The following is a 72,089-nucleotide window of genomic DNA, read 5'->3' as shown; positions in this document are numbered from 1 at the left end:
CAAGAAACTGTAAAATATTCTTCGCTTTACAACGCCTGTACAAACCCTGATAATGTTAGCCATGACGTATTGCAAACAGTCTGCACGATAACACAGGCATCAGCCTGAAGCCCTTGTCTTCTATTCCTTATTTCCTTCTCCCCTTTGCTTCCCTTCCTTTCAATTATCCTCACTCAATTTTTGGTTTCACGGTCATATGCGTTTCTGAATTAAACGGTCGAATAACAGAGGTATTTGAGGTTGCTGGCAATGGTCTGCATCAAATTGTATTCTTGTGTAATGTTTGTTTTTATTCTATTATTTTCAGGTAGTTTAGGTGGCTAGAAAAATTTTGGATACACTTCTAAATTTCAAATAAACTGCTTTATATATTAATGAATATGATCATACGACTTATCGATGGCTCTGCGCCCATGGTAGTATTGCATGGTCAGATCGGGAATGGTTCCTGTTACTACCAATATTTTACTTTCATTTGTATATTCTTTGAGGTGTTATTAAATTGGTAGCATTGCATGGTCAGATCGAAAGAGGTTAATGTTATTACCAATATTTTACTTTCATTTGTATATTCTTTTAGGTGTTATTAAATTGTTGTTTTTGAATAGTAAGTTTTTAATCTTGCAGGCAACATTAGTCCTGGTTGGTACTTGAATAAGTTATCAAAAGGGAATGCCCCACAACATCGGGACATAAGGTCCTTTAACAGAGGGGATATCTATTTGATACTCAAACACCCTTTAAAATCTAAAAGTAAGAACTCTACCAAGGTAGAAAGACATGTATATAAAACAGAGACACTAATACGGACTATATATATATATATATATATATATATATATATATATATATATATATATATATATATATATATATATATATATATATATATATATATATTATATGTGTGTGTGTGTGTGTGTGTGTGTGTTTGTATGTGTGTATTAAATATATATAGATATATATCTCTATCTATTTATATATATATATATATATATATATATATATATATATATATATATATATATATATATATATATATATATATATATATATTATATATATATATATATGTATTACTTCTCTATACCCTCTCTCTCCTTTCTTGCCTCCTCTCTCTCTCTCTCTCTCTCTCTCTCTCTCTCTCTCGCCAACATCCAATTATGCAGTCCTTTTCCCGGCATGAAAGGAAGGCTTTGACGTTGACCCCCACCCTCTCAATTTTCATCGGTTCCGAATCAGTCATGGTACTTCTTGTAAAATTGCTATTATGTCCCTCTATAGTCTTGAAACATTAGTTATTATAATGATAATTATTATTAGTTACCATGATATACCGTCGTAAGCAGCACCATTAATCATTATGTATAGGTATAATTGCAGCAAAGCAGTAGTTGCAGAGATATTAGTAAGAATTGTGACCTTGATATTGCCATTGTTACAGTGGCATTAACATGATGATGCTTTGACATTAAATAGTAAGTTTTGAAATTTGCGTTGTAATGAATAATTTATAATTACGCGAAGAACATAGATTCATCATGTCCTCTGTTTGCAATTTGAGCTGATAAGAAAGAAAACAAAATCTCTGGATTATTAGAATGAGACGGGAAAAATCAAAGATTGCGAAAATAATGTTAAAATATCAAAAGATGGGGGGATTGAAAGATGAAAGTGAAATGATAAAATAAGATAAAAAAAACTAAGGCGGTCTGTCTAAGTAACACATAGCATAAAATACATTACGTGGGCTGAGTATCCTTTACAGAGGACATTTTTATTTAGTCGACTCTCTCCTCCCCTCTGATGATTTCTTTCTAGCTTTTGAAGTGTGATTTGCACTTGAAAGCTTCCGTGATCTTAAGATTACCTTGTGATCTGCCAAAGGAAAAGCCACCTTGGATCTGTTAGCTAAATTTACTATGCACACGCATGTATATATTTGTGTACACAACTATGCACACATACGCACACACTAACAGACAGACAGACACACACACACATACACATATGTATATATATATATATATATATATATATATATATATATATATATATATATATATATATATATATATATATATTATATATATATATATATATATATATATATATATAATATATATATATATATATATATATATATATATATATATATATATATATATATATATATATATATATGTATGTATATATGTATATTTATATTATATATGTGTGTGTATGTAAATTAATGTGTGTTGCATTAATCATTAATCAGAACCCACCTGGAGCCTCTAGTGTGTTCTCGAATACCAAATCTAGTCATCAATCTGTGGTAAAATTAAAATCTAGCCAAAATATGCCTCAAATATTTAGGGAGAGAAAAGTGAAGGAGGTACAACAAATGAGACAGAGAAGTAATTAATATTCATAAAAAGATTAATAAAAAAAAATATTACATTTATAAATTAAGCACTTGAAGACTTACTGGAGAAATGGCGTATATGGAAGTTATGAAAATAGTGAAGAAATCGCGGTGAAAACAAATGGTAACTTCATAAACGTATTGTCTAAAAAAAGATAAGAACAAACTATGCGCTTTTGTGTCTACATAACTATTGCAAAGTGAGAAAAATTCTTTTTTTCTCGTATGAGTCGATGTTATCCTCAAATTCATCCACTTTCTCATACACAGGCGATGCAGACATTTGATGAAATAATTGAAGACATCTAGCGTGGAACAACGTCAGGCTCATTTATAAAAGCTCCCAGGTACAACATTGTTGTATTTATTAGCGGATGTGTGATGGAAAAGTTGCAAATGATATTTTATTCATGAGAGTATCTGAAGATTAAAATGAAACTAGACAACAACACGAACATCAATAATTGCCCAAGGTAGGCATGGGAGAGTGCGAAAAATACGTCGTTATAAGAAATTAAATGATATTTCACATTATTAAAACCTATATTTGACCTTACATGCACACAGTATTGTTTATTTCGTTTTTAGTTTTCTATAAAAGAAAACTATTGTGCCAGCTTTGTCTGTCCGTCCTCACTTTTTCTGTCCGCCCTCAGATCTTAAAAACTACTGAGGCTAGAGGGCTGCAAATTGGCATGTTAATCATCCACCCTCCAATCATCCAACATATCCAATGAAAACCTCTAGCCTCAATAGTTTTTATTCCATTTAATGTTAAAGTTAGCCATAATCGTGCTTCTGGCAACGATATTGGATAGGCCACCACCGGGCCGTGGTTAAAGTTTCATGGGCCGCGGCTCATACAGCATTATACAGAGACCACCGAAAGGTAGATCTACTTTCGGTGGCCTTGATTATGCGCTGTAGCGGCTGTACAGAAAACTCGATTGCGCCGAAGAAACCTCGGCACATTTTTTACTTGTTTAATATCCTGTCTAATCTTTAATAGAGCTGACACAGTGACCGAACAAATTTGTTCTTTACTAAAATCTTTCTATCTCAAGTTCAAGTGAAGGAGATATTACAGACATTTTATATATTTGTAGAGTTATGACACAGATAAGAAGTGTTTCAAGGCAACTCCTTTTGGTTAACCGACAAATTAATTTACCGGAAAAGTCACCTTCAAGCAAGGAAGCAAGGAGGGACGGGGATAGGTTAGAGTAAGGGTCCCCCGGAAGGAAGATAAGGTTTGGAAGGGGGTAAAAGGGGGTGAAAAGAAGGTATAAGGGTAAGGAAAAAAGAATGGGACAGTCCCATTTGTCATTTAGTTTACAATTTAGTGTATGTCGTGTATTTGTTATGTGTTTGTAAGCTATCAAAGTGCAGGAAAGGTACGGCAAAAGGCGAAAGTTATCTGAATGGGCTCCAATATTGGAATCGTCCTCCCTCCTCCCCTACAGAGGGGAGGGCAAGGGAAGGAGTATGGTCACCTTCAGTAATCCTGCATTTGATGCTGGTTTTGAAAATCATCTCATAGGAACGCATAATGATCACTTACCTTGGACTGTTAATTTCCGACCAATTATTATTCCTGCTTAGAAATAGCTAAGAATAATGAAATACCGTTAAGTTTACAAGGATAATATTGGTAATAAGAACAACACTGCCAATTACCGTTAGCATTTATAATTTACTTTCTGGAACAAATCAAGATTTTTCTCGAACATCTTTGTTAAGTTAAGAATAAAATCCTAGCCATCAATTGACTTTTTACTTTAAAACTAACAATATTTAGAAATTTTAATAATTTTGACTTCCTTGAAGCTGGATGTTCCAATGATTTCATGCAAAAAATGATCACGGAAGATTATTTCACTCTGTTTAAAGCCTTAGTTTTCTGCACTATTAAAGTGACGAGGTTTCTTCTTTTCAGCCTCGCAGGTTTAATTCTTTTTGGTTTGGTAATTAGAACATTCATATTCACTCTATTCATCAGAGGTTTCAGTGAATGTTTAATGCAAAAATGGAAATGTGTTTCCTTCAAAGGCAAATGGGATGGGCAATGAATGTCATTATCTAGCCCAGGGCTGAGTAAAAGAAGAAAAAGGAAAGGCAACTTTGAGGTAACTGTCCAAAATCCTCATTGCATAAGAAAAGATAATCTCTATTACATTGCAATTTTAATTACATTCAGCGTTCAATTGAGCATATGAGAATGTTTGTGTATGTGTTTTTCATAAAGGCATTATATTTCTGTGGAATAAAGAATTTAGGCCAAAGGTCAAGCACTGGGACCTATGAGGTCATTCAGGGCTGAAAGGGAAATTGAGAGTAAAAAGATGTTAATGATGTCAAAGGAGGAAAACCTCGCAGTTGTACTGGGAAACAATAATTGTTAGGAGAAGGTGGAAAGTAAGATGGGAGAAAGAGACTATGAACAGAGGTACAGTAAAAGGAATGAAAGGAGTTGACGGCACTACCTCCTACGGGATTCTATTTTTGTGAGCACTTGCATATTAAGTTAATTGCCTTTCAGGCTAGTTTCTTCTTAAGGTTGCTGATTTTAAATAATATTAGTTGGTAAGCCGCTAATGCTTGGGTTCAAAGGAGAACAGAAGATTTAACATACACGATATTAAAAATGTTACGATGAGAGAGAGAGAGAGAGAGAGAGAGAGAGAGAGAGAGAGAGAGAGAGAGAGAGAGAGAGAGAGCTGGATGTTATGACTGCTAGAAAAAGATAATAGGACAATGTGTGCAGGAATGGGTAGGACGATGAGTGGTTGGGCATATATACTGCATATATAAGACACTACCCTACTTACGAACTTTCAACTAACGAACTTTTAGAGTGACGAACAGGTGGGGTCGCAAGTTGAAATTGTGTTAGGAGCACTCTCGTTTGTCACCCATAAGTTGAAATTTTGGTCTGGGTGCCTATTCTGCTAGTAAGAATTTTTGCAGAGGAAAGAACATGAATAACAATAAGAACCTGTAAGTTTAACCCCTTCCCTGATTATCTCAAGTATTCATGTGATTAACTACCACGTATTCTTCTTACATTCACGAGATTATTTGTTCATACTCTTAAAGTGTTCCTATTTATCTCTATCTTCCCTGATTTAACTCCGTCTGTGATGAATACCCATTTTCTATATTTCCCATTTTCTATATTTGTTATATATGTATAATATATATATATATATATATATATATATATATATATATATATATATATATATATATATATATATATATATTTAAATCATGCAGTATTATAAGGAATTACTTTAGATGTTAGAAAGGTAAAAAGAAAATAAAATTTAGATTCAAATAACAAAAAATTTACCTTGTTAGCAACCAAAGTAACTCCTTATAATACCAGAGGATTTAAAAGAATGCATACTGAATATAGAAAATGAAAAATATAGAAAATGGGTATACATCACAGACTAAGTTAAATCGGGAAGATGGAAATAAGTAGGAGTATTTTAAGAGTATAAACAAATATTCTCGTGATTGTGATAAGAATACATGGTAGTTAATCACAAGAATATTCGGGATAATCAAGGAAGGGGCTGAAGGAACAGGTGTTTCTTCTTCCTCATGTTCTAATGTTCTTTGCAAAGATTCTTATTGGTAGAATTGCCACCCAGATCAAAATTTGAATGCAAACATTAACATAAATTATGCAAAACCTATTCAAAACTAACTTACAAACAAATCAAGATACGAACGGCCGTTCGGAACGTAACTTGTTCGTAAGTAGGGTAGTGTCGGTATATATATATATATATATATATATATATAGATAGATAGATAGATAGATAGATAGATAGATAGATAGATATATATATACATACACATATACAGTATATATATAAACAGTATATACATATATATGTACATACATATGTATATATATATATAAATTTTTCTCCAAATAGTTGGTGGCTGCAAACGAAAAACAATAAACAACTACTGATTCATGTGTATGTGTCTTTCTAAGTACGACGAGTGTTTAGATACCATTAAAATTTCCTACCAGCGTCTTGGTTTTGTTTGTCTTTTCCGTATTTTGTTATAATATTTTTCACTTGCTGAAATAGAATGGCTGTTATTGATTTATAGACCTCTCTCTCTCTCTCTCTCTCTCTCTCTCTCTCTCTCTCTCTCTCTCTCTCTCTCTGTTCTGCTTTTTGTCAAATAACGCACTTTCCCGCAAAGTAGAACTTCATAGTATGGTAACAGAATTTTGAAACTGGTAATTTTGATATCTTGAACTTATTTCTGATGGTGTTTCCAAGAGGGCCATTCACGTTCAAATGTGATTCTAACTTGGTAGAGTAATATTCTAATAATGAAAACCAGAGAATATCCCGTTAAGAATATCCACATTGTATGCTTTGATTCCTACCATCCTCCAGATGGTCCTGTTTGTGCTATTCTCATATACTAATTTATTATAGTGCTTCGGCTGAGGACGCGAAATGGACAGTTTGCTTATTCTAGAGATGATTGAGGTCACTGACACAGGTGCTGGCGTTCGCTTTAAGATCGTAATTCTCATGGGTCCTTGCACACAAAATATTGTGCATTGTTCGCAGCATATCAAACAGCAGCTCGTAGCTCTAAAATGACCAAACACTACTCCAGTATAACTCTGGAGGAAATTAACTGCAGCACTTTTGGTTACGGTGACTTGTAAATAGAAAAGAGTTACGGAAGTTACATGTATAGCCAATGGAATATGTTATGAAAAAATTAGAAGAGCCCTTATAACTGTTGTAAACGTATTGTCAACCAGTGACAATGAATATTTTACAATTCCTAAAGGTATGTTGTCGAAAATACTCTACAATACAAATGGAGTTAATACAAAATTCCGCGTTCCCAGTAACGAGGTTTAGAATTTCCCTTTACATACGCCAAGAAAAACCAGGATTACCTTCAGTTTATAATTGTATGACAGTTATCATGTGTAATTATTTTTTATGTCTCTCTGGCTTACTTTTAGAGTTCTTTTGATGTTATTAGCTACGATGGACAAATAATTCGATTAACCTAAACTGAGTTTTCGAAATAGAATCTAGATTCATACCAATATTCTTAAAGAAATTTCATAGAAACATAATGCTACCAAAGATTTAGTACCAGATCAGTGCTTCTAAAAGATGTTCTATATTCGATGTTTTCTGTTTACTGCTGTATTTACATGGGATACACACAGGCACAGACACACGCACATATATATATATATATATATATATATATATATATATATATATATATATATATATATATATATATATATATATATATATATATATATATATATATATATATATATATATATATATATATATATATATATAATATATATATATATATAATGAACACATGAGTACGTGCTTTACAGAAAAAGATTTCTGATTAACTACTGGGTTCGGTCCCGATGTAAGTCAGAAATTTATTTCTGTGAAACAAGTGCTCATAAGTTCAATTATCGCCATCATATTCACAATGAATGGTTAACTCGAATGAAACACTGCCAGTTGACTCACTGTTAGGCCGGGAGTTGGATAAAATTTGCTGGTATGTTAAGCTACATCCTGCCCGGGAAAAAACTCAGATACAGGTGTATGTAGGTTCCAACTTCTTTTATGATTTATTCGGATCAGTTGGTAACGCCCTGGTCTCTCATTTGAAAGGCCGGGCGGTCCTGATGTGACTCGGAAGTTTTTATATATATATATATATATATATATATATATATATATATATATATATATATATATATATATATATATATATATATGTATGTATGTATGTATGTATGTATATATTCTCCTGATAAATGTGTAACTTTATATTTAATGGGCAATCCTGTTCCAAAATCATTCAGAAATGCCACGCATGTTTCAGATTGTTAATGGATGCCCTAAGATGTTACTAAACGGCAACTGCCGTTATGTTTTATCCCATTGCGGTTCTGCAAGGACGACCTAGGATTAAATAATCCCTTGTTTATGAACTTTTTCTAAACCGTCGTAGCCCAAGGCGGATCAAGCAGGATGGCCAAGGATTGTCTGGGTTTCACAAGGGTTCCCCACGTCATCTGGAATGGATATCCAAGGTGTCTTACGGTTTCTTCAGCAGTTATCAGTCAATACTTAGAGATGGCGGTGTCTAGGCTTCCTATTATGTCGTGAGCATGGTAATCTCTTGCGCACCTCAAGTCATCCTTGTTAAACAGCCTTTACCTTACTTACTCCTCATGTGCCCTCCTTAGTGTCTGTGCTTATGTACGATTTTAATCCCTGACTCGACAAGGTTATGGAGGGTGGCTGGGAAAAAAACACTTTAAGTTCCTAGGCACATCTTTATTCCTCAAGTCGCTCACTTTTGTTTCTACAGCTACAACAACAATAACAAAATAGCCGCAATTTGCAGAATGTTCCTAAGAGGTACGGACACAGCCTATTACAGAAAACTGCTTCTTTAAAAACATTAGGAAACACATACACTACAGCATATCCCACAGTGGCCACCGTGTGTGTCCTTAATCCACCGAGAAGTTACATGAGTCTTGAATACGAACATTAGTCAGTCATCCAGAATCAGCCGGCTTCAAATCAAATGTCTGAGATAATTGTGTTGAGAAGCTTGAGTCAAGTTGCTCTTTTGAGTTTTTTTGGTCAACGATAAGGTGAAATTTATTAGTGACAAAAATGAATGTATAAAGTTTATGAGTAAAGTGGACAGTATTGTCTTTTTTTAAATGAACTTCAACACCTGCGAATATATAGTCTCTTTAAGAAAACTCAATAGAAAGTTTCCCTTTAACTGGTTTTTGCTCGTTTGGTGCTTATCCTCGAATGATGATAATGTTCTTATGAAATCCTCTTTCTCTCATTCGTCTGGTCCTTGTGACGCAATGATATCAATCCTGAACGAAGCAAGGAACTGCGTAAGCTTGTTTCATTACACATGCTTTGTGCATCTGTTGAATAGTGCAATTATCCAGAACCAGAGGTTGAGGTTAAAACAGGGTAGAAGAGAGAGAGAGAGAGCGGAGACGCGTCAGAGGTTAGTAACACGCCAAAAGCACAACCATCATTTCAAAAAAAAAAAAAAAAAAAAAGTCTCGACAAGGTAAACCTTTCCCGCCTGACTGATACCAAATATAAGATATTCATGGTTCTCTCTTTCTCTCTCTTTTCGTCATAAAATTGGTTTGTCCTGTGTGAGCAATACTAGACGGTCGACGTTGGACTTTAAAAATTCATCGTTTTCGTTTTATCCCTTTCTTACTTTCTCTACCTCCCTCTGAGACTTCCGTTTAAAGAAGAGCAAATATCCTATCTTACTGATATTAGAAATATCAGGCCAAGAAACTCGTCCGTTGTTCTCCGAGAGAAGTACGTTAACAGACAGCTCTTATTGATTAACTCCGTATTTTTTGTTTTTGACGTTGCATTGTATTTTTCACACCTATGGGAGACACGATCCACAAATATTAAGACTTTTAAGAATGAAAATAGATCTTAAAAGATGTAGATCAAATCGATTAAAGAAATAACTAACGTGACGAATAATGTTTCTTTATGTTTCAGCTATTTCATTTGCCTCAAAAAACATTAGGTATTCCAGGTAGGAACACATTTACTACATTCGCTCTTCCGCGGCTTCTGCATCACCCCAGAATACTGATAACGATTTATCAACAGGAATTCCTGGGGCACCGTTTATCATAATAGCACCCCAACCTGCCATCTACAGTAGAGTAAAGAATTATGGAACGTACTGTTGTTTAGGAGAGAGATCGCTCTGCTCTCTCGTTCTCTATGTCTGTCTGTCTGTCTCCTGGATTTCTTTAGGGCAACGAAGCATAGCGTTGTCTGTCTCTCATGATCTAAATGCGACTGAAGATGAGAGAGAGAGAGAGATTTAAAAATTGGGTTCATTTGTGGTGACTAAGAAATTTGCTTAAAAGTTAAGCTTGAACAGTATTTCATAGAACTTTGCAGTTCATTTTTGTTTAATCACCTTTCGATGATTATAATAGGAAAAAATCCTTGCTTATAGTAAAGAAAAATAAAACATTTATACTTATTAATGTAGTTATGAAATGCATTATTGATTGGCAATATTCCTATCCATTTAAGCTTTTCCTATTGAAAATCAAAAGAGAGTGATGTTTAATACTTCGTTTTAGCATTAGGAAAATAAAAAAAATTAGGAAAAGAATGGAATGAGCTCTAAGTTTTAAAATAAATTTCAGTTCGAGGAAGAGAACAGACGCCTACAGTCATAAATCAAATTCACGTGAATAATCCTACTTGGAACTTCTTTGATAAATCAAGTACAGTTAATTACGTCACTTGGAGGGAAAGGATGGTAGGCGGGGGGCGGGGGTGGGGGGCGGTTAAGTTTTTGAGACACTCTGGCTTTAGTATATGCTGGTCAAAATATATATCAGCCCAGAAGACAACTGGGAAATGGGTCAGACATTTTATTAAGGCAATTAGGGTTAGTTTGTCTTTGATTAAGCAAACTAATGATAAATGCCTGGAATTAAATATCATTCTCATGCAGTTAATAGGTTATGAATTATTAACTTCGAAAATTGATAATAAAGTTCCTGAGATAATGAGAAGTAGTTAGAATTATAACTTGCATAAATTACTTTCTTTTATAACGTTTTAGTATCTAATTACTATTACTATCACACTTGATATTTCAGTTAACATTCATAAAAACAATGTTGATGAAAAAATTTGATATTTTTTCTCACGTTAATTGTATTTCATTTCTGAAGTGATACAAATAAGTTAAACTATAGGAAATATATTACCAAGCTTGTTTTGCAGTATCTTGAAAAAAACACTTGTCTGGAATTTCAAAGTTCAGATATGAAAATAGCTTATTTAACCACCCGTCAAAAGCATTCGTATGGCAAACAATGGCATTAAGTTTCCTCCCAAAGGAGCTTTTCGCTAAAATTGCTCTTCCGCGCCTTTGGTATCATCCAAATTATTGTTTTCGTAACAGGACCCCCTCGGGTCGCATTTCGTATTGGGTACTCCCCATGCTAACCTCCAAAAACCTCTAAGGTCGTCTGGTATGCTTTTTCATAGGAGAAATTTGTGCGGCGCTCTCTCTCTCTCTCTCTCTCTCTCTCTCTCTCTCTCTCTCTCTCTCTCTCTCTCTCTCTCTCATATACACACTTATTTGGGTTTCTCCCGTGAAATTAGATTATGAAACCTCTCTCTCTTGTGAACTAAACTTAATTTAAAGGGTGACCATTATAGCTACATAGAATATTTAAGAATTTTTGTTTACTGTTCCTGACACAGGTTTGGAAGTCTTTGATAAAGGTAAATTTGATTTGGTTAATTGCGTGTTTACTTTTTCCCGTTATTGTTCTCAGTAACGACAATTTATGAAACAGGAAGAGAATTAGCAAATATTTAATTTTTTTACATTTACGCCAAAGAAAGTTTGGGTCACTACCATATCCATATGTATATGTGAATTGCAAGATTAGTTAAATGGCTGAACGAACAACAAGTTTGAAAGAAATCATGAGCCAAATCTCGAAAATTAAGATTCCACCCGAAATTTCATTCAGAAATATCTAGATCTGGATAACTGGATAGAAACCGAAGTATACAAAATAACTGATAATAAAGATGATAGCAGAGAGAGAGAGAGAGAGAGAGAGCTGTAAGACCTTGAAAATTAATTAGATATTGCGTTGTGGCTTTTATACAGATGAAAATTAAGGCTACGTATCAATGCAAGGTTAATGAATTGTTTCTTGAATTAAATTCCGACTTTTGGTGAAGGAAAATAAAATTCTGTTCTTACATTTTTAGTCTGAATAATGTTTTAGGGATGGGGAAATTTATATATATATATATATATATATATATATATATATATATATATATATATATATATATATATATATATATATATATATATATATATATACATATACTGTATATATAATATATATATATATATATATATATATATATATATATATATATATATATATATATATATATATATATATATATAAATGTGTGTGTGTGTGTGTGTGTGTGTGTGAGTGTAGAGAGAGAGAGAGAGAGAGAGAGAGAGAGAAATGTTTTAGATAAAAACTATAGGAGATCATTAGCTAGCCCTTATGTAGAATACGCACAAACTTATGATTGAAAAACTTACGAAATAATTTTTTTCACATCTCTTAAGTATTTTTTCAACTAAAAAATATAAGAACACTTATTTTTCTTGACAAAAGTTGGAATATAGTTCATAAAACAATTTATTTTCCTTGAATTGTTACTTAGCCTTTATTTTACAGAAAAATGCAGATATAATATCCAACACAAATGTTGGCAATTTTAGAGCCATTGTTTATAAAACGGGCAATTTCCTCACTTACATGCCCAGCCTTTTCGGCACCTTTGTACCCCTCGTGAGTTCTGCTGGTATAGTTGTGCTGCCCTGTAGTCATTCCGTTCCCTTTTCCCTTCCTGGTGGTTTGTTTCTTTCTTAAGTCCTTTTCACCTAATATAATATTTTGTAATCTTTATAACTGGTGTTTTAATCAATTCATACTAGTGTTAATTTTATTCTGGTTCTTTTTTAGCTTGAGAATGAGAGGCTTATCTTGAAACGCAGCGCCATATGTTTTTAATAAAACTTAAAGATTTCTGGGATATGTCTTCTCCTCCTGATTATGTATATGGATATATATATATATATATATATATATATATATATATATATATATATATATATATATATATATATATATATATATATATATATATATGGGGTATGCAATTACTATGTAGCTACACACAAGTTATATTAAACAAGGAGCTGATTTATTGGTATGGTATAGATTCAGTCAATTATTTGGTCAGAACTATACCCGTAAAATTAACTTATGGCTGCTAACATTTCCATCGTTATTTATCTCTCAAGGATAAATTGTGGCTTAACATTCCGAGAATAACATTTTAAAATGATAACCGATAGACCTTAAGATTATCTCTTTCCCCACGATTCTTCGGATTTGGGGTCATCCATTATCCAATTGTCCGCTTGAATAACACAGACCTTGAGAATATCCATCTGCCGTATTTACAGTGAGCCTGGTGGTCATATTTGCTTGTTTCCTCATGTATGATAGTAAGAAGCCTTTCCTAATAACAAACCAAAAATACATTTTTGTTTTAAAGATAGAGTGAATATTCTTCTGAAGCATATCGTTACTTGACACTGGTCACTGTAAAGAATATTATTGCGCCCGATTAACATACAGACCTCAAATTTCCCCTATGGGTTGTAATATATTACATTATCACACTAGTCACTGTAAAGAATATTATTGCGCCAGATTTACATACAGACCTCAAATTTCCCCTATGGGTTGTAATATATTACATTATCACACTAGTCACTGTAAAGAATATTTTTTCCGATTAACATACAGACCTCAGATTTCATGGGTTGTAGTCACTGTGAAGAATATTATTGCGCCTGATTAACATACAGACCTCAAATTTCCCCTATGGGTTGTAATGTATTACATTATCACACTAGTCACTGTAAAGAATATTATTGCGCCCGATTTACATACAGACCTCAGATTTCCCCTATGGTTTATAATATATTACATTATCATACTAGTCACTGTAAAGAATATTATTGCTCCTGATTACCATACAGACCTCAAATTTCCCGTATGGATTGTAATATATTACATTATCACTGTAAGAATACTAAAATATATTCTTTGCTTTACATCGCCATTTCAAACTCTGATAGTATCAGCAATGACATATTGCAAACAGACTCTGCACGGTGGGTTGTAATGTATTATATTATTACTCCAAGAATACTAAAAAATATTCTTCGCTTGATAAACCCTGATAGTGTCAGCAATGACATATTGCAAACAGACCCTGCACGATGACACATGCAACAGCCTCCAGCCCTTGTCTTGTATTCTTTATTTCCTTCTCCCCTTTGCTTCCCTTCCTTGCAATTTTCCTCCCTCCACTTCTGGTTTCATGGTCATATGCGTTACAGAATTAAACGGTCGAATAACAGGGGCATCTGAGGTTTCAGTTTTGTGGCTGGCATTGTCCAACATCAAATTGCATCTTGTGAAATGTTTTTGACCTCATTATTTCTATGTAGTCAAGATTTCTAAATAAACATTGCTATTTGTTAATAAGGCTTATTAATGGCTCGGCTTCCATGGTGGTATTGCTCGGTCAAATCGGTAGAGATCAATGTACTACAAGTATTCTTGAGAAGCGAGTGTGGGGATAGCTACTCTATTTTCGATTGCTCTTTGAAAACCGAAAGTAAGCCCTCCATCAAGGTGACGGACGCGTAAGTAAAACACACACACACACACACACGCAGAGTAAGTGCAGACTATAGTAATGCAGACTATATATATATATATATATATATATATATATATATATATATATATATATATATATATATATATATATATATATATATATATATATATATATATATATATATTATATATATATGCATGCACATTTATACAGTGTGTGTGCGTTTTTATTAGTGTGCATGTCTGTGTATGTATAAATGTTTTCATCTCGTCATTATCAAATGACCAACTATAAGAGAGGTTCTTACTGCTAAGTATGGTTCATCAAATATTAAACACAAAATAGCAATCGTTTCCGCATGCCCTCCCTCACCTTTAAGCTTGACTCAGTCGTTTCTTCTCTCGCCAACATCCAATTATGCAGTCCTTTTCCCGCCATGAAAAGAGGGCTTTCACGTTGATTCTTTCCCTCTCAATTTCCATTGATTCCGAACAGTCATGGCCTTTCTGGTAAAACTGCTATGCTCTCTGTTCTCAGCCTCGGAATATTTGTTGTTATCATTATGATAATTTTGATTAAATTTCTTGTCGTCGCAAGCAGCTCTGTTTTAATAATTATAGATATAATGGCAGAGGAGCAGTAGCAGCGGAGGTGTTAGTGAAAATAGTGATGTTGATATTGTTACTGTTGCAGTTGCATTAACAGTGATGTTGCCTTGCTTACAGCTGTCATTGAGAAGGCACAAGTTTTGACACATGCTCTGTAAGGTATGATTTGCAACTATATGAAGAACATAAAACCAATATATCTGATGTTCGTAATAAGAGCTGATGAGGAAAAAGGAGAAAATTGATGGTTATTACAAAGAGACGAGAAAAACAAAAAATAATGAAACTAGATTGGAAATGAAAAGCCAGGGCACTACCAATTGACCCAAACAGGTCATAAAAGAAGTCTTGGCCTTTCATTTGAGAGACTTGGGTTCGATCCCGATGTGAGTCTGAAAATTATTACTGTGAAACACGTGTTCATGTGTTCATTAGTTTCATACACACACACACACACACACACATATATATATATATATATATATATATATATATATATATATATATATATATATATATATATATATATATATATATATATATATATATATATATATATATATATATATATATATATATATATATGTGTGTGTGTGTGTGTGTGTGTGTGTGTGTGTGTTACACATATACACTTATTATTATTATTATTATTATTATTATTATTATTATTATTATTATTATTATTATTATTATTATTATTATTATTATTATTATTCAGTAGATGAAACCTGTTCAATATGGAACAAGCTCACAAGGGCCATTGACTTGAAATTCAAGCTTCCACAGAATATGGAGTTCATTAGGAAGAAGTAAGAAAAAGTAAGGGGAAATACAGAAAGAAGAGATACCACTTATTAAAAAAGAAAAAATAAATTAATAATTAGATAAATAAATCAAAATTTATTAAAATGCAAGAAGAACAGTATTAGAGTATAATGCACTGCATCTTCGCTTGAACTTCTGAAGTTCCAACAGCACGACATCCTCTGGAAGGCTGTTCCACAGTCCAACGGTGTGAGGAATAAAGGCCCTCTGGAACTGAGAAGTTCGACAGCGTGGCACATTTACCGCATATTGGTGCTGCTCTTCAGCGAACCTGGTTGCTCTCGGCAGATAAATGGGATCAGGGGTCAATTGTGAATGTGAAAGATCTCTGCTGAATTACAACTTATGAAAAAGTAACAAACAAGAGACCATCTGTCGATGGTCCAAGTCATAACTGCTACTATTAGGAAACAAAAACCTACCACCACGAAAAACTCTATCTAAAAGAGATAAATCTCTGGCAGAAGCAGACATCCACACCGGAGAACAGTATTCCAGTAAAGGAAGTACAAAAAAGGAAGTACGAATGACCTAAAACAAGCTGCACTGATTTTATCACTGTTATAAATATATGAGGCCTTACGAACAATACTTATCTTTCGTGCGGCATTCGCTGACAGTTTCATTAGATGTTTCTCAAAAGTTAGATGTGAGTCAAAAGTTACACCTCGAATAGTTAAATCTACAGACTTTTTCAGCAAAGTTCCATACACCTGAAGGGGAGGATGGATGGGAAATCTGTACGTGATCTGCTAATCAATAGTGTTTCAGTTTTACTGGAGTTCAGCCTCATACCCCACTGACTACACCATGCCCTGATCTGGTCCATGTCCCGATTGAGGCTTTGAGAGCAGCTTCATTTCTCATAAGTGGAGACTTTACTACACCCACAAGTGTTTCATACTGAACAATCTTGTTTTCCAGGCTAAAAATTACTAGACCAAGAACACAACAATGGAACTTGTCTTTTCCAGGTCCACAGCAACCATGCTCTACCTGTAAGGAAATCTTGAAGTAACACTAAAAATATCCACAGCAAGACCTTGTAAATAAGAATAAGAAAGCAGCTCTAAAATCTATTTGAATTACGCTGCACTCAACACCTTTTTATCAATATAGTTTAAAAGCATCGCAGGTACCTAATATATGCATATTATATCAGTTAACAATCCTTTATATACTTATATATATATAAAAATAAGTTTTTCAGCAACTTTAGAGAACACAGGAGAATAGAGATATATATATATATCTGCAGATATGCCACATCTGGAACAGTTATATATTATGAGAGTTATATATATATTTCAATCTAGTAATCTTGGGAGACAACACACTAGAAACTTTGCCATTCCACCCCAGCTTTATTATAACGAAATGCAAATTTTGTAAGAACAGCAGATGACAATAATTAGGGAATTGCTTATTACATACATACAGTCAAAATATTCCACGAATAATGAGGTAGGGAAAATTGAAAGACTAACAACAAATGAGACAAATTAAACAATTGCCAAATATAAAAACAGAAAATTGAAAGAGAATGAGTAAATTAAAAACTAATTACGATGATTAGAGTTAAACAGAGGGAGCCTTAGAGGCGAATATGGAAATTATGAAAATAGTGAAGATGTTTCGATAAAAAATGTTAACTTTAAAAACATGGTGTCTAAGAAACAGCAATGGCAAATCAGGCATACGTGTATCATCTTAGCTGTTATGAAGTTAAAAAGTTGACTTTGCTCGTGAATGAATTGACACCACCGTCAGATACAGACAGTTGCTAAAATAATGAAAATCATGGCCAAGCGTAGAGCAGACGTAATGTTCACATAAAAAAGCTCCAGAGACAATATTGTTGCATTTATTACCTAATTTGTGAAATGAAATGCCAAATGATATTTTATGTGATATAGTTTCTAAATATTAAATCAAAATCTAGAATACAATATGCACATTAATAATTGTCAAAGGTACGCATGAGATCGTGCAAAAAATACGTCGTTAACGGAAATGAACTGATACTCCACAGTATTAAAACCATATATGACTTCACAAATGCACTCTCGTCGCTTTTTAATTGCGTCTATTTATGATTGAGTTGATCAGTGACTGAACTAATTTGCTCTTTACCAAAACTTTTGATCTAAAGTTCAATAAAAGAAGATATTACGGACATTTATTTATAAAGAGTGATGACAAATATACAAATGTTTCTTGTGTACCCAATAAATCCAAGGGGCACGCCTAATGAACCAAATGTTGTCAGGAAAGAGGCTTCTTCAATAGTCCTAGAGGATGATGATGCTAGTTTTGAAAATGCTTTGATAGGAACGCATAATAATTAATTAGCTTAAACTGTTAATTTCCGAATAATGAATATTTCTGCTCAGAAACGCTCAGGAACATGCTAAGACCTTAATAATGATAATAACGGTATATAAATCGCCTTTGTTGAGAAAGAAATGCAGATGCGTTTGCAAGGATAATATTGGTGATAAGAACAATACTCCCAATTACAGATACCAAGTAAAGCCTACTTTCTGGGAAAAACATTGGATTTGCCTCATAAGTGTTAGTTAATTGAGAATAAAAACCTAGCTATCAAGGCTTAAGCAAACGACTTTTTTTTTAGGTTGAAAAAGTTTCACTGTACAAGATTTAGAATAATTGATAATTTTGAATTTTTGAAAATATACGTTTTAATGATTTCTTGAAGGATTGAGGCACGTTTAATTATTTTGCTATTTTTGAACCCTCAATTTTCTGCACAATTAAAATGACGATGTTTCTTCTTGCCAGCCTTGAAAATTTAATTCTTTTGGTTTGGTAATTAGAACATTTACATTCACTCTGGTCATCAGCGGGATCATTGAATCTTTAATATCAAAATAGAAATGTGTTTCCTTTAGAGGCAAATGGGAAGGGCAACTGAACACAAATATCTAGCCCAGGCCTGAACTGTAAAAGAAGAAAAAGGAAAGAAAAATCAGAAAGGTATGGTTTAGTCACCTGTACAGAAGCCTACATGCACGTTCAATTGTACCTACGACAATTCTTTGAAATAAATTATAAATATGCTCCCAAAATCACAGACATTTGGTGCTTCATTAAATTGATAATGTAAAAATAAAGTGCAAATAAAAACTTAGGCAAAAAGATTTTCATCAGTCACAAGGCCTCTGTTATAGCAGTATATTATTGGTAAACGGAATAACAGCGAGCTCATTAAAACCTGGTCATGTGAACATTGTTTCCCTACACTGCATTTTCAAAATTATAATTGACTGTAAAGTGAAAACGATGCCGTGTCTACTTGTATTAACTAAAGGTTGTAATATGAATGAACGATTTGTAATATTTCAATGAACATTTTCTATTTTACACACACACACACACACACACACGGTCTTATACGCAAAAAATCCACTCATAAACACGCAAATACATACACACACACACACACACACACACACACATGTATGTATGTATATATATATATATATATATATATATATATATATATATATATATATATATATATATATATAGTGTGTGTATACATTTATATATTAGAATAAATCAAAACACGAGATAAATGTTCCACAGAAATAAATTTCTGACTCAGGGCCTCGCAAATGAAAGGCAAGAGCGTTACCAACTTTGTGAGTTAGTTGGTAGCGCCCTTGCGTTTCATTTGAGAGACCTGCATTCGATTCCGTCGTGAGTGAGAAATTCAAATATATACTGTATATATACTGTGTGTATATATATATATATATATATATATATATATATATATATATATATATATATATATATATATATATCTTTCTTCCAAATAGTGGGTGGCTGCAAAGAAAATGAACATGAAAACAGTTACTGATTCATACCCGCGTCTGTTTGAATAAGTGTTTACATATCATTACAAATTCCTACCGGTTTTTTATTTATTTATCTTTTTTTTTTTTTGCTTTCCCGGATTCTGTTAGCGTATTTCTCACTTGCTGAAACAGAACAGCTGCAATTGATTTACAGACCTATAGATTTCTCTCTCTCTCTCTCTCTCTCTCTCTCTCTCTCTCTCTCTCTCTCTCTCTCTCTCTCTCTCTCTCATTTTTTGTCACATATACGCAAACAAGAGTTCGTGAGCAGATGTACACACTAAGCCATCGTATGTTTCATTCCGATAATTTGACGCGTTTTCTCTGCGAAGTAAAACTTCGTAATATGGCAAATGCATTTCGAACTTGGCAACACTATAGCTTTTACGCTTTCGTTGATAACTTAAAAATCTGAAGGCACATCAAAAAGCCATATTCTCATTCAAATGAGAGCCTTGCCTGGTGGAGGTAATGTCGTTACAATGAAAATCAGTTAATGTTGCCAGTGTGTGCTTTGATGCCTGCCACGTTTCAGATGGTGCTGTTTGTGCTATTGTCCTATGCTAATTTGTTATAGTGCTTCCGCTGTGGGCGTGAAATGGACAGTTTGTTTATTCTAAAGGTGATAGGTCATGTTGACACAGGTGCTGGCGTTAGGTTTGAAATCGTAATTCTCATGGGCCCTTGTGCAAAAAAATACTGTTCGTTGGTTGTGGTATATCAAACAGTTGCTTCTAAATCAAGCATGATTAAACACTACAGTTTGACTCTGGAGGAAATTAAATGCAGTACATTTGATTGCAGTTGCTCTTAAATGTAAAAGAGTTGCTATACTGCACGTATAGCCAATAGATTATTTTATGAAAAGAATAAAGAGCTCATACAACTGGGTCAGTCATGAGCAGAAAGCATTTTGAACCAGTGGCAATGAATATTTTATAATTCCTAATGCTTTGCCATGGAAAATACTCTACAAACCAAATGGAATTAATAATACAAAATTCCACATTTCCAGCAATGGGGTTTGGAGTTTTCTTTTATATACGACAAAGAAAATCGTCCCTTATTAAAAAAATTGGGAGCGATTTATAGTTGTATGACAGTTAGCTTGTTTAAATATTTGTTCTTATTTTGAGATGGTGAGGTCTAGGCTACCTTTAATGTCATCGGAATATTTACCTCTCTTGCACATCAAATCACCTTTGTTAAACAGTCTTCATCATCATCATCATCATCATTTCAACCTTCAAAAGTCCTTTACTGGATGTAGGCCTTCCCCAGGTTCCTCCACAGATTTCTATCCTCCGCTGCTCTGCGCCACTGTCGTTTATGTAGGTCTAAGTCGTCTCGCCAGCGGATTGTTTGTCTTCCTCGGTTTCTTGTGGATCCTCGGGGCGTCCAGAAGGTTGTTCGTGATGTCCATCTGTTGTCTGTCATCCTGGCAATGTGCCCCGCCCAGTTCCACTTGGGCTTACTGATGGTTTCAAGGATATCCTTTGCTTTAGTTTTTTGACGTATCCATTTACCTGTTTTTCTGTCCTTCCAAGTTAGGTCTAGCATAATTCTCTCATGTGCCCTCTGCATTGTCCGTTAATATTCTTACGGCAACTGCGCCTGTCCTCACTCTAACCGTACCTTTTTCATTAGTGGTGATTACGAACGCAAGTCTAACATCCTGGGTCAGCCAGCTTCAAATCTAAATCCTTAAGATAATCATGTTACAGAGGCTTAAGTCGAATTGCAATTTAGAATGTTTTGGACGACAATAATGTGAAATTCGTCACTGACAAAAATGACTATATAAAAGTTATTCGTAAAAGCAGAGAGTATCATCTTTTTTAAATGACCTCGACATCTGCGAATATATTCTCTTGGAGAAAAATGAAAAGGAAATTTCCCATGAACTGATTTTTGCTCAGTTGATGTTTTTTCTCGCATGATAATAGTGTACCTGAAAAATTCTTTCTCTATTTGCCTTCTCGTGACGCAGTGTACCAATCTGAATTCTAAAATGATGAACCTGCGTTTGATCTTCACCTGGGCATGAAAAGGAACTGTGTAAGCGTGTTTCATTACAAATCCATTGTACTTCTGTTGAATAATGCACTTAATTAGGACTAGAATAGTTACATGAATGTTTGGGTCACAGCTGGGGTTAAAACACAGCGAGAAGAGAGAGAGAGAGAGAGAGCGAGAATAGAGAGAGAGAGAGAGAGAGAGAGAGAGCAGTAGTCAATACCACGCAAAAATGAAAACACCACTTCATCAAAAAGAAAGGCCTCGATGAGGTAAACACCTCCCAACCAAAAGTAATACTAATAATAAGATATTCATGATTCTCTCTCTCTCTCTCTCTCTCTCTCTCTCTCTCTCTCTCTCTCTCTCTCTCTCCCCCAGAAAATTGGTTTGTTCTATGAGAACAATAGCAGAAGGTTGTCCTTGGGCCTTAAATTCATTTGTTTTACACTTTCCTTGCTTTCTATATCTTTGTTGAAAATTGCATTTAAAGAAGAGTAAATATCCTGTTTTGCAGATATTAGAAATATCAGGCCAAAGAACTTGTCCGTCATTCTCCGATTGACCTTTATCAACAGACGGTTTATTCCTACATAACTCAACGGTTCTTTTTTTCTAGGTTGCCATGCACACACACACACACACACACACACATATATATATATATATATATATATATATATATATATATATATATATATATATATATATATATATATATATATATATATATATATAGCGCGTATATGCATGATGTTTACTGTAATTTCTCACCCTCTTTTATATCTTATATTTTTCCTGCGTATGTGAAAAGTCCCGGTCCAGCAATAATTTCTTTTGATTTCATTCAGTTCCGTCCCCATTAAGAATGTATAGATTGGAAAGTATATATATCAAATCGACTTAATAAATAACAGATATCCTGAGTATGTTTCTTTATGTTTCATCTATTTCATTTGCCTTTCAGAAGTTATAAGGTTATTTAGAGAGGAACTTTTCTCTAAAATAGGTATTTCACGCCTTCTGTCTCACCCCAGAATAATGACAATGTTTTCTTAGAAGGAAATCCTGGGGCACAGCTTCTCATAGGGCTGCCCCTTCCTGTCATCTGAAATAAGTTAAATCATTAGGGAACAAGTTTGTTTAGGAGAGAAATTAATCTCTCCTACTCTTTTAGAGCAAAATAAATTGAGCGTTCCTTCTCTAAGAAAAACCTAGACCTGGCCTAAGAAGAGAGAGAGAGAGAGAGAGAGAGAGAGAGAGAGAGAGAGACGAGCCATATTCGAAAGTTAAGGTTAGCAATTCCACAAAGCCGGTTTTTCATAGAGCTATGCAATTACATTTTTGTGTTTAATGTTTTTTTTTTTTATATTTTTCATGGACTTATTTCAACCATTTAAGAAATATGTCAAAGGTTTTCTATGATCCTATCTATTGCAATTATTTTTCGTAGTAGCCTCAAAATCAGGAAAGAAATATACGTCAGAAAAAGAATGGAATGAGTTATAAGTTTAGAAATGAATTTTAGTTCGAGGAAGAAAAATAGAAGATTTCATCCATAAATCAGGTGCACATAAATTATGTTTCATGGGACTTCTTTGATAAATCAAGTACAGATAAATGACATCACTTGGAGGGAAAGCATGGTCTGGGCAGGGGAGGGGAGGGGTTTTGGAGACACTCGGGTTTTAGTGTTTGTTGGTCAAAATATTTATCATCCAGGAAGAGAACTGGGAATGGGTGAGACATTTTATGAAGGCAATTAGAGTAAGTTAGTTCCTTAATAGAATAAAAGTTGCATTCCTGGTATCAAATAATTCTCATACATTTAATAAGATATTAATTATCAATTTCGAAAAATTACAATAAAGTTCCTGAAATGATGTGAGGTAATGAAAATTATAGCTTGGATAAATTACTTTTTTTATAACGTTTTAGTACCTAATTACCACTAATATTACAATTAATATTTCAATTAACAGTCATAATAAGGATGGGAATGAGAAAATTTAATATTATTTTCAGCATTAATTATATTTCATTTCTGAACAGTTACAAATAAGTTAAACTACAAGAGAAATGTTACCGAGTTCACATAGTAAAACATGTTTGGGATTTCAAATTTCTGATATGAAAATAGCTTATTTAATCAGCCAGCTTCCGTCGAATGTATTCGTAGAGCAAAAAATGCCATTAAGCTTCCACCCAAAGGAGCCTTTCACTAAAATTGCTATTCCACGTCTTTCGCATCATCCAAATTATTGTTTTCCTAACAGGAGCCTCTCAGGCCATATTTCATATTAGGCACGCCCTTTTCTAACCTCCAGAAACTCTAAGGTAGTCTGGTATGTTTATTCATAGGAAAAATTTATGCTCTCTCTCTCTCTCTCTCTCTCTCTCTCTCTCTCTCTCTCTCTCTCTCTCTCTCTCTCTCTCTCTCTCTCTCTACTTTTTCATAAATACACATATGTACACAAAATGCTACTGTATGTCGTATTCCGACAACTTACCGTATTTTCCCTGCAAGGTTGAACTTCATAATATTTCAACAGCATTTTGAAAGTGGCAATAGCATTTACGATTTCGTTCACAGATTAAACTTATTTGTAAATGCATTTGCAAGAAGGGCATTCACATCCAAATGTGAGCCTTACCCGGTATGATAATGACGTTATCATGAAAACCTGTGAGCATCCCGGTAAGCCTAATCCCATTGTGCTTTAGTACATGCGCCATGCTTCAGATGGTCCTGTTTGTGCTATTGTCTAATGCAAAATCATTATTGTGCTTCCGTTGTCGGCGTGAAATGGAGAATTTTTTTTTTTTAATTCTGGAGATGATAGAGGTCGCTGACGCAGGTGGTGGCGTTAGCTTTAAAATCGTAATTCTCTTGGGTCCTTGCACACAAAATATTGTAGATTGCTTGCAGTGTGTCAAGCAGCAACTAATAAACTTTGTATGATCAAACACTGGTGTAATATATCTCACCAGGGAATTAGCTGTAACACTTTTGATTATGGTATCTTGTAAATGCAAAAGAGTGGCTATACTTAAATGTACAGCTAATGGAATATTAAAGATAAAAAAAAAATAGACCACATAAAACTGTTGCTATCATTAGCAGGAAATATTATGAACCAGTGACAACATATGTTTCACAATGCCTAGTGCTTTGCCATCGAAAATACTGTATAATACAATTAAAATTGATAATACAAATTCATCCTTGATTAAAAGATTGGGTATGAAATGAAAGCAGGACTATTTGCAATCTGTAGCTGTATGAAAGTTATCTTTTGTAAATATTTAATGCCTTTACGGCCTATTTTTAGGAAGTTATACTTGATGTAGCTCTTCGTTGGGTGAGTCGGTAGAGCTGTGGACTAGCACTCGCTAGGCCCGAGTTCGAGTCTCCGGCCGGCTGATGGAGAGTTAGAGGAATTTATTTCTGGTGATAGAAATTCATTTCTCGCTATAATGTGGTTCGGATTCCACAATAAGCTGTAGGTCCCGTTGTTAAGTAACCAGTTGGTTCTTAGCCACGTCAAATAAGCCTAATCCTTCGGGCCAGCCCTAGGAGAGCTGTTAATCAGCTCAGTGGTTTGCTAAAACTAAGGTATACTTTTATACTTGATGTTATTAACTGGGGTGCACAAATAACGGTTAACCAATTTCTGACCTAAACTGAGATGTTTAACTAGAATCAAGATTCATACCAACTTTCTTCAGTAAATTTCATAGAAGCACAAGAATATAGATGATTTAGTACCGATCAGTGCTTTGGAAAGATATTCAATGTCCGATACTCTCGTTCAGCTACTCTATTTATACGGGATGCTCGCACGTACGCACGCGCGCACACATACACACACAAACACACACACACACACACACATATATATATATATATATATATATATATATATATATATATATATATATATATATATATATATATATATATATATTCCAGAATATTTATTCCCAAAGATACAGAATACCCCTGATGCCCTAAGGGTGTTATGAAGGGTGACTGTGATGGTCCACTATGGTTCTGCAAGGGTGGTCTAGGATTGAAAATCCCTTGTTTTTGAACTTTTCCTAAACCGTCGTGGCCGAGACGTATCGACCAGAAGAATGACCCCGGATTGCCAGGGTTTCACAAGGGTTATCCACGATTATCTGGAATGGATATCCAAATATTTTTACGCCTTCCTTCAGTGGCTCTCAGTCATTATTCCGAAGTAGTGAGGTTCAGGATTCCTGTTAAGTTGTCGACATAGTTACCTCTCCCATACCTCAATTCGTCTTTGTTAAACAGAATCTTAGTTGACCGTGTGTCCTTACTCTACCTTGCCTGTTGCATCAGAGGTGATCCCGATCGAATGTTAAAAATCCTGAATCAGCCAGATTCAGTTCTCTATGCGTAAGGTAATCGAATTAATTAGGCTTATGTCCTTTACAGTTGAGTTTTTTTTTTTTTTGGGGGAGGCCGTTGGGGGCAAAGAATGTGAAATTCGTTGCTGAAGGTGGAGAGTAAATGACTCCGACATCTGCGAATAAATTGTCTTTAAATATAACCCTTTGAGAAATTTACACCGGATCTGGTTTTTGCCAGATTGGTGTTCAATCTCGCATGACAGAAGTATTCTTATAAAACATTCTCTCCCTCATTCGTCTGCTCCTCGCAACGCAGTGGTACCAATCTGGATTCAGGGAAGAGGAACCTGCGTTTAATCCCCACCTTGACAAGGAAAGGAAATGTGAAGGTCTTTACACACTATTTGTACTTCTGTTGAAAATGCAGTTAATTAGGACCACAATAATTACATGATTACTTGGGTCGCAGCTGGGTTTAAAACAAAGAGAATAGACGCGGCAGTGGTCAGTACCACGCCAAAATGAAAACATCAATTCATTAAAAAGGAGGGTCTCAAAGAGGTAAGCTCCTCCCCACGTGGCTGATCTCAGTAATAAGATATTCTCTCTCTCTCTCTCTCCCTTCGCCAGAAAATGCGTTTGTTCTATAAGAACAATACCAGACGGTTGTCCTTGGACTTTAATTCATCTATTTAGTTTTACCTTTTACTTGATTTTTGTTTCTTCTGTTGAGACTTACGTATATAGAAGCTACAACATCCTGCTGTACTAAAATTAAAAATATCTGGTAAAGAAACTTGTCCGTTGTTTTCTGATAGATATTTGTAAATTGATAGGTCTTCTAAATAACTCAGCATATTCTTGATATATATATATATATATATATATATATATATATATATATATATATATATATATATATATATATATATATATATATATATTTGTTATTTCTCATCCTCTTTCATGCCTTATACTCTTGTTACTTATCGGAAAAGCCACGGTCCAGAAATACCATAAAGGGTGAATAAGTACCTGGAGCATTAGGACCGTATGGACTGGAGTGTATGTATATTAAAACCATTTAAGATATGACAGACATGCTGAGTATTATTTCTTTGCGATTTAGTTATTCCATTTGCCTTTCAGAAATTAGAAGGTTGTCTAGCGAGGGACATTTTCACTAAAATACCTCTTCCGCGACTCCTCTCTCGCCAGGAATAATGATAATGTTTTTTTAGCAGCAAACCCGGAGGCACCGTTTCTCATAGGGAACATGTTTGCTTAGGAGATAAATTAATCTCTCTCTCTCTCTCTCTCTCTCTCTCTCTCTCTCTCTCTCTCTCTCCTGAGTTTCTTTGGTACAAACACAAATGAGTTTTCCGTCTCTCAAGACATAAACGTGACCGAAGATGATAGAGAGAGCTGAACTGTATTCGAAAGTTAAGCTCTGCCAGGATTTCGTAGAGCTTTGCAATTCCACAAAGCCAGTTTATTTTTTATAGAGCCTTGCAATTCCTTCATCGAGTTTAATATTTTTTCTTTTTTTCATTTTCATGAATATTACTACCATTTAAGAAATACTAATAGGTTAGCTAAGTTCAGGTTTTTCCCCAGAAGCCTCAGCATCCAGAAAGTAAATTACTTCAGGAAAAGAATGGAAAGAACTATAAGTTTAGAAGTAAATTTCAGTCCGAGGAAGAGAACAGAAGCCTGCTTCCATAAATCAAGTACACGTATATAATGATACTTGGAACTTCTTTGATAAATCAAGTACAGATAAATTACATCACTCGGAGGAAAAGGATGGTCGGAGGAAAGTCTTTTTTTTTTTTTTTTTGAGACATTTGGGTTCAGTGTTTGCTGGACAAAATATATATCATCCGGGAGGAGAACTGGGAAAATGGATCAGGCATTTTATGAAGGCCATTAGAGTCAGTTTGTCTTTAATTAAAGAAATTATTAATCTCGAAAACTGACAGAATGGTTCCTGACATACAGAGAAGTAATAACAATTATTGCGTGGATGAATTTCTTTCTTTCATAACGTTTTAGCAGCAAATTAAAACTACTGTTACAATTAATATTTCAATTAACAGTCATAATATGATGGCAATAACGAAATTAATATTATTTCAGTTAATCGTATTTAATTTCTGAAGTGATAGAAGTAAGTAAAAGTATGAGAATTATGTTACCAAGTCTGCTTTGAAATATCACGAAAAAACAGTCGTTTGGAATTTCGAAGTACTGATATGAAAATAGCTTATTTAACCACCCAGCTCCCTTCAACTGCATTCCTCCCAAGGGAACCTTTTACTGAAATTGCTCTTCCACGCCTGGGGCCTCATCCAAATTATTGTTTTCTCAACACGACCTCCTCAGGCCATATTTCTTATCAGGTACTCCCTATCCTAATCTCCAAGGAAATTGAAGGTATTCTGGTGTGTTTTTTCACAGGTTCAGTTTATCCTCTCTCTCTCTCTCTCTCTCTCTCTCTCTCTCTCTCTCTCTCTCTCTCTCTCTCTCTCTCTCTCTCATATCTGAGTTTTTCCAGTTAAATTGTGAAATCTCTCTTTCTTGTGAACTAAACTTTAAGGATGACCTGAAAAGCGGAAAGAACATTTAAAAAGGTCAATATTAAGGTTTGGAAGTTTTTCAATAAGCAATTTTTTAAATTTATTAAATCATTTATTAATTTTTTTATTCTGTGATAATTCTGAGCAACGAAAACTTATGAAGTTCCGAAGCGGATGAGCAGCGATTTTATTTGTTATCTCATTCATACCAAAGAGAGCTTGGTTCTCTATTACTGTATATCCGTGAATGTCTGGGAATTGTGAGACTGGCGAATGGACTGAACGACCAATAAGTTTGAAAGTAATTTGAATTCGCGGAAGAGAGCTAGTTACCCGGAGAGTTGGAAAAGGGCCAAAAAAGAGACCTGGAAGACCTGGAGAATTTAGCAGTCGTTGCATTGTGGCCTTTAGATAGACGGAGAAAGGGAGCTGGTGATTGGTACGATACATATACATGCGCTACCGGGGTCTAAGCGATGTCAGGCAGGGCAGCCGATCGAGACTACGGTCTACCCCAAAGCCAAATCAGAGTCCCTCAAAGAAGGCATCGTGCTTAGCCCATACAAAAAAATGGGGAAAAAAGCACGTTAAAGAAGAAGAAGAAGAAGAAAGAAGAAGAAGAAGAAGAAGAAGAAGAAGAAGAAGAAGAAGACCAAGTCAAAGGGAAGAGGTTGCTTTATGAAATAAACTGAAGTGAAGGGAAATGAAAAATTTTTCCGTGGATTTTTTTGTATTGATAGATGCTTAAGGAATGTAAAAATTAATTTCGCAAGACTTTCAGTGGAATTTTGATTATTAATTGAAGAGCATATTGCATATGGACTAGCTGATTACCTCTCTAACAACTGTTGTCAAAAGGAATTGTGACGCAGCTAATAGTAATTAAAATTCCAATGACCTATGTGACCTATATCTTGCCAGTGAGAGATTCGGGGACTGATTGCAGAGAGTGTTGAACCTCTCAGTATTGTTCCTTTAAATCCTGTTCAGAGTTAGGCACCCAATAGTCAGATGACTGTGGTGGGTTAAAGCTAAGGAGAACAGGATATGGAACTATCTACTTTATCATAAAATTCTTGCTGAGAATCTAAAAAACTCCGAAAGTATAATCATTGTTAATTCCATCAAGATTTTCAACTCCGGTACAGATATGTTAATTACGCGCAAATCGACGAAGATAACTAAAATTATTTCAGTTAAGGTAAAAACACTACTTCCTTTTTTGTGTCAGTCAGAGATCATCAGTCAAAGAAGTAAATGGGAATAACGATATTGACTCCATCATGCATCTTTAGGTGACAAAAATTACGTAAATTTAACTCCTGATGAATAATTGAAAAGTGTCTCCAAAAGATCACTGAACAATGTTCAGGGGCTTAACAAGCAAAATAAATAATCAAAGCCATAATGGCCCTTATGGTTGCTGTTTATGTATAATTTCCTTTTGTGCACAATCTATTTCACATTTCCATTTTTTTTTGTAGGGATATTTATGAAAAATGGCTTATTTAAATTCTCTTTCCAATTTTGTTAGGTTCTGTTGCTATAATTTCTTTTATTTTATCCGCGTCCCATTCCATTCCTGAAAACCGTTCAAACTTAAAAGATATTTTACGTTTGAACAATTTTCTATTTTTGTGGTCACGTTATTTATATATGTTTCGTACTGTTTTGGCCTAGGCAGGTGTACTGTACTGTTTTCCGTGAATCTTCCCCATAGTATTTGTTATCGTTGTAGTTTTTCGTTTTGTATTTTTTTTTAATCATTCAATCTATATGCTTTCCTAAATGGATTTTCCATTCCAGTTTAGAAGAAGTGGCCGAAATGTGAAAGTGCTGATATTAGAATTTTCCTCATGCATATCATCTGAATATATTATGCTCTCACAAACCTTATGGAAAAGCAAGAAATTCATCTAACACGTACGCATAAACATACACTAATTCTCACACACATTCATGCACATACAGACACACACATCACACATCAGTGTGTGTATATATGTATATATATATATATATATATATATATATATATATATATATATATATATATATATATATATATATATATATATATATAGATAGATAGATAGATAGATAGATAGACAGATATATACACATTTACATAAATACATTCATATATATACATACACACACACACACACATATATATATATATATATATATATATATATATATATATATATATATATATATATATATATATATATATATGTGTGTGTGTGTGTGTGTGTGTGTGTGTGTGCATACAAGGAGGAACAGACAGCTAGAAAAGGGAGTGAAATCACAAACATTATTATTTTATGATGATATCAAGGACAGCCAAGCTGTTAGTATATCATGACCTTTGACAACATCGGGGCTAGTTATGTTTAAAAATACAGAAAACGAAACAGTAAGGAAACTGTACTTACTGACTAATTATAAAATTATGAAAACAGTAGCAATTGGCAACATTTCAAAACACACAAAATTGCAAAGTAAAGGTATTAAACAAGGAAAATGATTGAAAGTATACAAACTAGGAACATATATAAAAATATTAATAAGTAGAAATTTAAGCTGGCAAAAAAAAAAAAAGGGATGAGTAAATAACAAGAGCCTACAAACTAAACAGAAATCATATAATAAAATCACTGAGCAAATAAATACAATAAATATAAAATCCATGAAAACTAAAAATAGTATTCTGGAAAACTTACTTTTCCTGTCTGGTTAAAAGATAAGTGGGCAACTTGAGAGCAGAGACTAGAAATGACAGAGGTTGGAGTGGTGGGTGGTTTTAAAAACTATCGCAAAGAGGTATCTTTGAGTAGAAGAGAATATAGTGCCATCAGACTTCACGCCAAATCCTGCTGACATCACAAGGAGTACAGCAATTTTCTAATCCTTGGTCAGACACAAAACAAACATTCCCTTCCGATTTTAGCCCCTCCATATAAAACAGCAATCACCCTCACTCTACAGTCCACATACCTCACTTCCAGTGCACATAGTATAGTTTTTGAAACCACTCACTTCACCCTCTTTCACGTCTAGTCTCTGCTCCTAACGTGGCTATATAGCTTTTAACCATATATCTTTTTATCGGCTACATACACTACAGATAATCCGACTAGTGGTCAGCTTCTCTAATCTCTGACCCTTTAGAGCTAGACTGCAAATTTAAACTTGGAACTTACTACTAGTTCATTACAGAACATAACACTCTCATTTTATATTCATTTCGAAAGGTATGGGTAGAGCAGTATTTAGAAAAATCCTGGTGCCTTGTGGCTTTGTGGTTACCAACTTCTCGCCTGGAATAAACTTGAGATCGATCCAATGGAAAAAAGTTTTTCTTTAAAAATTAATTGTGCCTCTGTTGACCTAAACAGTGAATTTCCTTAACAAAACTTGCTAAGAAGGTTTCCTGCCATGAAGATAATACTGTTAATGGGAAGCAGTGCATAGTTAGGAATAAAAGGTAATGAATGCAACAATTTCTGGAAGATACTCAAGACTGTGCAATCATGTTCAGGTTTTCTAGAGTTTTTTTATTATTGGCATTCCTGTTACAAAAGTTCTTAATCAAGGGACCTTTTACCGCTCAGGCGAGGAGTTTATGTTATTTTTTATAAGGTCTCTCATCTAATTAAGATTGAACTTTTGGGGCCTGAGGTATAAAAGTAGGTAACTCTCTCTCTCTCTCTCTCTCTCTCTCTCTCTCTCTCTCTCTCTCTCTCTCTCTCTCTCTCATTCCTGATCATTTTATCCTTTGAAACTTAGTGTTATATCTGTAATATAACTGATTTGCAACTACCCACGTACACGAGTGCATACATAAATTATGATAATGAATGGTTTTAAAAGTTTTCATGCAATTCCAAAATGGCCCCATCTTGCAACAAAGTCAGTGGGACCTTAAGTTTACAAGCTCATTAAAACTCCTCTCTCTCTCTCTCTCTCTCTCTCTCTCTCTCTCTCTCTCTCTCTCTCTCTCTCTCTCTCTCTCTCTCTCTCTCTCGTAATAAATGATATGACCTGAGAGACTTTTAGTGGGGTTTAATGGATGATTTTCATCAATCTCTTATCTTATATTTCTTTAAAGTGAGTTGTTATTCGCCTGGCCGTTGGGTTTCAGAGGATATGATCAGTGATTCTGCACTGGACAGGAAAACTTTATTACTTTCATCATTGGTGGTAATGGAACCATAATGCTTACAATTTCAACTTAATGATAAGAGTAAAATCATTATTTACCTTGTTTTTATGTAACGTCAATATAATCCTTTTTTGACACATACACACACATATATATATTATATATATATTATATATATACGTATATATATATGTATGTATATATATATGTGTGTGTGTGTGTATGTATGTAGTCAATCTCATTCACAAGTTAAATAATGAGCAAAACTTAAATATACATTATTTTTTGATAAGTAAAATTTACACCAACAAGTAGGTGAACAATTAGGAACGAAAAACCTATCTCGCTATTACATATATATAATATATATATATGTATATATATATATATATATATATATATATATATATATATATATATATATATATATACAAGTATACTGGATTTTCGTATTTTGAACTCACTCTGGTATTTTTCATTTTGGTAAAATCTTCCTTTGTGGTGTAGCACTGGGCCAGTGTAATTGGTCGTTTGCCCAGTGGGAACAAGAAAATTTTAACTTTACATTCTCTTGCGTAATTGCTTTTGCCATTTTTAACAGGGTATTTGGACGCCATCGCCAGCGAAGTTGATTTTCTTTTTAATAAAAAAATTTGCATGTGTTGGTTTCGTACGTAGAATAATTTTCAAGATTTTCCGCACCTGACCTAACCCATTGTGACCTTTAAGGAAGTTGAGGCAACTCTTGGTCTTATGGTCTATTGCGACCTCCTCTCTCTCTTCTGACGTCATGGAGTTTTAAAGGGACGTTTTAGCAGGCCCTCTTGATCTCTGCGGCTCGGGTCAAACTCCCAAACACGCAGTACCACTCACCTTTACTATGCATGTCCTCTTGCATATTTAAAATATAAAGAATTATTCTTCCTTGCTGAAATCTCTATCATTCCATATATCTAGCAATTTGTAGATCTTTCTCTTTTCTTCCCTCAGGGCTCATCTAAAGCATAAACTTTTCACCAGTTAATCGTCTCCATTCTTCCCACATGACCGAAGCCTCTCATAATACGCTGATCCATCCTTCCACTGATCCTAAATTAATCTTTGGTGCTACTTTTACGTATATTCATATCTCTCAAACTTTCAGTTATAAATGTAGGCATTTTCTAATTTTTTCTTATTCCCATTCGTTTATATATTTTATATACGAGCTTGTGTATATTCACACATATTTATTTATATATAGATGGAGAAAGTTGAATCGAGCAGCCGACCCTGCTCTGTACAGTGGGATTAATAAGGTCGAAAGAAGAAGATATATATATTATATTTATATATATATATATATATATATATATATATATATATATATATATATATATATATATATATAAATGAGCTAATTAGAGTCTCTTTTATATCATTATGGGAGGGTTTCAGCGAAAAACCACTTAACTATGATGGATATTTTGAACCTCTGTCAAAATCCTAGGTTGTTTTAACCTTATAATTTATATATCTTATTCCTTTTATTTATTCATCTATGCATTGCACTGTGCATTGTCCCTCTGTTTTGTTATGTTAGATAAGTGATTTTTTAAAGGGCAAAAATATAGTATCATTCTGCTGTTGTGTTAGAATGATACCAGGTCTTTTAAATCATGACAAACTGAGCGAATACTTTTGTTGAAGGGAAAAATAGTCTATGTAAGTTTTTTTTTAAGATATATGTCTTTTAAATCATGACAAATTGAGCGAATACATTTGTTGAATGAAAATCAGAAAAATGTAATTGCTAAAGAAAAAGAACTACTAAGGTTGAAAGTGTAATGTTCTCCTAATTAGGTCATTGTCCAAAAGACATTACAATTCAGGCAGAAGAATCATGTAATCACTCCAGGTATGATTAAATTGTAACGAGGCAGTAACAAGAACTGGAAACTTACCACAGCTATTCTGCTGTGTTAAGTTTCCCTGCTGTGGTAAGTTTCCTGTTCTCTTTACTTCCTCGTTACACTTTAATCATACCATTATTCTTCTCCCTGAACTGTAGTGTCTTTTGGACAATGGCCTTATTACGGGGAACATCACATTTTCAACCTTAGTAGTTCTTTTTCTCTAGCAATTACATTTTCCTAATTTTTATTCAATAAATGTATTCGTTCAATTTGTCATGATTTAAAAGACATATATCTTTAAAAAAAAAACTTACATAGACGATTTTACTCACAGGTGTTACTAAAACCCCTAAATGCTCTGTTATTATGGCAGGTAAATAACAAATTGCTCAAAAGGGTAATGAACGTTTATAGTTAACAAAATATTCGGAATACTTTAGCAGTTTTCTTCGTAGTGGTAAAGCTTTTTTTTTTTTATCAAAGACGGACGAAAATATTCGAAGTAATTTCTGTCCTTACTCTTTACGTTAGAAAAAAATTCTGCTATGAAGCCATTAGGAACAATGGAAATATTAAATAACTACATCTGTATTCTTATATAATTGCAACATTTGACATTTGCCTGAACAAATCCTTCGTGCCACTTCTGAGAATTGAGGAATTTTAGAGAGTGATTTCGTTAAACCAAATAACGTTAATATCTAACGTTCCTCGCCAATCACATTCGTTTTTTTGTTCTTTTATTGTTTTGCTCCATCATCTCCAGTGAGTGCATCCCTTGGGCCTTGCACTTCCTAAATTCTTGGGATTAGTTGAGTTAATTGGGATCAGTTTTCCTTTAGAGGGAAAATAGCGTTATTGTTTTTGGCTTATTGTCAGTCAGGACCTGTGGCAAGACTCGTCATAGGATCCTTCTCTTAACAAACCTATGGGGGGAAATTAAGGTAACTGGATATCCTTTCATGGGAAAAATAATAACTTCATCTCTCTCGCGCCCTAAGTTTGAAAATTGTCTGGTTTTATTCTAAGGACTTATTGTACAAATGTCTGTTCTCTTTTGGGTTTACACATTGAGCTTTTTGCTTTAATTATCTAAAATTCCTTTCCAAAATCTGAATTACTTCACTGCATAATGATTCTTCCTCATAGTTAAAAAAAAAAAAAGTTATTTTCTTCACCATTTGTCTTTCTTCATCTTTGGGGGTTGGAAGGGGAGCGAGGGGTTGGTGTCATGATGACACAGCTTCTAACTTTCATTAAGTCTTGAAGGATGAAGTTGCTAGCACCTCGCCCCATTCATATTTGGGTAAATTTGTGGGTGGAAAACTTCGATATAACCAAAACTTTGATATAACCATGACTTTTGCAAATGGAAACCCAGTTATCAACCATTGAGTTACAAGATTATACCGGATTAGACAGGAAACAAATACTAAAATGTTAGACAATATCTCAGTTTATCTCTGAGAGAGAATCACTTCTTTTTTTAATGATCTGACTGTAACAAAGTTTTTTATGACTCGTAAGGAATAATCTACATCTTATGTACCTTTTCTTGTGCACGACAATGATGTACAGTGCTGTAATCTTTAATTAGTATTACAAATTGACATTAAAATGAGGCATTAAAATGGGGAATTTATTTAATGATTTGCTATAAATTCTGTCAAGTTTTTTGGTAGCAATTTTAAGGTAAATTTATGGTCAAATACTTCTTGAATAGCGTTTATAATAATGACCTATAACCTTTAAAACCGTCTCCGTCGTTATGTCTCCTCGTATTTAGGTCTTATCCATATTTTTATTACTTGCTCATATAAGAAAGACCGCAGTTTTTCCTTGTATTGTGTTTACACTTACCTTTGTTATATTTTTATTGTTATCTTTTTAGTACCGCATTACAAAAACAATTTTTATCTTTCCGATATATGAAAAAATAGCCTTTCTTCTGAAGCTAATAATTTTTTATACTTTACCTTAAGTAACTGATTTGCTACTAACATTTTAAACAAATAGAATTTTACTCAAAGTACAATGGAAAATATTCTTCGCTTGATAATGTTAGCTTTGACGTTTTGCAAAAACGGTTTTTATCTTTCCGATATATAAAAAAAATAGCCTTTCTTCTGAAGCTAATAATTTTTCTCATACTTTACCTTATGTAATTGATTTGATAATAACATTTTAAACAAATAGAATTTTACTCAAAGTACAATGGAAAATATTCTTCGCTTGATAATGTTAGCCTTGACGTTTTGCAAACAGACTCTGCAGGACAGCTCAGGAATCATCCTGAAGCCCTTTGCTGACATTCCTTATTTCCTTCTCCCCTTTGCTTCCCTTCCTTGCAATTTCCCTCCCTCCATTTTTGGTTCCATGGGCATATGCGCTGCCGAAATAAACGGTCGATAACAGAGGCATGTGAGGTTACTGGACTTGGCTGTCATTGCTTCACATCAGCTTTTATTCTCGTGTTTCTTTACTCTGCATATGAAATGTTTTAATTACTTTTCTGGGCAACTTTAGGTTTTTAAAGAATCTTCCTCCTTTCTTAGCAACTATGGTAATATGCTAATTAAAGTCTGCAGCCATAGCAGTATTGTAAGGTTGTATGCGGGCAGAATTACATCTCTGCAAATTTTATACTTTCATTCATTTTATTCCTTTTGTGAAATCATGTTTGGACACCGAACATTCAGTTTCGAAGTCATCGTTGGGTTTGATCTGTACTCGGATGGGTGATCTCTAAAAATTAACAGATACTATTGGCACACGTGGGGAAATGAATTACACACACAAACATGTGTATATATAAATATAAGTTTATATATATATATATATATATGTATATATATATATATATATATATATATATATATATATATATATACTTACGTATATATATATATATATATATATATATATATATATATATATATATATATATATATATATAAACTTATATATAAATATATACACACACACACACACACACATATATATATATATATATATATATATATATATATATATATATATATATATATATATATATATGTGTGTGTGTGTGTGTGTGTGTGTATATATGTGTGTGCGTGTATACACACACACACTGGTAGTTTTGCATGTGCGTTAGCCCATATTACGAAGCTGCACGCGGTTTCATTTCGAAAATGACAAATAACACCATTTTAATAGAATGTCTAAATGAAAGTATTGTCCGCTGGATACTGGGCACAAAATAAAATGAAAACACTAAAAATTCACGAATCACATAAAAAATATTGCTATAAAATGCACAGTTGTGAGTAGTCACATGAAAACCAATTATCTCGGTACTAAAACCATCATGAAATACCGTGCCATGAAGAAATATTAAACTACAAGATAATATTTTGCCAAACTAGTTGGATATAGAATGAGTAATCAAGAATAGAAGAATTCCCTGGCGATGGTGTAACAGACGCGTTCATCTAGCGAAGAATAAGCTGTAATAATATTTCTGAAGACTTCTAGAGTGAAGGAACTGACCTGTTATAATTCCAGAGAAAAACCTGATTCTTGGATATGCAAATAAGTAACCCGGGTAATTCTGTGTAAATATCCGTGGGAAATAAATACCGCATATGTATTACCAGTTAAAAACATACAAGAGGGTAATACTGAAGATAATATGAAACCCTGTCCAGGTTCTTATCCAGCTATACAGATTGCGTGCAAAGCTGAACTAGAAAAAGATCTAAATCAGCTCTATTTTTCTCGGTTCCAGATTAGACTTCTTTCATAAACGAAAGAAAACATCGGGCTACACAGCACGAAAAAATACGTATGATACTAAACGAATATAAAAATCGATCGGTGTCAATCGCACGCTGAATATTCTATCACGGACGGGAATGATTACAGAATCTGGATGTGAACTTTACATCCCTACGAGAGAACTTGGAGACTTTTATTCACACGCCACGGTGCGTGATATATAACACTACACACAATTACTGTCTTGCTTTGTTTATTCGTGTTCTGACATACACATAAATCTTCACGAAAGTCGGGCGTCGACTAGATAGCATTCCAGAGGACAGGATAATGGCTGTTACTAGGCAATAAGGGCGGCATTAAGGATTGTGTGTGGGCATCATATAACCGTAGGAAGGTAGGGGGAAAATTTTTTTGCTGTGGTCAGCAGTCTACTATTATAGTGGATATAGTAATATGGCGACAGAACGACTGCAGAACACGATTTTGAAGCTATAGTTAACAGGTTTTCTGGAATTTTCCCATATTAATAAAGACAAAAATTATAATATTTGCATGAAATTTATGTACAATTAAGGTTAAATAAGGTATGGTCAAAGTTAGTTAAAGAATGATTTTCAGAAAAATATATATATATATATATATATATATATATATATATATATATATATATATATATATATTTATATATATATATATATATATATATATATATATATATATATATATATATATATATATATATATATATGTAGGTCTATACATACCTACGAATAGACACACACATATATATATATATATATATATATATATATATATATATATATATATATATATATATATATATATATATATATATATATATATATATATATATATATATATATATATATATATATATATATATATATATATATATATATTCCTGAAAACCATTCCTTTACTAACTTTGACCGCCACGTTATTTTTACCTTAATTGTATATAATTTTTTCATGTAAAAATTATAATTTTTGTCTTTATTTACGGGAATATTCAGAAAACCTGTTAACTATATATATATATATATATATATATATATATATATATATATATATATATATATATATATATATATATATATATATATATATATATATATATATATATATATATATATATATATATATATATATATATATATATATATATATATAACCCTGTTTTGGCAGTTCTACTAATTCTTCAGTTGTGTTGGATTCAAGGTACATATTTTTCCTTTGTAATCCCCCATCTGTCATTTATGTGGGCTTTCTTTGTAAACTTATTTTTATATTTCTTTCGGTCTGCTAAGTAAAGGACGATAAGCCGAAAGGCCTTGCAGCACTCCATTGTTTCTCTTTCCTTCATGGGTTTTGTCTTTATTCATATAATCATCACGTTCCATATCTTCGTGATTCAGTTATATATATATATATATATATATATATATATATATATATATATATATATATATATATATATATATATATATATATATATATATATATATATATATATATATATATATATATATATATATATATATATATATATATATATATATATATATATATATATATATATATATATATATATATTATATATATATATATTTTTGTTTTCCTAAATATTTCCCAGTTACATATTCTTAGAATTGTATACCCAGTCATAAATTTTAGACGTAGTGTCATGAAAGACGGAAAAAGAGCGGGGCCTACTTGAGATTGCATATGTAGCTGGTGAAATATCCTTCTATATGCATACGTATTTAAAATATTACATTAGAGGACAAGAGAAAGAGAAAACTTATAGTCAGTCTTCCCCAGCCTCTGAATTAAGTTCTTTGTACTGCTCCCTTTCTTCAGTTGCTCCTTGCTCTTTCAGAGGACAAACTTACGAATTCAAATCGTGAACATTTACATGAGCAGTAACGCGAGAAAACTGAGTGTGTTTGTTGGAGAAGTATTTTTCTGAATATTTTCATACTAAATATTTTCAAGATTTTATATCCAGTCATAAACTTGGAGGTTTATGACTGAATGGAAAAGGCAGAGGAAAAAGAGTGAGGCATATTTGGGATTACACATGTAGCTGCTAAGATATCCTTATGTATGCATGCGTATTCAAACTATTAAATTAAGACGAAACCAGAAAGGGAAAAAATATTGTCAATTTTCGGTCAGCCTCCCAAAACCATAATAGGGACAAGGGATCTGCGTTTCGTTGGCGACTACACATCTCCGAAAAGTGATAGGAAGAGAGAGAGAGAGAGAGAGAGAGAGAGAGAGAGAGAGAGAGAGAGAGAGAGAGAGAGAGAGAGAGAGAGAGCCTAAATTCACATATAATCATCCTTAGTACTGTTAGTTTTAGCAGTGAGAGGTACCACAAATTTTCGTTCTGTTCTCCCGGAAAATATTTTTTACTGGGGCATCAGATCTCTAATTGTCTTCTTATTCCTTATTCGCTTTCTCACTTTTCCGAGGATTTTTCGGAGATGCTGCGTAGTCGCCACCGAAAAGCAGATCCCTTATCCTTATTACGGTTTTGCTACGCTGACCGAAAATTGACTATATTTTGCCCCTCTCTCGTTGCGTCTTAATTTAATATTTTGAATACGCATGCATGCGTGAGGATATTTTACCAAGTATGCCCCACTCTTTTTCTCTCTGTCTTTTCCATGACACTACCTCTAAGTTTATGACTGGATATAAAATCCTGAAAATAGGTGGTATGAAAATGTTCAGAAAAATGCTTCTCCAAAAAAAACGCTCAGTTTTCTGCGTTGCTGGTCACGTAAGTGTTCACCATTTGAATTCATAAGTTTGTCCTATGAAAGAGCAAGGTGCATCAAAAGAAAGGAAACGGAACAAAGGACATAATTTAGAGGCTAGGAAAAAAATATTTGAAAAAATAATTTTATTGACACTAATTTTAAAGCTGAATCATGTTTGAAAATGTTAGAGTTCTAGTCAGTACTGTATTTAAATCGGAATTGGTCTCTTAAATTTTTCAGTGTTCGTTATGCTGTTAACAATATACGCCCATTTTTACCTGTTTATTATCTAATTGATGCATCGGAAATATAGAGCAATTCGTCGGTACTTTTGAAACGCGAAGATCAATAGGAATAACAATCGAAAACCATCTTTTGGCCTGAGACCGATGGATCCACGCGAGCGCCCCCACCCTTCCCCACCGTCCACCAAAAAATAATAAAATAATAAAAAAAGCACAAAACAAAAAGCGATAGGAAGAGGAATGAGGATCAACGCCAAAAGGAAGCAATAAACCTGCCTCCTAAATGAAGATGACTTATGACTTTGGAAACAGAAACAAAAGTGGAAGTCTAAAGCCTGGTAATAAAGGGCAAATGACAATCGTTGCGCGGCGAGATCCAAGTATTACAGAATTCAATAGAGTAAGTGTGCGAAGAGGTGACCTGACGGGCGTTAAAAGTCCACTTTGGAGGAGAGGGATTTCTCCCGATGAGCTTATGAATATTGTCCAAAATATACCGAATGCTGAATATATTGACGGTGATGCCAGTACACTCAATACACGAAGCAATTAATATAATTTTGTTCATCAATATCACTACGTATTCTTCGTAAATTTCAGGTTCCAGACGAAGATCTACTATGGGAAGGAATGATTAAATCATATTATGTGTCGCTCCTGGAATCCACAGGGATTGATTTAATGACATTCTTAGAAACTGAGGCCCTCAGTAAATTTTTATAATTAAAATATTTATGATACTTGTTCCTTAGACATCTGTATCCTAATCTATCCTCATGATAGGCGGTAAGTGATGTTATAGGGAATTCTATGGTGTCTCGAGATTCATTATATCTTGGAAGAAGAAAGATAATGTATGAAGAGAAACCGAATTTTCCCCCTTAATATTTTCTGCTTATGGAGAAAAAGGTAACTTATATTTTACTGCTGTTATGGGTCTTTTACCTCTATTATAGGTCTCTACGAACTGAAGCTGAACACGGCATTGCTATATTAATGCCGTAGGCATGTGGCTTGTTACGAATGCTGTCAGTAGCAAATAGTCACGGCACCTGGCAATCATTTCCTTTATAGGTTAAGGAAAGTAACTCATAGAAAAACTACACCGCTCGCGTGTGTTTTCTCCGTGAGCTTATAATAGGGTTCTAAGTTTCTCTGCCTGTGAAATCCAATACAATGTACATTGAATTTCTCGTATTCTCTGATTGGTTGTATGTCTAAGTATTATCACAACTTAGTTTTCTGTAAAAGAAAACTATTGTGACGGCTTTGTCCGTCCGCACTTTTAATGTCCGTCCTCAGATCTTAAAAACTACTGAGGCTAGAGGGCTGCAAATTGGTATGTTGATCATCCACCCTCCAATCATCAAACATACCAAATCACAGCCCTCTGACCTCAGTAGTTTTTATTTTATTTAAGGTTAAAGTTAGCCATAATCGTGCGTCTGGCAACGCTATAGGACACGCCTCCACCGACCGTGGCTGAAAGCTTCATGGGCACCGGCTCATACAGCATTATACGCTGTACAGAAAACTCGATTGCACCGAAGAAACTTCGGCGTATTTTTTACTTGTTTTTTTTTTCATCCGGATTTTCACAAAAAATTTCACTAGTGAATTTACAGCTTTTCGTAACAGATACAATGATACCCGTTCATTAGCTGAGTGAAAGGGAATATAAGGTGACAGAATTTCTCTTTGCTTCACGGGAATTGAAAAATATGTCACAATTCCGAAGTACCTGATAAAACATAAGCCCAGTCTTGAAAACCCGAAAGAAGTAAATTATTATTATTATTATTATTATTATTATTATTATTATTATTATTATTATTATTATTCATAAAAATCTCATGATAACATGAGTAACTAAAATGGGGAATAGACCCACAGTGGTGTTAAAAGATAAAAAAATGTATATATATGTATATATATATATATATTTACACCAAAATGTATGCGTTATGTTATGAAGAATATATATATATATATATATATATATATATATATATATATATATATATATATATATATATATATATATATATATATATATATATATATATATATATATATGTGTGTGTGTGTGTGTGTGTATATATATATATATATATATATATATATATATATATATATATATATATATATATATATATATACATATATATATATATATATATATATATATATATATATATATATATATATATATATATATATATATATATATATATATATATATATATATATATATATATATATAAAACACAGTCCTGAATATCACATCAAGACATCAAATGGGCAATTCACGTTCAACCGAAGGTTCATACAAGCTAAATAATAATAATAATAATAATAATAATAATAATAATAATAATAATAATAATAATAATAACAACAACAACATAGAAGAAAGCAGCTCTGGAGATGCGCCTAGACATGAATAAAATAACCAAGTAAAAGAAGTATTTCGATCGGAGAAAATTATACTGCATCAGAGAAGTTAAGTTAAGTATACCTTAGTTTTACCAGACCACTGAGCTGATTAACAGCTCTCCTAGGGCTGGCCCGAAGGATTAGACTTATTTTACGTGGCTAAGAACCAATTGGTTACTTAGCAACGGGACCTACAGCTTATTGTGGAATCCGAACCACATTATAGCGAGAAATGAATTTCTATCACCAGAAATAAATTCCTCTAACTCTTCATCAGCCGGCCGCGGGAATTGAACTCCGGTCCATCGAATGACGGTCTGAAGCTCAACCGACTCGGCCAACAAAGGGCTGCATCAGAGAAGTAAAATAAATAAAGAAACCTTTGAATGGAATGGAATATGTACTTTTTGCCAAAAGCCAAGCGATGGGATCTATAAGATCATTCAGCGCTGAAAGGGAAATTGAGAGCAAAAAGGTTTTAAAGGTTCAACACGAGGAAAACCTCCCTTATTGCACTGTGAAACAAATGTTAGGAGAGGGTGGAAAGTAACATGGAAGAAAGAGATTGTGAACGGAGACTCAGTAAAAAGAATGAAAGGGGTTGTAGCTAGGGGAGGAAGGGAAGCTGCAAAGAAACGTTAGTAATGCCTACAGTGCACTGCGTGAGGTAACTGCCGGCACTAGCCCCCTCTAAATGGAAGAATCCATTGAGATAGAGGAATTTGAACAGAAGAGAAATTCTCAAGAAGTTCGGATTCTCTTTTTTACTTCCATCACAAATAAGAAGGAAAAAAAGGAAACAAATTTCAAAGTAAATAAATTAACTCGAAAACCTCAATAGTATTTGTGGCGGAAAGAGAATTGGATGAGAAAGGAGAAAGAGAAGTAATCTCCTCTGTGATTCAGCTTCGTGATGCAATGTGTGACACCAATGCAATTTGTCTCATCTGACAAAACCTCAGGTATTCGGGAAAGGCGTCCGCACTCCGGCATTTTAGGTCTGCTCGAAATCTGGTATGCTTTTACCTTCCTCTCTCATGATATGGTCAAGCACATCTGCACAAGCACACGCAAATATCCACACTTTTACATACTACATGCACACGCACAGTCACTCCACACACACACATATAAATATAGGTCTATATATATATATATATATATATATATATATATATATATATATATATATATATATATATATATATATATATATATATATATATATATATATATGTATATAATCATGATAGCTCAGTGGTAACGTCGACTGGAGTTGATGGATGCGTATCTGTGTCGGGATCGAGACTTGCAGTGCCCGTCCATTTATCAATTATAAATTCCCCATCGGTGATAATTCCATCGGGGATATTCCCGAGGCAGCGTGGATTTGATATTAAGCGACATTTGTAGCTTCATGATTGTATAAAAATCACGGTGTGATAAAAAATGTCATGTATATATATACATATGTGTGTGTGTCTGTGTGTGTCTGTGAGTATGTATATAGACACACACACTCATATATATTTCTCTTTCAGCATTGATTAACCTCATAGGTCCTATTGTTTGGTCTTCGGCCTAAACCTCATATTCCAGTTCCACTTCTTATGAGAAACAGATAGAGTGAGAGATATTCAGTAAAGACGTTAGTAGGTTAAAATTATTTTTAGTCATTTGCACTTACATCAACCATCATCCATGCCATTGCAAACTTTTGTCACCTAATAATTAAATCCTAAGAAGAGAGTGAAAAGGTTTCGTCTGATTCTTGAATTAAGTAAATATTCACCTCAACAGTTGAAGCATAAAATGCCCTTGAAGACATCAAGTATCAGGCGATTAAAGTCCTAAAGGAACCAATTAAAAAATACCCCGAAGTTCTTCGGCGCAATCGAGTTTTCTGTACATCGTATAATCAAGGCCACCGAAAATAGATATATCTTTCGGTGGTCACTGTATAATGCTGTATGAGCCGCGGCCCATGGAACTTTAAACACGGGCCGGTGGTGACCTATCCTATATCGTTGCCGGAAGCACGATTATGGCTAAATTTAACCTTAAATAAAATAAAAACTACTGAGGCTAGAGGGCTGCAATTTGGTATGTTTGATGATTGGAGGGTCGAAGATCAACATATCACTTTGCAGCCCTCTAGCCTCAGTAGTTTTCAAGATCTGAGGGGGGACAGAAAAAAGTGCGGACAGAATAAAGTGCTGACGGACAGACAAAGCCGGCACAATAGTTTTCTTTTACAGAAACCTGAAAAGAGAACAAACCCCAAATCACTTCCCTTTGAGAACATTTTATCATCATCAGGTGCAGTAAAAGGAATGAAAAGGGTTGCAGCTAAGGGCAGAAGGGACGCTGCAAAGAACTTTAAGTAATGCCTACAGTGCACCGCGTGAGGTGTACTGGTGGCACTACCCTACCACGGGATCTCACACGGGAAGTCAGTTGTATCTAATATTTTTTTTTTTTTTTGATTGCTGTTAACATTCTCATGTTATGCTTTAATTTTTCCTCTTTTAGGCCTGTTATTTCTCTCTCTCTCTCTCTCTCTCTCTCTCTCTCTCTCTCTCTCTCTCTCTCTCTCTCTCTCTCTCTCTCTTTACATCACTGTTTAAAGACAGTTTGAAATTAAGTCCTCATATGTCTGAATTGAAATATGATTGTTTTAAGTTTTACTATTATCTCTCTCTCTCTCTCTCTCTCTCTCTCTCTCTCTCTCTCTCTCTCTCTCTCTCTCTACATCACTGTTTAAAAACGGTTTGAAATTAAGGCCCTATATGCCTGAGTTGAAATATGATTGTTTAAAGTTTTACCATTATTTTTTTTATATTCATTGAGATGACCTCTGTTACAAGGATTCAATTAAATATTGGTTCATTGTGGAAAGTATCTCTTCCATTAAGTAACTGTTCTGTTTCGAACACCCATTAGTGATTTTAAATGGAAAGTTTGTAGATGGTATTTAGCCTTCTTAGATAAGCAGACAGCTTTGCAGGGCTGTAATATTACCAACATACCCTGGTCTGGGTGATTCACAATTCCCTACAGTCCTTGTAAAACAAAATCCCGTTCGGTCCTTTGTTCCTTCTATTAAAAAATCCCTGCTCCCTGTAGGTAGACGGAAAAGATGGCCAGCATGTTATATAGATATTAGGAAAACACAAATCTAATTTCCGGCTATTCTGGCCATATTGTTTAATTTCTGTCGCAACCATTTTCTGTACAATTCAGTGCATTAACGACGAATTCCTTCGTGATTACCGTTGCAATTAGTGAACGCAGGCTTAGTAATTCTCCTTTGATAAATCCCAAAAGAAAGGTAACACACCAATACTTAAAGGAAATTTTTGAACCTCCTACATCCCTATTTCTGGCTGTGCTGAATTTCGTGTTGACTTGGTGTGCTCCGAATTAAGTTTTCTATTTCCGTTCATATTTCAGACAGGGTTTCATATTTCCTTTTTTATTCTCAAACCTCAATCCCTCAGCAGTTCTTTGTATTTCTGTATATTAGGAAGAAGTTGCTTTCTTGAAACAAATTAACTGAAACTGCGAAATGTTCCATGTTCTTCCAAACCAGCTAAATATACTAGTTCTGCAAAAGCATGACAGACCCGTCTCAGGAACTCTCGTGATTTTTGGAGTTCCTTCCAAAATTTTCTAGAACAAAGATTTGCTGACTTGCTCCAGCAAATGGGAAAAGCAATGTCTCTTCCAGTAGCTTCAGAGATAGTTTATCTTGATAAGCGAGTAGAGACGTCTCTTTCAACAGAGAAATTCGATTTTTGATTGTTAATGTCATGCTCAGTCGGGTTAAACTTGTAGATAAAAAATCTTCACTCAAGATGCATAAACAGGTTTTTTTGATAAATTTAGATTGCCTTCATATTAAGTAATACAGACTTTGCTTACTTTTGTTATGCTGTCTGATATAATCAAGAAATTAGTGGAATACTTCCCTATCGTGTTAGCATATAAAATACATGCTCTCTATCATTTTGGAGATCTCCGTATGACTTTGTATGTGTTTAAAGTACAATCTTTAAATCTTCAGATCCTGGATCGAGGGAAATGAAGGGACTTAATCACCAGTAAAATAATATGATTTATGAGAGCTGTAAATATTTATCGCTTAATTTACTCTCTGATGAGTAGGGACTAATAATCCTTGGGAAAACTTTGTGTGTGCCAAGATTTTCTTAAAAGGGACGGTGCCTCATTTCCTACACTCCATTTCATTTTTTTTTTTATTATCAAACCATAATCCCTCATCGATTCATTGTTTTATATATTTTTAGAAAGCGGTGTTTTCTTTCTGTAAAAAATTAACTGAAAAGGGTATTATTTATATTCTTCCTAACAAACTCAATATACTAGTTCTGTGAAAGCTTGGCTGCCCCATCTCAGGAACTCCCGTGTTTTCTGGAGTGGCCTCCCAAAGGATGCAGAGCAAAGAGTTAATTCGCTTTTTCTTCTTCTTATAACCTGATTTGCTCGAGGAAATGTGAAAAGCAATGTCAGTTCCAATAGCTTCTTCAGATATCTCTTGAGGACTTGGGAGGTGGTAGGCTGGAGACTTCTATCCCAACAGAGAAATTCGATTTTTGACTGTCAGTGTCATGCTGAGTCGAGGTGAACTTGTCAATAACACGAGTTTTCACTCCGCATGCACAAACAACTTCTTTTCACTGGTTTTGATTTGCCTTGGTATTAAGTATTGGACACAGTGTCTATTGACGGTGAAGCCTGATATGACCCAGAAAATTAATAAGACACCTTTCTATTTTACTGATATATTCAGTATATGATTCCTTTCTCCAAGGTTGTTCTTTGTAGATTGCACATAGTAAGCTTTATACATTAGGTATTGTGTAAATTAGCAACATCTCCGTTGCGACCACTCTACACTTAGATAAACTGGAAGAAATATTCAAGTTTACTCTTAGAATATAATCAAGATCTCTCTTTCTCTCTCTTTCTCTCTCTCCTTTTTTTTAAGGGAAGGCGGGAGGGGGAATATGGTTTCCGTATGACTTTAATTGTTTAAAGTACAATCTACAATTTGTGACATCTTAAAATCCTGTATCTATGGAATGTTAGGGACTGTACCAAGAGGATAATTATATGATTTATGAGAGTTGTAAATGCTAGTCTCATAATTCACTCTCTGATAAAGAGGGACCAATAATAATCAAGGGGGAAGACTTTATACGTACAGGAAGATTTCACTTGAAGGGATGAGGTTGCGGTTCCTTCACTCTTGTTTCATCACTGCAGCCACAAGGAAAAAGTAAACTTAAACACTGAAGGAAGATTTTCCCACCATCTTCTAATATAGATACATGCATGCATATCTACATACATATATATACGTATATGTATATATATATATATATATATATATATATATATATATATATATATATATATATATATATATATATATATATATATATATATATATATATATATATAGTATATCTGATCCAGTTACTCTGGAATAACTTACAACCAAGGGGAATTGCAAGTGATAAGTGCTTCGTTACCAGTCGGATTCGGACTGCCATCTAATTAGGAAACAACGTCAGTAGGCTAAAGTGACTGACCAGAGAGAGCTATGAATGTTTGGCTATATCGTGTTTATTAACTACAGTCAGTAATGGAGCATTTTAGTTATCATGAATTGTCAGTTTTATCTAAAATTTCTTAGTTTTACGAAATGGCTATTTATTTTGTTGCGGAAATAATGCATAAATACTGAGTACAGTTGTGTCTTAGTATTTCGAAATCAAAGAGATTGCTATATCACCAATTAAGATCATTTCAGCTACTGAGAATGTATGTTTGTTATATACATGTTTTATGAATAGATATTAACAGGATGAATATTTCATCTTTATAATTTTGAAAGGCTTATAATTTCATAATGTTTGATCTTGCAACAATTATCTCGTTGTTTTATCACTGGCAAAGAAAATGTCCTGGTTGTATTTGACTTTTTCATATAGACTAAATCGTAATGAAGGATTTCTCACTTATAAAAATGGACAAATGAATTGTTGTTTTGAAAGAAATAATGTAAGAAAAGAATTAATGATTAAATAAACGAAAATATCTGAACTAATTCGATACTTCTCAGGCCAGACATCTTACTGAAATAAAGACATAATAAACTTTGCGAATAAGCTGACTTAATGCGTGAAATATAACCTTCACGATGACACTAATTGACTTTTTGTAAAGAACGTATACGAAACTGAAGACATACAATATCGATACGTTAAAGCGTTGTGTGAGTTAGCCAAACTTGATTAATTAAGTGTTAATAATGAATGCAAGAGAGACGGGCTGCTTTGAGGAAATCCCTAGGTTTCCTCACCTCTCGAAACTTTGTTCAGAATTTCCAGAATCCGACTAATTGTCATCACCTCGTTCCAACAATACCCTTTGTCGAACTTGAGACGTAAAGTATCATCATCAGTATTACAGTATTAGAGCAGGTTTCCTCCGAGTGAGAAAATGTATTATGTGAGCATGACAGAGGGATAGAGAGGTGAATGAAAAAAACAGATGTATACAGCGTTTGCGACAAAGAGATAAATAATGGCAGATTATATAACAGATAATAAGAGACGAGGAACGAAATGAAAAGCAGGTAAATAAAACAACAAATATATATAGTTAAATACCTCAGACGTTATCTATGACTAAAAAGAATCGTCATAACTGGGTCTTTCCATCATGGGTCTTTCCAATATTATATATATATATATATATATATATATATATATATATATATATATATATATATATATATATATATATATATATATATATATATTATATATATATTTCGACTAGCGTTCTTGCATCTATTTTTCATTGCACATGCCCATTGCTTCTATGGCTCAATTCGTGATGAATATTAATAGCGTTAGTTTTTGGCTCTTGCTCTGCGATTTGACACTGAAGGAGAATATGAAAGAATAAATACTCCATTGACGTTTATTTATGTTAGTGTTGTATTTAAATTAGGAAACTAGTAATATTAAAGTTTGTGAACATTACAATACATATTTGAGAATTCCATGCGAATAACCCAAGTCTTCTGAGAGAGAGAGAGAGAGAGAGAGAGAGAGAGAGAGAGAGAGAGAGTCTTAGTTTCCGGACCTCAACAAATTTTGAATACTTCTCAGTATTCCCCTCTGGGACTAGAACTGATACCTCTGAAGTGCAAAGGAAGACTCACAGATGTTAGAGAGAGAGGGAGAGACAGAGAGAGTTGTAGGATTAATTATATATAATCTTCATGGCACGTTTAAGGAAGGCGTAGCTATACCACATTCAAAGAGATAATGCGACCATGTTCTGGTTATTAAATGCTGGTCAGTACAGGGGGATATTGATGATTAATATCACATCTATGCTTGCCAAATAAAACTGTGAAATATTAATTACACAGAATAATCAAATAATTTCGATTTCCCACTTTATTTAGGTTCTCATTTCCTTCGATATATCAAGAAAATAGTTTTGAGTAAAATGAAGTATTTTGAAGAAGCCAAGATAGCGTTTCTCTCTCATTCATTCTCTACCTGCTGAAGTAAGGATGAGAATCCAGTGAAGAAGCCTCATGCTTCTTAGCAATTGCATTCAAGATGAACTAAATGAAATAAGCAACAATACAATTCCATCTAAATATAGTTTATTCGTTATTTTCTTTTAACACGTTATCACACTTACCTTTTATTTACACTCGGGTACCTGGTGGCATGCCCATGGTGTCATTCAGCGTTAACATAATGTGAGAGTGAGTTTATGGGTTTTCATTTATATACTATTTTATCAAATTACTTTTTATCTAGCCACGTTTTCGTCATTGTGTTTGATATCAGAAAAAGATAGTGGAAAAAATAAGACGTTAGCTATTTAGATATTTGCGGAAAATATGAATAAAAAAAAGTGATAATTTACTTGAGGTTTTGGTCAGACCGAAAGATGGGATGTACTTATTGTCACATTTTACACCTAAAGTAGAGGTTCAATCGAATGAAGGCTACGTAGCTTCTAGTCTTAGATAATTCCTACTTAAAAATGAAGACATATCCCATCTAGAAAATTTTACAGATATTATTCATCAAGATGTTATATATTTCGAAGTAATGATGCTTTCAGGGTAAGTGATAAAAAGATTGATGCTTAACTCTTAACCGACATTAATTTTCAGTCCATTTTCAGAGGTAACATCTTCTCCTCAACCTGGAATCGACAACTATTTGCAGCGAACTTCCGATTCACCCGATATGCTAATCAAACAAGGCACCAGTAGCATCAATCTCTCCAACTTCGTAAGTCCTCCACAAGAAATTGCTTTGAGAATGAGGTGAAAGTAAAGAAAGAGAGTCAGAGAAAGATAATAAAGTAAAACTTAGGAAAAGAGAGAGAGAGAGAGAGAGAGAGAGGGTGGGGAGGGGGAATGTAGAATTTGCTTTGAAAACGAGACGTCGTTGAAAAGAGTGACGAATTTCTATTGAGTGAGGTTAAGGTGGCAAGAGAGAGAGAGAGAGAGAGAGAGAGAGAGAGAATTTCTATTGAGTGAGGAGAGGAGAGAGAGAGAGAGAGGAGAGGGGTGGGAGGGGATGTAGAAATTGCTTTGAAAACGAGATGTCGTTGACAAGAGCGACGAATTTCTATTGAATGAGGTTAAGGTGGCAAGAGAGAGAGAGAGAGAGAGAGAGAGAGACTTTGATCGGCAAGAGAGTTTAGTATATATCCGAAATAACCCTTGCAGTTTTTAATAGATACCTAGGAATCATTAACTGGGATTTTGTGTGTAAGTGGAGTTTTTATGCTTGGGGGACAAGGTTACTCAGATTCCAAGTCTTAAGAAAACATGTAGGAATTTTAAATATTTTGTTATTAGGTGTCAATTTACCAAAGAGAGTCGTTCATTTTAACCGATTTAGTATTGAACGTGCGTTTATTCAGCTACTGATGGATTGCCGTTAATATGTAAGACTCCAAACGCTAATATTAAGGTGATAAAAGGAATAGTTCACTATTGAGTTCGACATGGCCAATTCAGATTCTGAATTTTAGATTTTATAGTTAGACATTCTCCTTATTTCTTGGTCTATATGACGATAAAAAAACAGGCATACGTAAACACCTACAAAAGCAGACGTATACACGTGCACACACGGGTAACAAGAACTGTTCAAGTTATTTATTTTATTATATTTGTTTTCTTCAGCGTATATATGTATAAATACTATATATATATATATATATATATATATATATATATATATATATATATATATATATATATATATATATATATAGTATATATATATATATATATATATATATATATATATATATATATATATATATATATATATATCTACACGTCCTTTAATATCAATTCATCTTCACTCGGAAGTGATATATTTTAATATATGTTACCGAAGGAATTTTTAGTTGATAATAAGTCTACCGTTGGGATCAACCAGCGACGGACGGAGAATCAGGACTTTATCTAAATAACATAATTACCGATTAACCAAGTGGCGTTTGTAGCTTTCTGATTGTATAAATCTTTAATATTTTTATATATATATTTAATTTTTATAAAACTCCAGAAGTTAAAATTATTTTCAATGGCAAAATCTTTAATATTTTTACTTATTTTTAATTTTTTAAAACTCTCATTATTTTCATTAATAGTAGTAGTAGTAGTATGAGTAGTAGTAATATGAGTAGTAGCAATAATTTTTAAGTGGTTAAAGTCATGCATTATAAATATGACAAAACTTTTCTCTACTCCTCCAGATCATTTTCACGTTTTTTCGTCTTTTAAATTCCACCTCTCATCCCATTGCTTTTGATTGCCTAAGATCACTTAAAACTTTCTTCCTTCTAATTTACACCCTCGCTGGGCATTCATTGTACTTATCTCCTAGAAAGCTGAAATTTGTGAGATGATTACGCTGTAAGAATTGATGGCTGCCGATTTATGGAGACTTACTGTATAGTGGAGATTTCCCTACGTTCGTTTTAGGTAAAAACGTTGCCTCTTGAAATTTTTGCTGGGATATTAGATTTAATTACCAACTACATCTGTAAGTACATGGTTTTAATTATATTCTGTGATGAAAATCAAATAATAAGGATTGGTAACGTTATATGAAAAAGAATGCACCAGAAAGCTGTGAACACTAAAAATGAAGCCCTAAAAACGAAAGGGTCTGGAAGAAATCTTGAGAAATTTACCTGAAGATATGCAAATTCTTGGTTTAGCATGAGAATCCTATCATGTTTATGCTTAGATAAATTATATAAATAAATCTGTACGATAGTACTGATGATGAAATAAATTTGTATGCTAGCATTGATGACAATTTAAAAAAAAATCAATGATAATGCACGATCTATCAAACATATGCTGCAACATTCGATTAGAATAGCTTTTCAGTAATCCTTATTCTAACACATAGCTGCCTCCTGTCCTTAAGAATTTGCTATAAATCCTATGAATGGCTGGGAGAGACCTGTTTTGAGCCAAGGTTCGTAAAAGGACATATGCTTCGATATTGCTCGGGTATTTTTTCAACATTGCCACAATGGCTTCCATAAAACTGCAACATATCAAGAGAGAAATTTGATTAAGAATTCTGAGCTAAAAATCATAATGCATTTTATACAGCGAATTTTTTCATTATTGCAAAGAGGAAAAAGAGCGTAGGTATTATTAGGACCATAATAATACTTATAAATGAAGGTAGTATAACAAGTGGATTCACTGATTAGAAAAATGAAACTGCTGATGTTTTTGGATAAAGATTTCGCTTTCGAAATTGACTAATATATTATTGTGAGTACCAAGTTTTCGAAATATATTAATAAGTAAGATGAGAATACTGTTACTTATACGCTAGTATTCGACATAATTCAAATTTGGGCTTGTTTATTGAAAGATTTAGAAAGGTAATCCTTGAATTATTAATGTCAAATGCAACTTTTACTCTTTCGAGGCTGACTGAATTAATTCGTACAGATTCTTACACTCGAATAGCGTTAATCATCAGGTTATTTAAATCACTGCACTAGCGTCGATTTCTTGACTTATTAAGTAGAAATAATACCAGAATCTTGCCTATTTAAAGTAGAATATTAGTTTTATATTTTTTGCTCTTATTCACAAGAACTGAAGAGAATAAATTTGTTATTATTAATATAATTTTTCACTAATAATATTATTAATTTGTCATTATAACTATTAGGATTATTTCGTGATTCTTTCTGATTTTTATTTTATGTCTCTGCACATATGGTGTCACATTAATTTCTGTCTTTCAAATAAAAGTCAATCAGTTAGTTATTAAAAAAGATATTTTATTATCTAGTAAGAAGCTTTTACTACTTGAGTTCAAGCACTCTTATAGACCTGTCTATCCATCAATCTGTCTGCGATTTCGTAAAACACTATATCATAATTCCCGTAACCAGTCCTACCAAGGTCCTACGACGACCAACGAGGACGTTCCCGAAGGATATTGGAAAACTCTCCTCCATTCCTGTAGGATTTTCCTTCCTCCTTAAAAGCCTTGAAGGTAAAAACTGCTGAAGGGAGAAATTATTTCTTACTCCTCCCAAATGGCTGTAGGACTCTACACAATAAGTTTAGTTGTTTTTTTTTTTAATCCTATTGCCGGGGACTTATACTATGCTTGTGGAGTCATGCGCATTTATGTTACAGCATATATGTATGCACACAATATCGCATGGGCCTCTAAACGCATTTATTTTTACACTCACACGCACACACACATATGTACAGTATATACATTTATTTATTTATTACTTGTCACTGAATCCAAAGATAGTTACCGTCGGTGTATCGAGCCCATCAGGTGACTATCACTTATCAATTTAATTCCCTTTCGGTATTGTATCCGGGGTAGAGGGAACTGGTTATTAAATGAAATTTGCAGCTTAATCTTTTTGTGTGTGTGTGTGTGTATATATATATATATATATATATATATATATATATATATATATATATATATATATGTGTGTATATATGTGTGTGTGTGTGTGTGTGTGTGTGTGTGTATAATATACTAGCTAACCAACCTGGCACTGCCCGGAAAAACTCTGAATGACAACCAATTAATTCTCACTCACCACCACCTCCTCTCTCTCTCTCTCTCTCTCTCTCTCTCTCTCTCTCTCTCTCTCTTTTCTGTTAAGATAGTTGTTTCATTCACATCGCCCAGCATTTTTTACTTTTTAAATGTTACCCCTTCTCACCGCCCTTTCCATTGTGGCTGAACTTGGACTTAAAGGGCATTGGGAGTGTCACTGTTCATCTAAGCAACCTCGAAAACTATGGATCAGACACTACGCTAATATCTGTTGTTTTCAGTTAATTTTACTTGTCACCCCCTTCCCACCCCCTCCTCACGCCACTTCCTATCGGAGCTGAACTTGGACTTAAAGAGCACTGGGAGTGTCACCCTTCATCTTAATCCCCCAAGGATTCTTTCCCAGATAGTAAGTCATATGTGTACCAAATTTGGTTGAAATTGTTCGATGCGTTTCAGTTATGTTAGAACATACACAATCACACACACACATACTGTACATGCATACATACATACATCTATTTTTATATATATAGAATATACGTATGTTTGTGTGTGTATGTATATGACTGAATTATCTTGATTCTTTTAGATTTAAAAATAACTTCTAGCTGCTATAGATATTGTAATTTTAAAAACATGTCTGCTTGACACTGGTTTTAAAAAATATTCCATTATTAATTATAATGATCTTTAAAGACGCCAAAAATCACATTAAATATTTAGCAAGTCTTTATATTCTTCTTAAAAGATTATTCTCAATTAGGGAACACACTGCCATTGTTAGTCGCAATTTCTTTTTAGTAATTTATTTAGTTTGTGTTCATATCCCCCTCGACATTTTCTTGTAGGTGTCTAATGAAATGTCGAATTAGGTCTGGTTATATTTCAGTCGAGAAACAAATCTTAAAAAAGTTTATGCCGTAATTTTCCTCATTATTTTTAATAAGTATTATTCAACAAGGTTTTAATTGTTTCTTATTCATTAATGGCAACAAAAACTTATTAAAGTAAATCGTTGGGCAGAGTCCTGTCCAGGAAATTGTTCAATTTACGCTAATTTAACTTAGTATTGAAGTATTGAAGTAAATGTTACCATTTACTTTAATACTATACACACATACAAACATACACACACACACACACACACACACACACACACACACATATATATATATATATATATATATATATATATATATATATATATATATATATATATATATATATATATACAAATTCCACCAAGCAGAAGTGGAAAATGTAATATGTTACAAAGGTTATATTACAAAGCCAACTAGTGAGACTCTGTGATTTCAAAAACGCATTTATTCTTGAAGTTTGACAAATTCAAAATTCTACCAAATAAATGTTAACACTGCTATTCTTTACAATATAACACAATACCAGGATGGCTTTCCCTTATGGGTTGTCGTTCACAATGGGAGGGATGGGGGGGAAGAAGGAACTGTGGACACAAGGACGTTTCAGAGGGAAGGATGTGCAGAGGGAGATAGGAATGAGGAAATCGAGGACACTTTCACACACAGACACCGTCCTTGATTATTTCTTTGCAAGCCTTGCGAGGTCCTCCGAGGGCTTCCCTGGGTTACGTCCCTGGTGGCTGTCTGTCACATGGTGTCACATAGTTCTGTGCCCACGAGGTAGCCCGGCTTGGTTATGAGAGAGAGGAGAAGACTTGGCCTGTCTGGCCGCTATCGTGTCAAGAAGGGAAGATGGGTGAGCTTTCACTTACTTTGCTGAGGATGCCCACTAACCTGGGAGGGGGCAGAGGTTGGCTGTTGGGTTTCCTGGCAACATCTGAAATGTGCAGATATCCATCTGTTAAGGTGTGGAATGAGACTCAAGGAAGGGATATCATGTCCTCCTGTAGGTGGGGAGTAACTCTGAAACTGGGATATGGGTTGAGGTAGGGGTTCACTGGGATTAAGGATATGGAATGATGAGACTCAAGGAAGGGATATGGCAACATGTCCTCCTGTGAGGTGAGGAACTTACTGTATGTATGTATATATATATATGGAACTTACTATATATATATATATATATATATATATATATATATATATATATATATATATATATATATATATATATATATATATATATTAATATATTAATATTATTTCAAGCATGCCCTGTTAATGTAACTGATAAGTATTTTTATGCATCACACTTTATGAATAAATTTGTCTCATCGATAGACATTGCTCTGAAAGAGAAATTAGAATCCACCTCTTTGACCTCCTGCTTTCGTAATGAATTACATCTCGGGGTGAAAGGCCTCGAAAAGGAGGAATTGGGGATTTGGCTGACTGTTACAGTGAATTAAATTCATGATTGCCCCATCTATGTCTCTCGGTGATGATTAGCATTAGCATTTGAAATGCCATTTCCAGACTGTAAAAGTGGTTAGCAGAGCGGTCTGGCGGGATTAAATGACCACGGCCATTATAATGGTAAAAACTGAGGGTGCAATATTGAATATTGACAATATATCGAAATTTAAAAAGGTATTGTTTTCGGTTCAATATACTGTAGTATTTATAGTTTTTTTATCACAACTAAAACGACAGGGATATTATTTTGGAAGGTCATAAAAAAGTCAGCCCTAAGGTGAACAGAAACTCCGTTCCTGTAACAGGAATGTTTCTTGAATTTATGGGTAGTGTCAATGTTCCAGTTACAATGAAAGCCCAAAATACGAGGTATATGTAGCGAAGTTGGGGTAAATGGGAAAACTAAGGAAACTGTAAATATAAAATAATAATAAAAAGAAGAAAAGCATTGCATAAGCTGCCAAACTTTAAGGATAACGCCTTAACCTTTCTAGTCAAAGCTTTCCCTTGCTAACACAGGATTCGTCTAAAGCTTAGCCCCAGCCAATCCAGCCCCATAGCTCCCCAACCCCTCTCCAGTTCAGCTCGCCCAAAGTTCCATGCAATGGCGAGAGCACCATTTATATTCTGACTCTGGCTTCCTCGCACAGAACTAGGTTTTTTGTGATACTTATCTTGAAATTAGTTTTGCAAAAGTCTTGCTGATTTCTTTTTAATGTTTCGTCGTAGAACTATTGCCTGGAGAATCTGCTTATTCGTTTTGCTGGGAGTCACTTTGTATTCTTCCTTAGAAAGCTGTACATTTCTTCTTTCACCATTAATGATCATAAAATACTTTGGGTACTTTTCAAGTTATTGAACAACATTGATTAGAGACGGATAGCCTGAAGTCTGCTACAGATTGAATAATAATAATAATAATAATAATAATAATAATAATAATAATAATAATAATAATAATAATAATAAACATGTTAATAGAACCAAGCAGATATTAGCGACAACAATAACTAAAATGTAAAGGTCAGGACTAGAGTATATATATTGTCATCTATTCTTTCCACATGACCAAGCCGTCAGACAACAATCTGATCATTCATTATACTTTTAAATTTTTCTTAAACCACACGGATGCATAAACTGTTAATTTAAAAATGTCGAAGCCTTTTTCTTTTATTCTCATTCAAAATCCACATTCTATTTCTTTAAAGGAGAGTTAACTCAACTATCTCCATTCCTCCTCGTCTTCCATAACCACATAATATCTTTACCAGATATTTTGCACACACCCTGCTGCCTTCCGTCTTCACATAATTATTCTATGACTCATTTTATCCTTCATCCCACCATCGCCTGTTATATTTATCTTCTAATACGTATAAGAATCAACCATTTCTGTACTTTACATTCTGCAATAGCCTTTATTGTGTCATCTTCCTGATTCTCATTTATCCCGATAACCTTACACTTGATGGCTCTGTTTCTCAATTTTTTCCTCTTTCAGTCTCGCTCGCTACTTTCTGGCATGTCTATGTCTCTTCATTATCCCAAGTGAGTTCAATTTAACCTGAAAATAACTATTTCTGACTCCCTTCACAAAACCTCTAATTCATCAAAATAGCCTCTACCGTTGCCATTTATGGAAACATAAAAAGCTATTGTCTAAAATCACTTTTTATACCAAACAAATAGCTCTCCCATCTACATAACCCAACTGAAGTTTTGTTATCTTTATAAAAATTTTGATCGCTCTACACATCATCATCATCATCAATGTAATTCTACCATAAAGCTTTAAAGGCACATATTCTTGATATACAAATCTTGGTGGAAGAATTACTTTAATGAAATAGGGAAACTATTATACGAGATTATAAAATATACGGACATAACTCAAAATGTAAGGTATGGTTTATCTCGAGTGGGTTCAGCGCTGAATGAAAAGACTGGCCTTGGTTTATAGGTGACCTTAGGAATGTCATTAGTCCTTTCACCAGAGTTCCCGGTGTCAGAATAAAAAAACACATACACATCCATATATATATATATATATATATATATATATATATATATATATATATATATATATATATATATATATATATATATATATATATATATATATATGTGTGTGTGTGTGTGTGTGTGTGTGTGTGTGTGTGTGTGTGTAATATATATAATATCTTGTTCCCTTTGATGATTATTTTGACCAAAAACCAAACGAATATTTACATTCTTCCAGAGGGCTCAACCCTAAAGGAGCGGCCGGTACCAAAGATGATCCCATTTTCTCTCTCTCTCTCTCTCTCTCTCTCTCTCTCTCTCTCTCTCTCTCTCTCTCTCTCTCATTCTCTCATTTCCATAAGATACTGATTTGCCGGTAGCGAAGTCATCCGATCCTTTGTCCATTGTAATGATTTTGCTTTTGTTGGGATTAAAGAAGATAAAATGCATTTTGGCTCATTTTCTTTTTAATTGAAATAATATTTTCGATGCGGATTCATGCAGTGACACTTTTTGCTGGTGACATTGGCAACCCGAAGTTGGTATTTCTCTCTCTCTCTCTCTCTCTCTCTCTCTCTCTCTCTCTCTCTCTCTCTCTCTCTCTCTCTCCGTCACTACCTTCTTTCCTCTTCTCTACGGCATGTAGGTAATGTAATTTTATGTCTCCTCGCTGATGACGATATGTTTCTGAGTATGTCACTACCTCCTTTCCTTCTCTCGATATGTAGGTAATGGAATTTTATGTCTCCTCGCTGAAGACGATATGTTTCGAGTATCTCTCTCTCTCTCTCTCTCTCTCTCTCTCTCTCTCTCTCTCTCTCTCTCTATATGTATGCTTAAATAACGATCTACGAAAAGTATGAATTATGCAAAGGCTAAGAGAAATACTACTCCTTGAAGCATGTTCCGTTCTCTCGCGTTACAGGTCACGGAAAGAGCCCAGGATTCAAATTCATAAATTGTTCTATGAAGGAGGAGATGAAAATAATGAAAAAAAAAATGGAAGAGACATTTAAATTTATAGTGAACGAAGTAAAGAAGAAACTAAATCACGGGAGGCATACTAAGTATAGAGAAAAAGTTAAGTATATCTTAGTTTAACCAGACCACTGAGCTGATTAACAGCTCTCCTTAAGAGGGCTGGCCCCAAGGATTACATTTATTTTACGTGGCTAAGAACCAACTGGTTACCTAGCGACGGGACCTACAGCTTATTGTGGGATCCGAACCACATTATGACGAGAAATGAATTTCTGTTACCAGAAATAAATTTCTCTAATTCTTCATTGGCCGGTCGGAGAGTCGAACCCTGGGCCAACAGCGTGCTAGCCGAAAGCTCTACCCACCCTCCAATGAAGAACTAAATATTTTCTTGACCCTTTAAGTTCAAAAACCGAATTATGTTGATACTATACAAATACGTTAGGTAGCTTTGTGAAGAATTTTGATCTGTTTTCGTAATTGCTAGGAGAAGTAACGGTAGAAAGACGGATGCAGCTCAACAGGACAGGGAAAGTTAGACCTGACCCTAAAAACAGAGAAGTTTTGTTTCTGAACAGAAGCAAGAGGGGAATTCCAAAGCTAAGTGGGAATAGGTAAAGGATTGCCATGAACGAGGAAATCCGAGTATTACAAAATTTAAAATACTATATATGAGAAGAAGTGACCTGACGTGAGTTACGAGGCCTCTTCGTAGAAGAGGGATCTCTCTTCCCGAGTAATGGATATTGTCTATAAATTGGAGAATTCTGAATATGTTGCTTTTGATGCCAAAACTCGTTATAATGTAATCTAGGTGGTCTTTAGTTGATGGATTTAGCTATGAAATATAAAGAAACCGTGATTTTCTATCTGAATGCAACATGCAATAATGAATATTAGTACACGCTTTTTAATAAAACCTGATCTCCATATGTACAAAAAGATAGATTAATAAAGTATCTTATTTTTCTTGAAGAGTATATAAACAAAGATATTAATTTATAATTGTATAAAGATATGGCTTTCTCGAAAGGGAAAATTCAGCAGTAACTGTAGTCTTTCTTGAAAAGAAAATACAATTAACGATGCTAAAATTGTATATCCATCGTAAGCTTCAAGATATACCGTCGATCACAAAGTGCGTCAATTTGAATAAGCGCTATAAATCGTCTAAAGCAAAATAAAAGGAAAGAGTTGTGATTCAGGTAAAGAGTAACAACCGAGCAAATTTCTAACCTCTTTCCATATTTTAAAACTTCTCTCAAAAGTCCTCTAAACCGAGTCATTTTATATTCGCGAACCCTTCATTCATTCGCTTTGCATTGTGGAGATCCAGCGATCTTTTAACGGACGTGACAGAAGCATTAATTGTTCTTTCAGTCAGTTTCCAAAATATTTTTTTATCGCGTTTTGTAAAGGGAAATATAATTTCAAAAACTGATACAGCGTAGTCATTCGCTGTATTCTTTCTGTTGTTAGTTTTCTCCCCTTTCAAAATGACAAAGTTTGAAATAGTAAAATGATGGATTTGTAATCAATTTGAGATTGTTGTGGTTCTCCCAGGTAGTTGAATACTCACTGTACCCTGTTCAGGAGTGGTGCAAGTGGGACGCAAAGGGAGAGAGAGAGAGAGAGAGAGAGAGAGAGAGAGGTAAAGCAGGCTAAAGAAGACTAGGAAAGTCTTGCTCTGATGAGAAAGAGAGAGAGAGAGAGAGAGAGAAAAGTCTGATAAAGCAGGCCAAAGAAAAATGTTAAAATCTTGCATTGCAGAGAGAGAGAGAGAGAGAGAGAGAGAGAGAGAGAGAGAGAGAGAGAGAGAAAGCAGGCTAAAGAAGACTACGAAAGTCTTGCATTGCAGAGAGAGAGAGAGAGGTGGGGGTAAAGCAGGCTAAAGAAGACTACGAAAGTCTTGCATTGCAGAGAAAGAGAGAGAGAGAGAGAGAGAGAGACTCACCAATGGAGTAGTGCCTCCATGGGTCCCTCACTAGTCAATAAAATCCCTGGTGAATCATTTGCCTCGATTCCCAACAACCTTTTCAATATTTCCAACAATTACATATATAATTTTATTAATTTTCATTTTACCTGTACAATTTCTTTGCTTATGTTATAATGGCTTATAATTTAAACTTTCTTCACAAAGTCAAGAAGGGCACAATGCTCCAGGCTACTATTTTTCAGTTATTACTCAGTTTCTCTTGGCTATACAAACCGCTAGTGTCTTGTCTGCTAGCTCAGAATATGTTGTTAATTAATCACTCATTTGTTTATCCAAATTAAAGGCCATTCATGATTGCCATTTTATGATACTGACAAGATACCTCCTATTTTGTCATTTGTTATCTGTCGTATCAGTGTCACCTTTTTTCACTCTGGAACCCTTTGCAGTTTTTTCTGTCGCCTCCAACACTGTTAACCTCATTATCATCATCACCATCATCACCATCAATAGCGGTACCAGTAGAAAACTCATGAAACATTCATGTGACATCATATATGTTTAAATTTTACTGCGCATTCATAGGATGATCCATTGCGTGAAGGGATGGTTGCATGTCATTGTTTAATCTTCAAATCCACAGGAATCGATTTGATAACAGTTTTATTAAAGGTTATGAAAGTTCTGAATATTGTTGGGGGAATTTAAGCTCTTGTGATTGTCTCTTTGTAAGTTGGATTATACTCATCTACCCTTATGATGGACGATTGCAAAAGCAAGATAATATCTGCAATACCCGGAGTTTTCATCAGATTTTTTTTTTCACTGTATAAAGGAGGTAACTTATATTTCATTGCTGTTGCAGGGTCTTACAAATTGCAGCTAGACACGGCATTGCAATGTTAATAATGTAAATATATTGCTTGTTACTGATGTTTTCAATAGCAAGAGGTCACAGCATCTGACAATAATTTCGCCCTGAGCCCTGGGAAAGTAACCAATAACAATATTCAGTCTTTTTCTATGTTCTCAGTTCGTGAGATTTTCATAGAGTTCCAGGTTTTTCCTCCAGTTAATCTTCGTTTCATTGTTACTCAGCACACATGAAAATTTGCTACTTTCTCCAAATCCTTGAGCGTCGACTTGTTTAACAATTTTTTTTCCTAATACTCCACCACATAAATATTAGTCAACCGTGGCCGTCTATTGATAACTTTTCTGTTAAGTACAGAGTAATACTCCTTCCTTAAAATAATAAGAGGAAATTATCCATCGTCAAAATTTCTTGGTTTCGACTAGAAAGGAAGTCATGCAGCCCCTCGGAAGTACATGGGGAGTCGTAATCTTAAAAGAGCGGATATTCATTCTCCATTTCCCAAAACAAACAGACCCTCCTTCGTTCAGGTTTTCACATTGCAGTCTTATTACTCTCTCCATAGAATATTAGTTTTGTTTCTGGGTCGATTTGTCTGTTTGTCTCTATTTTCAAGAAGAGAGAGAGAGAGAGAATGTCTTTTGATAAGTCTATAACGGTTCCCGGTTTTGAAGGTGTCATCATGGAGAATAGGGAATTGTTAAAAAAAAAAAAAATTTATACCCTTCAGATACTTTGGTTTTTCGTCTCTTTAGGTATTGTTGTTTTGAAATTTATATTAACGATACGGCGTCCTATAATTTCCACAAGGAAGAGCTCAAAAATATCTTAATATAACTTATAAATATAACTGTTAACATAATCATGTATAGCACATAAAGGCACCAAATGCATCACTCAGGCACGACTGAAGGTCCGTACAAGCTTAATTAATAATAATAATAATAATAATAATAATAATAATAATAATAATAATAATAACATCCGAAAAGTCCCAAACAGAACATCTCGTAAAGAAAATTTTTCGAACAGAGAGCATTATGCTGTTTTGGGGAAGCCCGACTCGAAAAGGACCCTTTGTGATAGAGGATTTGAAAAGAAGAGGATCTTCCGAGAGGTTCAGATCCTCGCAACCTCACTTACCTCATAAGGAAGAAGGAGAGGAAGAAACTGAAATTCAAAGCCAGCGAAGTAAAGCGGAAACCATAATGTGAGCCGCGACGGAAACGGCATTGGAAGAGAACGGAGAAAGAGACGGTGTCTCTCATTCAGCTTCGCGAGGCCATGGGTGACGCCGACGCAATTTGTCTCACTTGACAAAACCCAGTTATCCGGGAAGCCTTTCGCTCCTTGGCATTTTCTCTCTCTTCAAAATCCGATATGCTTTCGCCTTCCTCTTTTTCTCATGGTGTTGGGAGGCACGTTAATCTGCATGAACACAGAAATACGCAGGCATATACGTACATACATACATACAAGTATCACGCATTACCACAGGTGAAAAAATAGAGAGACGGGATTTAGGTCCCGACCGGTTGCAACATTATTTCCACTGGCTTGGAAATAAAGTCGAGACCAGCCAGGACCTACACCCGGTCTCTTATTTTTTCACCTGTGGTAATGTGTGATAAAGGAATCGCGTGTTAAGGTGATTATAATCACATACATACATACATATATATACACGCATACATACATACATGCATGCATACTGGAACGTGGTCTTAATAATCACCCCTTGATCATTTCATGAATTAAAGTTAGACAGCTTCGCCTTAAAGATGAGTTTTGGCGCCCCAATATCCGAGCTTTTTACCTCTTCTGAATTTCATGTTGGAATTGCTTCAGTTTCTATTGCTTTTCATATACGGGTTCTTATGGTCAATTTTATTCTCAATTCTCGGTTCATCATCAGTTTAGTGTATTTCACAGGTTTTATGAAGACGTGGCTTTCTTGAAAGTAATGAATTTGAATAGAGTAACATTTACATTCTTCCTGATTTACTAACTACACACACACACACACACACACACACACACACACACACATATATATATATATATATATATATATATATATATATATATATATATATATATATATATATATACATATATATATATGTATATATATCAGTCCCTGAACGTTCTCCCAAGAACTCTTATGAATCGTCGTTCCTTTCAAAGAATGCCAGAACAAAGAGGTTATTTCCCCTCTTCTTTTGGAACGCGATTTGCTCGAAGGAATTTGAAAAGCAATGTCAGTTCCAATAGCTTCAGAAAATCTTATGAACTGGGAGAAATATTTGGCTGGAGACGTCTGCCTCAGCATTGAAATTCGATTTTTGACTGTTAATGTCTTTCCGAGTGGGAATGATCTTTTAAAAAATAAGGAATTTAATTTTTGACACACAAAAACAAAATTTTTTTTTATTCAGATTGATGGATTGTCTGTTCGTCCGGCCTCAGATCTTAAAAAATACTGAGGCTAGAGGGCTACAAATTAGTATGTTGATCATCCACCCTCCAATCATCCAACATATCAAATTGCAGCCCCCTAGCTTCAGTATTTTTTATTTTATTTAAGGTTAAAGTTTGCTATGATCGTGCATCTGGCAACGATATAAGACAGCCACCACCGGGCCGTTGTTAAATATTCATGGGCCGCGGTTCATACAGCATTATACCGAAATCACCGAAAGATAAATCTGTTTTCGGAGGCCTTAATTATACTCTATACAGAGAACTCGGTTATACTGAAGAAACTTCGGAGCATATTTTACTTGTTACCAATTGTAGTTCATTATAGAATACACCACCTTTAATGTCGTCCGTCATCATAATCTGGACGAAATTCAAAGTTGTCTGCATTCTTCGATATGTAAGATTCGTCTAAGAATATAACCGAATCTCTTTTTCATTTCCCCTTTCTTTTTTTTGTCTCCAGATGTCTCGCTTGCACTTAAAGTGTTATTCAAAATATGCGACTTCTAAAGATAAAGTATCGACTGAAATGGAGGAATTAACTCACCCTGAAGATAATATGATATATGATAAATGTAAAAAAAAAAAAAAAATTAATTTTCTCTCTGATGAAGATACACTACATGTCAAAGAAAATTCTTTGTAATTGCGGGTAGTTTACTATAAGGAATGTTTTACTATAAGGAATGTCTTTGTAATCCTTGCACTCGCTGAATTTTTCATGCAATTACGCGCACGGGAAAATTAATCTTACAACTTGACAGCAGATTCCTTACCCTGTGAATACATACATACATACATATGTGTGTGTATGTATGTATGTATGTATGTATGCATGTATTTATATATTGTTGTGTATATATATATATATATATATATATATATATATATATATATATATATATATATATATATATATATATATATGTGTGTGTGTGTGTGTGTGTGTGTGTGTGTGTGTGTGTGTACGTGTGTGCATTAATTTCTGGAAGATTTGCTTAGTGAGTCGGTCGTGCCTGTCCTTTCTTAATCTTGATTTGCGTAACAGCCTGTCGGTCAGAAATTTAGACATGAAGTGACTCTGCATTAGCCGTTATATCAAGCATTTAAAAGAACATTGAAAAGGTTTCTCATCTTATTTGCAAAAACATGTAGTAAATGAAACTAGGCATTAGAAGTTCACTGCATTAGAAAATTCAAGTTTCATCAATGCTATGAAATTTCTAGTATCAATTAATTAAATCTAATTCATTACTATACAAAGGCGTCTATAAATAAGTTTTATGGATGTGTTAAAAGTTTCAATCAACAATGACAATTTTGTTTTATTTGCGAAGAACGTTCACAAAAAATCATTAATGCGACACTCGAGTCCTACAATATTGCATTAAAGCGTTCGTGCATTATCCAAACGTGGCTAATTAACCGTCAATAACAGGCGAGTCAGCCCGCTTTGAGGGAACCCTGAGGTTTCATCACCTCTCGAAACTTAGTCTGTTTAGAATTTCAAGAACCCGGCTAATTGCCACCAGTTTGTTCTGACTTCCATTCCGCTGAGCTTGAGGGGTAAAATATCACCGTGAGTGTTATTGCAGGTTTCTTCAACGTTTAAAATTCGACATCAAGCAATCATGAACTGAACCAAAATGAGCTGAAAACGGGATTCCTATACCATAAAACCTGATATATGATTATTAAAAGAATTGATTGATTAAGTCAGAAGGGTAAATAGGTGAATGAAAGTGCAGACTGATGCAACGGTTGTGCAAAAGATACAGATGAGGATAGACAGTAAAACGGATTTGACGTCTGTAGCCTATGATTACTGGTTAACAAATGACGATACAGGAAATTGAAGATAGTTTTCATTTGCAAACGTGCTTACAGATCGATTGGAATCCATAATGAATCTCATTTCCTTATTACGTGCATTTTAACGAGTATTTTTACACTAACTTATTTTCTTAATGCCTTAGTACGTTTTCTTTTATCCGTCAATTCACCATGAGTTCATTTTAGCATTATATATCTGATCTGGGCTATGGAAGTTAACACGAAATTGTCATGCAAATGAAAAAGTAGAAATGCGTTGTGCTGGTTATTTATATGGGTGGCTGTATTCAATTTTCGAAATAAGTAATAAGAACATTGCAAATTGAACTAAATAATATTTCTTCGTACTATAATCAACAGCTTTCCAGGACGCGAATGGACTTGGAAATCTCATTATATATATTTCAGGTTTCCCTCTGAATGATCCAGGTCTGTTGAGAGAGAGAGAGAGAGAGAGAGAGAGAGAGAGAGAGAGAGAGAGAGCGCACAGCTGGTACCTCTGTAATTTGCAAAGAAATAGTCACAGGGGCTGGAGAGGAATAGTAGCAAGATGAATTACATATAATTTCCATTTGTTTGAGGAATGGATAAAGATACTGCCACACTCACACAGATGAAATTGAGAATGTTTTCATTCTTGGTAACACTGAAATTGAATATAGTATCCTATCATGGTAAGAAAGCAGTGAAATATGAACTATAGAGAGCAGTCGAATATTTTTTCAAGCCTTTCCAGAGGTAAAAGACTCTTAATTCCTTCGACATATTAGGGGATTATTCCAAAGAAGTGCCTTTAAAATAAATCGAGATAACGTTTCCGTCACACTCAACCTCTGTCTGCTGAGACATGGTTGAGGTTTAGCTGGAAGAACTTCCTCAGTGATATAATTTCCTCTTCCTAGCACATCTACGCACACTTATCTCATATTGAGTGGGATGTTAGCTGGCGTAGACATAGTGCCACTAAGAGCAAAACAGTTCACATCGGGCGTCAATATGGAGCACGGCTGAGTATTCAGATGATTTTCATCTATTTTGTGTTTTGTCACGTTTTCGTCATCGGTATCGCTCTATAGAAAATGTAATGGAAATAAACTGTGATATTTTCTCAAGTAAAAAAAAAAGTAGACTAACATATAGCGATATGTAATACTGCTGCTTTTACTGCTACTCGTATTTAGCTTCGTTACTGCTATTAATACTACTATTACCAGCCTCCTATGACTGTTACCTGAGATGTTAATCAGACAGAACGTTGAGGATTCATTTATCTTGAATTTTATCGGTGAAGTAGAGATTCCACTATATGAAGGTTATGCAATCAGCAATCTCAAATGAATCCTACTTAAAGATGAAACCTTGAAGACGTATAAATCTCCACAGATATAATCCATAAGGATGTTTCTTAATTGGGAAGACACTGTACTTTAGGGATAACTGACCAAAGAACGAGCTGAAAAATTAACCACCATAATTGTTCAATCCAATTCCAGAAGTAAACTATTTCACTTGAACACGGAATCGACAACTATTTGCAGTGAACTTCCGATTCCCCCAATTTGTGTAATCAAACAAGGCAGCGGCAACATCAATCTCGCCAACTTCGCAAGTCCTGCTCAAGAATTTGCTCAGAGAATGAGGTTAAGGCGAATGCGGAGAGAGAGAGAGAGAGAGAGAGAGAGAGAGAGAGAGAGAGAGAGAGAATAATTCATGTTGATAATATAGTGAAGGATTAAAAAAGTGGCAGAGAATGCAGAATTGCTTTAAGAATAAGATGTCGAGGAGACAGACAGAATGAAGGATATGTTTTGAGACTGAGTTGATGGCGACTAAAAAGAGAGGGAGAAAGCGAGAAAGAGAAGAAACGTTAAGATGCTGATCAGCAGAAGAGTTAAGTATAGTTGTAAATGAAGTGATGCTTAATGAAAAGGAATGTACTGAAATATTTGTGAAAGCAGAGAAAATAATCCTCGAGAACAGAAAGAAGCTGGAAGAAGTACTGAGAAGGCTTTTTGGAGATATGCAAAGAATCGCTATAATATGAGAATCGTATTAAGTCTTTTTTAATTCAACGATAAGAATCCATCAGTTAGTTTGTGTGGTCGACGTGATAATTAAATTCATATGAAGTGAAATTGGATATCCAATGATAAAGCAAGATTCACAAAAAGTATTACAACGGTTGCACTCTGAAGAGACCCCATGGATTCTCATATTCGTGTCCTTCTGAGTTTGCCATAAAATAATGATATCATTCTTCTTGTCTTTTAACGAACAGAATAAGTAGTTCACGGATGTGTGTTTGTGTATTATAAAAGGTCTGAATTAAGAATTATGCAGCAAGGCGCTTTGGATAACCTTTTCAGCAGAGTCAGGTATGGGCTAGATTTCTCCAATGAATTTCCACGATATTGTAGAGCATTTCTGAACTGCAACATTGATTAATATTACTCTCACCAAACAGACCTAATCATTAAACGGTCATGATCAGGATGATTAATTTATTACTTCATCTGATTAATTGAAGGTAGGAAGCCATATGGATTCATTAACGATGAAAATGAAATTGCTAATGGAATTTTCAGGTAATGAAGTAGCTTTCGAAATTGATCAGTACCTCAATGAAAGATGTAAGTTTTCGGAATGAATTAATATTTCAATGGAAAGACTAAGATCGATTTGCTGTTAATGAGCACAGTCTAAATTTAGCCTTCAGCGATGAATTTTTATTTAGGGAGATAATAACCGAATCATCTCGTAATAGTTTCCGCTTTCACTTTTCCGAAGCTGACCAAATTAATTCGAAGCTCTTCTGGTACTCAAATATCCGATCCATTTTTGGTGATTTTTATAACTCAATTTCATGGCCCATTTATTTGAAAATATTATCCAAAGATTCTTTATATAAAGAGCAATATAAGTACCATATATGATGCATTTGTCGAAAATAAATATATGGATAACCTTCATTATTATAAATATTATTTTGGGTATAGTGTCTTGTTTTTTATTTTGAATTTGTGCGAATATTTTGAAGTGAAAATCTTCGTAT

Source organism: Macrobrachium rosenbergii, chromosome 36 (assembly GCF_040412425.1).
Source record: "Macrobrachium rosenbergii isolate ZJJX-2024 chromosome 36, ASM4041242v1, whole genome shotgun sequence".
NCBI lineage: Eukaryota > Metazoa > Arthropoda > Malacostraca > Decapoda > Palaemonidae > Macrobrachium > Macrobrachium rosenbergii.
Note: the sequence above shows the minus strand (reverse complement) of the source record.